This window comes from Gossypium raimondii, chromosome 4, assembly GCF_025698545.1.
Source record: "Gossypium raimondii isolate GPD5lz chromosome 4, ASM2569854v1, whole genome shotgun sequence".
Taxonomy (NCBI): Eukaryota; Viridiplantae; Streptophyta; class Magnoliopsida; order Malvales; family Malvaceae; genus Gossypium; species Gossypium raimondii.
In genome coordinates this window covers 36,325,130-36,397,218 of record NC_068568.1, presented here as the reverse complement: position 1 = coordinate 36,397,218, position 72,089 = coordinate 36,325,130, and the positions used below count along the sequence as shown (strand labels likewise).

At 33.3% G+C, this 72,089-nt stretch overlaps 5 protein-coding genes and 1 non-coding gene across 7 annotated transcripts; 2 read left to right on the top strand and 4 right to left on the bottom strand.

Annotated features, from left to right (window-relative positions):
- Positions 1-2,158: 2,158 nt before the first annotated feature.
- LOC105779208 (glutaredoxin-C1) lies at positions 2,159-2,991 on the top strand. Its single transcript, XM_012602976.2, has one exon. It carries the CDS (start codon positions 2,298-2,300, stop codon positions 2,673-2,675), a length of 378 nt encoding a protein of 125 aa, XP_012458430.1. The 5' UTR covers positions 2,159-2,297; the 3' UTR covers positions 2,676-2,991.
- A 23,680-nt stretch (positions 2,992-26,671) lies between these two features.
- LOC105780144 (uncharacterized) lies at positions 26,672-28,092 on the top strand. Its single transcript, XM_012604283.2, has 2 exons — positions 26,672-27,196; positions 27,317-28,092. Exons 1-2 carry the CDS (start codon positions 26,995-26,997, stop codon positions 27,649-27,651), a joined length of 537 nt encoding a protein of 178 aa, XP_012459737.1. The 5' UTR covers positions 26,672-26,994; the 3' UTR covers positions 27,652-28,092.
- Positions 28,093-35,562: 7,470 nt separating this feature from the next.
- Positions 35,563-38,353, bottom strand: LOC105780143 (omega-hydroxypalmitate O-feruloyl transferase). Its single transcript, XM_012604282.2, has 3 exons — positions 38,162-38,353; positions 37,566-38,042; positions 35,563-36,665 (listed from the first exon to the last, which is right to left on the bottom strand). The coding sequence occupies exons 1-3, from the start codon at positions 38,162-38,164 to the stop codon at positions 35,808-35,810; spliced, it is 1,338 nt and encodes a 445-aa protein (XP_012459736.1). The 5' UTR covers positions 38,165-38,353; the 3' UTR covers positions 35,563-35,807.
- A 6,749-nt stretch (positions 38,354-45,102) lies between these two features.
- On the bottom strand, positions 45,103-45,209 carry LOC128040689 (small nucleolar RNA R71). The gene has a single exon (XR_008195495.1). It is a non-coding gene; the product is annotated as a small nucleolar RNA R71 (small nucleolar RNA).
- Positions 45,210-55,650: 10,441 nt separating this feature from the next.
- Positions 55,651-58,252, bottom strand: LOC105780229 (pentatricopeptide repeat-containing protein At5g14080). The gene is made up of 2 exons (XM_012604430.2): positions 56,425-58,252; positions 55,651-56,341 (listed from the first exon to the last, which is right to left on the bottom strand). The coding sequence occupies exons 1-2, from the start codon at positions 58,076-58,078 to the stop codon at positions 56,064-56,066; spliced, it is 1,932 nt and encodes a 643-aa protein (XP_012459884.1). The 5' UTR covers positions 58,079-58,252; the 3' UTR covers positions 55,651-56,063.
- Positions 58,253-58,336: 84 nt separating this feature from the next.
- LOC105780231 (ACT domain-containing protein ACR6) lies at positions 58,337-61,244 on the bottom strand. Of its 2 annotated transcripts, XM_012604431.2 has the most exons (7): positions 60,968-61,244; positions 60,518-60,563; positions 60,285-60,399; positions 60,142-60,209; positions 59,464-60,069; positions 59,087-59,191; positions 58,337-58,945 (listed from the first exon to the last, which is right to left on the bottom strand). In XM_012604431.2, exons 1-7 carry the CDS (start codon positions 61,012-61,014, stop codon positions 58,601-58,603), a joined length of 1,332 nt encoding a protein of 443 aa, XP_012459885.1. In that variant the 5' UTR covers positions 61,015-61,244; the 3' UTR covers positions 58,337-58,600. The 2 variants fall into 2 exon arrangements, with proteins under 2 accessions (XP_012459885.1, XP_012459887.1); XM_012604433.2 differs by lacking the exons at positions 60,142-60,209; positions 60,968-61,244 and having other exon boundaries at positions 59,464-60,081.
- Positions 61,245-72,089: the final 10,845 nt, after the last annotated feature.

The window sequence follows — 72,089 nt, the reverse complement described above, 5'->3', positions numbered from 1 at the left end:
TGTTCCTAAATACTGTTTATTTCAATGGACAGTTGAAATGTGTACTTGGGCATTGTTTCACTAGAAAAGGGGGAAAAAAAAAAGGAAAAGCAAAGGGATAAAACGTAGAATTGGACACAAAATTAGAAAAAGCTGACAAAACGATCACGCCCCATTTCTATTTTCATTCTAAAGCAATAGCTTCTGCTATATATTAATGCTATCAGCAGCTAGGCTAAACCCAAGTGTAATATATATATATATGTGTATGAAAGCCCCCACCGTTTGATCAACTTTTGTTCAGCTATCAAACGGCTATGATTCATCATCAATCCTGACCAAGCTGAAAATAGGGTTTAGGGTTGAAGAAAGAAGGGAAAAGCATAACTTCTATTTTAGTGGCATAGGCATAGGCATAGGCATAGGGAGAGCAGAGAGCGACAGCTACATGAATGTTATGGCATTTCAATCTTTCAATCTTTTTTAAGACTTTAGACTATATCAACATATTCAGTCGAGGTACATCCATCCACTTCAAAAATCTAAAGCATGGATGCCTTTTTTTTAATCTCCAAAAGCTTCAAAGTTGACTCATCAAATCATCTCTATCAGATCATAGCAGTACACAGTAGTTTTTGAGCCACCACCATGCATCCCCCTCTTTTTTGAAAATAAAAAAGAAAGATACAAATTAACATAACACAATAATCTCAATAAAGATATATCAATATTGTTCATGAGTAGGAATAGTATTGGTTAAATACGATTTTAATAATTTATTCATTGGCAAAATCCACAAAGAAAGGTGTAGGAGTTGAAAAAGAAGTCGACAAGCACAATCCAAGAATACCAACAGCATTAACACACTCCTTAGCTTGCAAATACCAAAACCCATGCCATGCCCCATTGGCTTCCCACCCAAACCTTTTTTTAACCCTCAGCATCTCTGTCTCTTTCATTTTAACCTACAAAGTTTGTGCTTTCTTTTGTTTTCACCACTTTAATTTTAGTTAACTTCATAATCATGAAAAAATAAAAATGCAGGTATTGTTGCATAAATGTTAGACAAGGCTGCATGTATAGTCCAAGGCATGCGTGCGTGCTGCATGTGAGCCATGGAAGCAACATTGCATGTGCTTCCGTACTTGTGGAAAAAAGATTTTAAATTGATCAAATAATTTAGGAGGGATAAAATTTAGACAAAGCCAATCGTGGTTGACAAAGAGTGATTGGTAAGTTATTTATGACTATCATGTTTCGCTCTTTTTATATTTACCTTTTCAAATAATCTTTATAATTCCAGTCTGCCCTATTAAATAAATAAAATTATTATCCATGATATTAATTTTATTGAAAGTCTAAAAGGAATAAAGATCAAATTCTTCCTTATTGGAAGCTAAATATATAATCTAAGATGCTAAACAGATAATATTAATTATGTGTCCCATATGTAACAAATATTTGCAATATTCCAATTCTCTTCTGTTTATTTTTTGCCTCTAGAGTGCCCCTGAGAATGTTCATATTCGACCTCACCACTAGATCATCATATTAATTAATAAAAAATAAACTAACATAATTATTATAATATATAATTAAAGGATAAGTAGGTATATATACAAAAATAAAAGATCGAAAGAGAATAAAATTCATTAAAAAACATTAACATATTAACTAAGAATAACTTTTGATGAAAGCATTACCTCATGATTATATATAAAAGTTGGAAACTAAAATATCCATCGCAATCATCAGTGCTTTAACTAATAATATGAGTTAACATATATCATATAGCCAATTAGATGAAAATGAGTGAAAAGATCACTTTTTTTAGTCTCACACCCTAGTAATTATTTAGTTGAATTTCTAAATGAGAGCAAAAATTCTCAATTAGTTCACAGAACTCAGATTATATATATAACTGATTATTATTGCTTAAACCCATGAAAAGACCTTTTTTTTTTAAGGAAAAGGACAACATAAACAGCTCTTTTTACAGCCATCTCTCTCTCCAAATATTGAACTGGACTGGAGTGAGGACTGCAAAAGACTCAAGAGACCAACTTTGTTTACTTTCCTTTATATTCACATTAAAATAACAATAAAACATTGATGATTCCCCCAAAAAACTTGCCCATATTTTGCATTCCCTTCTCTATAAATACCAACTCAAACCTTCATCATTTCTCACCAGCAGCAAGCTTCACTATTTGATCTCACTCCCTGACCTCAGCCAAAATCCCAAATCTTCTTTCTTTCCCCCCTCTATTAGTTTCTTGCTGCAGAAGCAGTCACCTTATTAGCATTTACTAAAAAAAATGCATTGCCAGACAGGTTCATGGGGTTCTTACGTGCCGACCACCAGGACTACAGTTGGGGATCCATTGGAGAGGATAGAGAGGTTGGCTTCGGAGAATGCGGTGGTTATATTTAGTATTAGCAGTTGTTGCATGTGCCATGCCATTAAGAGGCTGTTTTGTGGGATGGGAGTAAACCCAACTGTGTATGAGCTTGATCAAGACCCTCGAGGGAAAGACATGGAGAAGGCTTTGATGAGGTTGCTTGGAAGTTCTCCTGCTGTTCCTGTTGTGTTTATTGGTGGGAAACTTGTGGGTACAATGGATAGAGTCATGGCTTCCCATATCAACGGCACTCTTGTTCCTCTTCTCAAACAAGCTGGTGCTCTCTGGCTTTGATGATCTTTGGCATTCCTCATTTAAAAAAAAAAAACTGATATAGGAAAGCATGGCAGAGGAAGAGGAGTGATAGTTTTGGAGTCTACTCCATTTTGGAATACAGCAGTAGCTGATATGTCTTTAGTCTCTCAAGCTTTTCCTTCTTTTTTTTCCTTCTTATTGGTGTTTTACTCACAAGTGGGTCTTTTTGGTGTGCCCTTTGTTTCAAGTTTTAACTAGTCTTTGATCTCAAGTGTGAAATGTAATGGCTGATGGTTCCCTCCTCTGTACAAAGGAAACAAATTAAAATAGTTATTTTCAATGAGTTTCCGCTTAATTTTTTATTTTGTTTGTTTCTTTAGTTTGCGTTTTTTTTTTTTTTTTGACCAAACAATGAAATTGGAGAGGCTTAGACAAGAACTCAGTTCCTGAACAGCCATAAAAACAGTAAAAACAAAGGATTTGACGATTAGTGACTAGCTAGGAAGGAAGAGGGGGTCAATGTCCGAACAACCATTGATTTCTTATTGGGATCAACACGTGTGGTGAGAGTGGATTATGATGACGTGTATGATTTTGTGGGGTTGGAAAGATTAACATGTATTCGAGAGAGAGAGGCCGGTGAGTTGCTAGTGATGGAATCTTATGAATATGGTGCTGGGGAAATGGATAGGAATGAGGAGCTATTGGAAGTTTTGACTTTTGGGAGTGGCCGAGGAACCTTTCCATCGCCATGACCATGGGCTCTCTTAGCATAAATATAAAAGGCATATAATTATTCTTCTTGTTATGGGTGTGAGATTCATGATTTGATTCTTTTTCCCATAAATATTTACTTAATTCATTGTAATCTACTTGGAATTTCCAAGACTAACTTGCAGTTCCAGTGAGCTTCTTGATAGTGCAAAAGTTATGGTATTTTGGACCCGAGTGGATGAATGCTTCTCATATATATAGGACATCGGATGATAAGGTAGAAAGGGACAGTCATATATTGATGATGATTCACGCAACTTTAGATCATGTTGACCTCCATTCCATGTATTACATATATGTAGCAGTAGTCCAGGTCTAAATGAATCACCCCAAACATTTCTGCCTTCAATATTTACACAGAACAAAACAATCCAATAATTAGTTAAGGCCTGCATGCAAATGCAAAACCACCCAACAAACAGCCCAACGCTTGGAAACCCATTCTGTTCTGCCCCAACTCAACCAAATCGCCTTTAAACCCATTTTTACCTGCTAAGATTAAACTTTCCAAAAACAATGCTTAACCTATAAATTGGTATCATCTTGTTACTTAATTTGTTTTAGTAAGTCTATTTTTTTTGAAAAAAATTAACTCACAAATTAGTATCTAAACTATTCTTCTATTACCTATTTTAAATCAAAATATTATATTCGTTACAAAATTTCAACCAATAATAAACTTCCACGTCATATAAATTTAAAAAGATTATTTTTTTCTTTTATTTTCTTTTACATTACTCCTCTCTCTTTTTCTATTCTTTTTCTTCTTTTATAATATTCGATAATGCTAACAATGCTCAAAATTTTCCCTCTCGAGGTCGAGACGTTGAGAATTAATTATATTTTTGAAATTTACCACTTACTTGCTCGACCTAATAGGATCAGAAAATAATTTTTCATCAATCTAAACCAGTGTTTTCAAAATCGGATCAATCAGTCGGATTGATTGGACCAAGAACTAGCCGGGTATCGATCCGAAGATAAGGGTTAAACTAATTGACCCGTAAATCAATATAGACTAGTTGAACTATAACATCTCTTACCTGGTCTGACATTTTGACATAGATAAGTGGTGTCACAATGACACTTTTCTCACCATTACAACATTTCTTTTAGCAAAATCATGATTTCACCACTTGTTAAAATCTAGTAAATTAATTTTTAACATTTACGAAACCTTAAGCACATTTTAAAAATACTTTAAATCATTTCCTAGGTGTTTGGACATGCCAAAAACATTAAACGAGGTTTCGAGGACAAAAAACGATTAAAAATACAAATTATACAGGTACAGTGTGGGTAAGTTTCAAGATTTAATGACTAAAAATACGACATCTCGACTAATAATTGTAACACCCCTAACCCATATCTGTCGTGGGAATAGCGTTATGGAGCATTATGTAAAAACGTAACATAAAAACATACATTTCCAAACATTATTATAGACATGGCATAATTCATTCATATACCTGCAAATCATCCCTTAATCGAGCTCTCGAGACGTTAGAAACACTTTAGAAACAATTCGGGACTAAATCATAAACATTTGAAATATTGAGGAAAAAGTTAGAAAATTTAAAATTACAGGGGTCACACCCGTGTCTTAGGCCGTGTAACAATTAAAATAAGGACACACGGTTGTGTCCCAGCCCGTGTTCATGCTCGTGTAACTCTCTGACTTGGGTCACACGGTTATGCCACACGTCCGTGTGCCCATACGTTCGTGTGCCCACATGCTCGTGTGCTAGGCCGTGTAACTGTTTGACTTGTAACCTTTAAAACCTACAGGGGACACACGACCATGTCGCATGGCCGTGTGTCACACATGGTTGAGACACACACCCGTGTCTTAGGCCGTGTGAACAAGAAATTGGCCAAAATCAAGCCATTACCTTCCCCAAATCAAGCATGCACCTAAACCCAATTTGCAAATATGACCAATACATTCAAAACATGCCCAAAACATGCATAAAATGACAAATTCACTACACCTCAATCACAAAACCATCAAACATATCTAAACATATGCATACTTGGCCATACATCAACCATACACATCTAGCTTATTTTCATACCAAAGCATATCTTAATTGACCTTATACCATGTTCATAAAAACTTACCATTTAATACATTACCCACATGCATCATAATCACACAAGTGACACAAATCAAACATTTTCAATGATATCAAGCAACCAACTCATATATATACATACCAAATTCAACATTTAACACTCAACTTAAACTTTAAACATAAGTTTCCTATACATGTCATTATAACCTTGGCTAGAACATAAAAAACTACTGATATATTCGCTGGATAATATGATAGGTCTGCGACGAGCTTCCAAACCGAACGAGCTTTTGATAATCTAAAAATCATAGGAAAGAAAACTACGTAAGCACATAATGCTTAGTAAGTTCGTAAAACATAAAACATAACTTACCAATTCATTAATAAACATTAAGAATAAGCATTATAAAATCCAACCACAAGCTTGGCACAAGCCTAAGTACCATTAACAACACATGTTAGCATATTCAAACATAATCCACATGAATTTAACATTGGTAAGCCATTACACATGAACATAATTCATTTGAATTCATCATTTTCCTTAACATATCATACTTTCAATGGAACTTACCATTTCTACCCTTTTCATAAATACATACATAATTCCTTTTGAACATTTACCGTTCATTCCTTTTCATGCCCATTGAACCGTTTAGAATAGCACCGGATACGTGGGATAGCTCACACATAGTGTGCTAAACATAACCGTAAGCTACACGATGCTGCTCACACGAGATGTGGAGTATCCGGAACAAATACAAGACCTCTACCATCGATAGGACATTCAAGACCAACACCCGAAACATCAAAACTCTAATGACATGTCATTTGTATCCTGCGAATTCCTAAGGTTCAAACGGTGCTCGATAACTGTCATGAAATCGTTGAATATACATCACTTAGACACATGGAAAATAACACAATAATATATGAATCAAAATAACATTAAAACAACATTTAAACCATACTAACTTACCTTGATAAACAAGGCGTAAAAACGTAATCGATCAATCTGAAGCTTTTTCTTTTCCCCAATCTAACTCCGTACGAGGTTTATCTTGATCTAAATAGATAAATTCAATTCATTTAATTCCTCTATTATTTAATTCAGCCCCAAAATCATACTTTGTAAAATTACACTTTTGCCCTTAGTATTTTAACTTCTTTACAATTTAGTTTTTAAGCTCGTAAATTTACATTTATGCAAATTCATCCATATTTCATGCTAGCCGATTTACTTAGGGACTCATATCAACCCAAGAAAACTATCATTCCATAAATTTGTCATGTTATTTTACTAATTTTACAAATAAGTGCTTAATTGATAAATTCATCAAAAATCACTTTACAAAAGTTGTTTATTTAACAACAAGGACTCATAATCTTTCGTTAAACTTCAAATATAATGCAAACATGTTCATGGAAAAACCTTAATCCTTTAACAGTTTTGCAAATTAGTCCCTAGGCTAGCTAGATTAAGCTACAATGATCCCGAAAACATAAAAATCATTAAAAACGAGACAAAAACCACTTACATGCAAGCTAAGAGAGTTGGTTAAACCTAGTAAGCTTCCATGGAGATCTTTCCTTTTGTTTTCCGATGGAAGAAGATAAACTAAAGATGATATGTTTTGTTTTTTTCTTAATTTACATTAACTTATTTACTAAATTTCTTATTTAACATTTATTATTAACATTAAAATCACCTATTTAGTGCCCATAAAAGTCCACTAACAATGAAAATGGTCTAATTACCATTTGAATCCATTCACATTTAAGTTTCATAGCAATTAGACTCTTTTGACTACTAGAACTCCACTTTTACACCTTTTACGATTTAGTCTTTTACACTTAATTAAGCATGCAAACATTAAAATTTCTTAACAAAATTTTTATACAACACTACTAACATACCATAGACATTAAAATAATGATAAAATAAATATTTACGAGTCAGATTTGTGGTCGCAAAACCTCTGTTTTGATTTCACTGAAAACAGGTTGTTACAATAATCACCTTATTTGTCTTCAAGTTGTAAAGTTTATAGCCCTTTGACATAAAACTATAACCGATGAAAACACACCTCTCACTTGTTTCTTCAAGTTTTGTCCTCTTTTCTTTGGTGATTTGAGCATAGCTAACACACCCCAAAAACTTTAAGGTGATTCACGGACGGTTTTCTTCCACTACATGCTTCAAATAGAGTCATATTCCATACAACTTTGGTTGGACATTTATTTAGAGAATACATAGTTGTATTAATAGCTTCAAGCCAAAATTATTTGAGTATTCCTTTCTTCATCAACATGGATTTAGTCATTTCCATCACTATTTGATTTTTCCTTTCAAACACACCATTTTTGTTATGGCGAATAACCAACAATCAACTGACGTTCCACGCCTTCATCTTTATAAAACTTATGGAACTCATCAACTTCTCAAAAAATTTATGAACCTATTTTGAGCATGAGACGTGATTTTCTTAAGATCGCACACATCGGTGTGAACCAACTTTAGTATTGTAACAGCTCATTTTTAGTAGATCGGAACAATAGTTTTGGGATCACAAATTCGATGAGTAAATTATTATTTTATTATTTTATTTAGTGTTTACGGGATTTTATTAGGGTCGTATTAAAATTTCATTTTAAAATTTTGTTAAGAAATTTTAATGTTTAAATGCTTAATTTAGTGAAAATGACTAAATCATAAAAAGTGAAAAAGTTGAATTCTAATTGTTAAGAGAGTCAAATAGCTTTATAAGTGAATGTTAATGGACTTGATTGGTAATTATACCATATACGTTAATAGTGGATGTACATGGATTTGGTATTATTGAAATTTTGATAATTTTTAAAGGGTAAAAAGGTAAATTAGTAATTAAAACTAAAAATAACATAAGAAAACATGTCCTATAAGACCCCTAAACCGTATCTGTTGTCGGAATAGGGTTACGGAGCATTACCAGAATTTACGTTTCAAAACTATCAAAAATTTTAAAACATTTAATTCATATCATCAATCACATCGAAACCAATTAATAACATACGCATTGTCCCTTATACTAGCCCTCGAGGCTCTAAAAAAATTAGAAACAAGTTAGGACTAAGTCGGAAACATATAACATTCTTCAGAAAATGATGAAAATTTACAAACTACAGAGTTCACACGGCCGTGTGCTAGGCCGTGTGATAGCTTGACTTGCAACCTTTTGAAAGCTACAGGGGACACATGGCCGTGTTGCATAGTTGTATGTCACACACGATTGAGACACACGCCTGTGTCTCTTCCCGTGTGGACGAAAAATAGGTCATTTTCAAGTCATTTTTTTCACCCAACCTAGCATGTGCCTACTAGCACTTTTGCACATATTACAAGCCTTCAAAACACACCAAAACCATGCATAATCAAACCATTCAAATAAGGTATAACAACATACAACCAATATGCCCCATGGCACCTCAAACTCATCATTTAAACATTTACTATTACATATTCAAATTAGCCAAAATGTTCCACTAACTTTTGATTAAGTTTGCATCAATAACAAACCGTTTACTTCACCTAACAAAACATACCAAATATACCATTCAACAATTTGCACCAAAGATCACATATGTCATTATAGAAAAAGTACCAAATTACCACATTCATATCAACCACAAGGCATTTATAATATACATAATAAATCAATCATTTTAACTTAAACATTTTTAGCATAATAAGCTATGATATCAAGCAATTTAAGGCCATTTATATACATACCAAAAACCAAACCTTTGTCAATATTCAAAATACCATAATCATAACCAAGATGTCATAACATAAGCCAAACCATATGGCTGTTTCAACAACCAAAACACATAGGCCAAACATTAGCCAAAAATGCCTATACATGCAATTATAACCAAAATCAAAACATCTGAAAGTACCAATAGAGTCGATGGATGTGTTATGGATCTTTGACTAGCTTCCAACTTTATACAGCTTCCGATAATCTGAAAAGTAAGGAAAATCAACCACGTAAGCAATGAATGCTTAGTAAGCTAGTATAAACTTTAGTCATATCAATCCATTTCAAATATAAAATTTATACATATCAAGAATAATCCTATACCGATACCACAAGATTCATGAAGCCATATTCAACAATTCACAAAGTGAATAAATCCACAGCATCACTTATACATATCATCCCTAGCATAGTAGGATTTTAAATAACTTTAAACCCTTTCAAATTTTTTTATTTTCATTTGCATTTCATTACTTTCCATTGCATTTACTATCTTTAGCTTAAATATCAACATCAATTCAACTCATCATTCTCTTGTTCATCATTTTACACTTCAAGTATGAATTTACTATTTCATTACCTTTCCACACCCGTTTCATATGCATAGCACACGAGACATAAGCATATCATTCAACCATAGCCGCAAGCTAGTGCATTTAAACATAATTCTTTTTGGAACTAACCACATGATAAACCATTTCAATAGAAATTACATAATTTAAATCTTAGCAACCTTTCATGATCACAAGCATCTTTCCATTTAGTCATTTACCATTTCAATGCATAACTTATAAGTTTAATGTGGCATAATCTAACCACAACTTAGCCAAAGCCTAAACATGTACACCAAATATGTTAGCCAAAAAAACATATAACATAAGCACTATAAACATGGATAAGCACAACATTTATTCATGTATCATATACATATATCATCCATTTCCACTTTCAATATACCATGTAATACCATTTCAATGAAATTCACATGTATCTATATCTTAGTTCATATCGAACTCTTACCACTTAATATCTGAATAATGCTCGTTGAACCATTTAGAATACCGTTGGATACCCGAGATAGCTCACACATAGTGTGCTAACTCATATAACTGTAATCCATCAAATCCTGTACATGTATGCTCAACGAGCTGTGAATTGGTATGCGCACTCGAGTTGTAGATTGGTATGCTCTCACGAGCTGTAAATTAGTATGCTCACATGAATTATAGATCGGTATGCTCTGACGAGCTGTAAATCAGTATGCTTACACGATCTGTGGGTCGGAACGTGCTACACGATGCTTCTCACACGAGCTGTGAAGTATCCGCAACACATGCAAGACCTTAGCCATCAGTAAGACATTCAGGACTAGTACACGAATCATGTAAACCCTAATGACATGTCATTTGTATCCTATGAATTTCTAAGATTCAAACAGGGCTTGATAGTCGTCATACGTCGTTGAATTTTCATCGTCTCATGACATGATAGATTGCATAATAACATATATATATTAACTCAATCATAATAAAATCACACAATATCATTCAATTTAATCAAAATTATACAAAATTTAGTTCATACGAACTTACCTGGCTAAATTGTAGAAATACCAAAGTTCAGGGACATTTTGGTAATTTTTATTTTCCTTGATTTTCCACATAATCTTGAGCTAAATTAATAATTTCATTCAATTTATCAATTTAGGTAGTAAAACAATGTATTTCACGCAATTTGGTTATTTTTAAATTTTTACAAAATTGCCCCTAAAGTTTTATTTTTATTCAATTTAGTCCCTGAGCCCAAACATACAAATTAACCATTTTACCCAAAATTGAGCTTTTTGGAATGTCCAGGGTATCCAAAGCAACCCATTTGTGCAACAATTTCACATTAAATTCTTGTACTTTTATTAATTTAATAATTTAGTCCCTAATCGGTAAATTCTTCAAAAATCACTTAACAAAATACTTTTAATTATCAATAAACATTATAAATTCATAATTTAACATAAAAAATCACAAGATTCATCAATAGAAACATTCAAAATATTTAACAGTTTCAAAATCGAAGGTACGAGCTAGCTAGACCTAATTGCAATGATCTGAAAAACATAAAATTTAAAAGAAATGTATGAAAAATGGCTTACCATGCATCATCCAAAGAAGAACCAAAGCTTGAAGCTTTTTCCATGGTGAATTCGGTGGTGAACAACCAAAATGAAGAAGAAAACTTTATCTTTTCTTATTTTAACATTATTATATTATTTTAATATTAAAAATAATGTATAAAACATATATAAAATTAAAGGAGATTAAAAATTAAACCGTATACCATCTTAAGAATGGGTAATTTACCCATTAAGGCCATCCAATTATGATTCTTTAATCAATTAACACCTTTAAACTAATAGTGATTGACTTTTTCAACTTTTACGATTAGTTCTTTTCACTTAATTAACTATTGAAACGTTAAAATTTTTCAACGAAACTTTAATACCACCTTAATGACACTCCATAAATATTTATAAAAATATTTACGGCTCAATTTATAGAGACAAGATCCCAATACCTCATTTTCTAAAATCACTTGACTTTAGGGTCTTACCACTTTAACTTAATAAATTGCTTATAAAACAAAAATCACTATATCAAAAACCTTTTCAAAGTCACAATTAACTCGTAAATATTAAATATAATATTTACGTACTTAGTCGTTGGATTTGGTGGCCTTGAAACTACTATTTTGGACACCACTGAAAAACGAACTGTTACAACTTTTCCCCCTTACGAAAATTTTGTCCTCGAAATTTCTCGCCTGATACAAGTCATCAAGTCGAATATTTTTGTCATATTATTAATGGTAATCCACATATAAACCATTTATAACTAACCTCGATTCAGAACTCGCATCAGAACTCATAATAAAACTTGATACTATATCTGAACTTAACTAAAGAGCTATGGTGTTCTCCCGTCATCACTTATCATTAGTAGTATAACTACCAAGAAATTCCCAGTAATTGTCTGTCGAATCATAATCGAGAAACCCGGATTATCGAACTCTGACTGATGCTTTTGACATGTTTACATCTGTAACTTTCAACTGATATTTGTTCCCATTTTCCTGGAAAGTGTCAAGCAATATCATTTTACACAAGTGTGATAGCTTCAACATTCGGGATGACTTTAACCCATAATAACATTTCCTAATTAGAAATGATCTGATAGATATATTTCTGTACCATGTCCTCTAGAATATGAATTCTTCATTCAGTCAGTCTATTTATTTACTTGTGAATGCACAAAATTTATTCCCGGACTTGAGGATAAACTTAAAAATGTATAACTCAATTTACTTTTCAAATGAATAACCCGCTCTAATTAAAAGAACTGAGTCTATTTTATCAATTGAATAATTACATTTCAGAATAACTCTTTCTTCTTATTGTTGAGATCATAATTCCCTTAGAATACCAATCAAAGATCTTTACAAACTGTATTAACTCAAACAAAACATAACATCTCGTCTTAACTCGTTGACATAAATCATGATTACCTAAGGAATGAGAACCAATATACAAGTTTAAGATTGATCTTCCACCATTTACACTTTTACCGATGTCTGCCCCTTCACAAAAGCTAGAAAAGGGATATATATAATAGAGCTATCTTAATTATTAACATCGAAGCTTTGAACCATACCGGAGCCACAAACATCAGATGAATTAAAAACCATAGTACTTTAATAAGATCGACGTTTCAATCGTATAGATAAAACAATACCTCAACATCAATGGTGCATTCCAAAGAAAAAGAGAAAAAATCGAATGTAATTCTAGTAACAACTAGTACAAGAACACAACCTCTAAAAACCTGAGATTTGTATAACCGTGATTCCATGATCGAACCAAGAATCATAACTATAATAGATATATTTATCTCAAGTAAATATATATATCCTTTTTAGATGAACCACATTTGATAGAGTAGACCATAAGAATGATAAGAAAATCGATATAATGAAATCCAAGATATAAATGTCTACTGAATTTTCAGGAATACAACCCATATTGAATGATAAAGAGATTGATGATACCCTAAAGAAAATCCAGAAGAAAAGTATCACTCATACACATTAGAATCAATTGTGATAGAGACAACATAAATTGCATATATATAATTCGAACATCAACCAAGAGAAGAAATAAAATAACATCAGATGAATCTTATCGTTGAATCTTCTATCGAATATAATGAAATAGAATGCCAAAGAAAAATAAAGTAATGCCGATCATAATCAACCAGACTAACAATACCTTTGTTTAACATTATGTTTAGCCAACATTTTTATATGATAAGAATCACCTCTAAAGATGGAAAATTACATATACCTCGAAGAGTAAATGAACATATAGAATACCAAGAAGAGATTGTCATAAGCCACTCGACTATAATCGCTAGATTCAGATATATTTATAATTCAAACATTATTCCACTGACTATTACAGTCATCATAACCTCTTATCATCCCATTCACTAAAGAAATCAATTCAGAATAAATTTTGGTTAACTCGTTCTTTAGATACCATACCTGAATAAGTTGATTAGTCGAGATTAACTTCTTCTTTAACAATGCCATTGCATAATCTGAATAATCTTTAAAAAAATTGATATCTCTTCTAAAACTGTCTTTACTTGCTAACCCATTCTTAGCTCTGACCACATTATTAATCATTCAGCCACTGAACTCATCGGTTTCACACTTATGAGATTAATCAATCTAAATCTTGTGAATTTTGTTGTATAAGACTATACAGGTGAGGGGGTGAAGGTCGTAAAGCCTTTAAATTTGACGCTCATATATACACACGTATAACATAAGATTTATCATCAACATACATTATAAATCATTTATTCATACCTTTATGAGTCTCTACTCATCATAAGCAACTTTTTAATCAAATACTTGAGTATCTTTGTCTATAAGTAAAACAAATCTCATCAGAGTCGGGAGATATCACACTATCACAGGTTATATAATGACATGTATTTCTAGACTTCACACATGTTACGTTCAGTCTGATAACTGACTAAATCGTAGCTCTAATACCAATAAATGAAACACCCCTAACTAGTATCTGTCGTCGAAATAGGGTTACGGAGCATTACCGAAGTTTACGTTTCAAAACTATCAAAAATTTTAAAGCATTTAATTCATATCATCAATCACAGCAAAACCAATCAATAACAGATGCAGTCCCTTATACTAGCCCTCGAGGATGTAAAAACACATTAGAAACAAGTGAGGACTAAGTCGAAAACATATAGCGTTTTTTAGAAAAAGATGAAAATTTACAAACTACAGAGGTCACACGTCCCCTGTTTATACTTCGGTACCCCTGATTGCACATACGTGCCCCTGTTTGTACTTCGGTACCCCTGAATGCATTTATGTGTATTATTTATACTCTAGTAACCTTGAAGGTTAGTAGTACATTGATTGTATCTAATTGTGTTAAATTGAATATAATACTATGATCTTACAAAGTTATGTAAATTTACCGGTTCTTATGGATTATTTTGTAGAGATATGTTGCTGACATTTTGGAATGATCAATCAACCAGCTCGCACTATCCATCGAAGTTGGTAGTTTTTGTGTCCCTTAGGGTAGTGGCATGTATATGTGGCTAAATATGTTAGTTAGATACAATTTGATACTTTACTATGTCATTAGGTATTCTATCATGCTTGTAAATAGGTTTCTTTTTGGTGTAATTAGAATGGTATGGAAGTGAATACTTGTGGTATGTTTTGATATATGATTGAACTAAGTTATTATGAAAGAAATGGATATATGTTGATATGTTTTAGTGGTTGATGTCTTGATTTAATTGTGGTGTCTATGAAGGGCACATTGGTTGATTGATATTAGGACATTGAAATGGTATGTTTTGAGATGATATGGTAATGGTGAATTGTGGCATGACTGGTAAGTTTTGATCTAGTTATTGATGATTTAAGTGTGGTAAAATATGCATGTTTAGATAAGTGTTGTTGTGTGTATTTGAGGTACCTTTGAATGACATATCGGTTAGTTTAATTTAGGGTATTGAAATAGCATATATATATGTATGTTTAGGTATGGTTTGATGTCTTGTAGGTGTTCACAAATGGTTTAAATGATTATGCATGAATTGGTGTTTGGAATGGCTATTTTTTGGTGAATTTTAGGTTCACACGGCCTGAGACACGGGCATGTGACTTAACCGTGTGTGACACACAAACTGGCGACATGGTCGGTGTCTCCTGAAGATTCCTTTGTGTGAAAATTAGTGAGTTACATGACCTAGTACACGGTATGGCACACGGGCGTGTAGGGCTATTTTGAGAGTTACACGGGCATGTGACACGGTCGTGTGACCCTATTCAGAGAGTTATATTGGTGAGGACATGGGTTGAGACATGGCCGTGTGTCCCTAGTTTGAAGGTTACATAACCTGAGACACGGACGTGTGTCTCAGATGTGTGAGGCATACGGCTTGGCCGCACGGCTGTGTGACCCCTGTTTCCTAGAATTTTGTGAATTTTTCTTAGATTTTCCAAATATTTTCAATTCAGTCTCGAATAGTTTCAAAGGTATTTCTTGGGCCTCGAGGGCTTGATTTAGGGACAGTATGTGTATGTATGATTGATTTATGATATGTTTATAGTATAGAATGATATTATGTTTAGATGTTTTGGTTGTACGGTAATGCTTTGTAACCCTAATTCGGTGGTGGGTACGGGTTAAAGGTGTTACATTTAGTGGTATCAGAGCTACAATTTAGTTGATTCTAGGACTAATGTAGCGTTGTAGAGTTAGTATATATACATGCCACATATACCCTGTGATAGTGTAATACTGTTGATCCGTTCTAATATTGTATTTTTTTTATAGATTCAAGATGTCAATTGAATCAAATCGAGCTGTAGTTAACGAAGTTGAAAGTAATGTTCAAGCTTCTAATCCTGAAGCAAGTAATAGTGCGTCAATTCCACAATCTTTTAGTGACGAAATGAAAAATGTATTCCTCGAAATGATGAACCTGTGGTTCAATGAATTCAAACGAGCGAATCTAGCAACTCTGCCACCTCCACCCTCTAATGTGCCTTCACCAGCACCTCTGGGTTTTCAAAATCTTGTACCAGTGATGATTAATCTCATGTTAATAGATAAAGTTAGAAATGTGGAGCGGAGGAATTCAAAGGCAAGGTGGATGATAATCCTACAAAAGTCAAGTGTTGGCTAATGAATACAAAGAGAGTCTTGTTGGAGTTTATGTGCACCCCCGAAGATTGTTTGAGATGTGTTGTATCACTACTAAAAGATGAAGCATATTTATGGAGGGACACTTTGAGCACGATGACATTGAGTGATTGTATTAATTGAGATTTCTTTCAGGCTAAATTTAAGAAGAAGTATGTTAGCCGATTATTTATTGACAAGAAAAAGAAAGAATTTCTTGAGTTAAAACAAGGAAATCGGATTGTAGCTGAGTATGAACATGAATTTGTGCAGTTAAGCAAGTATGCCCATAATATTGTATCAAATAAGGAGGAAATGTGTATTAGATTTGAGAATGGGTTGAATGATGATATTCATATTTCTGTATCAATATTAAAGTTACGAGAATTTGTAGAATTTTCAGAGCAGGCTCAGAAAGTTGAAGAAATTTACAAAAGTGACAGTTAGATTCGAAGTTTCGAGACTTTAACAAAAGAGGGTTGTTCAAGCCTACTCAAACGTCTCCATCAAAGAAATTTAGAAATGATACAAGCCGATTAGCTGCCCCTTCATAGTTCACTGGTAAATAGAAACTGGGGCAAAATAATCTCCTGTTTGTTAATTCTCTAGCGGCTAGTGTTGGAAGTGTAGGAAATATTGAGAGAACTATTCCTGTTTGTGATGAATGTAATAAAAGACATTTTGGTAAATGTCGACCAAAGTTGGCAGCTTGTTTCCGTTGTGGGTTTACCAACCATTTCCTTCGTGATTGTCCGAAAAAGAAAATGATTTTGGTAATCAATTAAACAAGCTTGAAGCAACTTCTCAGAGAGGTAGACGATCTGGAAACGCCAGGAACACTACTCCTGGTCGAGGAAAGAATATCGAGATGAATGAACGGTTTAAAGCGAGAACACCAGCTAGAGCTTATGCAAACAAAGCTCGTGAGGAAGCTACTCCCCAGAAATTATTGTAAGTATTTTTTCTCTCTCTTTGATATTGATGTATTGCATTGATTGATCCTAGATTAACTCATTCGTATATATGCACTGCATTAGTAGACAAAAAGAAATTACTTGTTGAGTTCGTTGAATATACTGTCATAGTTACGAATCCCTTGAGTCAGTGTGTTTTAGTTAATCAGATGTGTAGATCGTGTCCACTAAAAATTAAGGGTTATGATTTTCCCACTAGTTTGATGTTGTTACCTTTTGATGATTTTGATATCATTCTGGGAATGGACTGGTTGTCTGAGCATGATGCAATAGTGTGTTGCCAAAGGAAGCAAGTTAGTTTGAAGCGTTCAGATGGTAAATTTATTTTGTTAAGACAGATGGAGTAGATTCTATTATAAATGTAATTTCGGCATTGAAAGTTCAGAAATTGATTAAAAAGGGTTGTAAAGTTTATTTAGCCTATGTTCTTGATTCAAAAATGAATGAATCAAAAGTCGAACAAGTGCAAGTAGTTAAGGAGTATGCTGATGTTTTTCCTAAAGAACTTTCTGGGTTGCCACCAACACAAGAAGTAGAATTTGTGATTGAACTTGTGCCTGGAACAGCTCCAATTTCGATAACACCGTACAGGATGGCCCCTATAGAATTAAAAGAGTTGAAAATACAGTTACAAGAGTTGTTAGATTGCGAATTTATTCAATTGAGCGTATCACCTTGGGGCACTCCAGTTTTGTTTGTGAAGAAGAAAGATGGGTCAATAAGACTATGTATAGATTATCGACAGCTGAATAGAGCTACCATCAAGAATAAATACTCGTTATCTCATATTGAGGATTTGTTCGATCAATTAAAATGAGCTACAGTGTTTTCGAATATCGACTTGAGATCCAAATATTATCAGCTACGAGTTAAAAATCAAGATGTACCAAAAAATGTATTCAGAATTAGATATGGTCACTATAAATTTCTGGTGATGCCATTTGGTTTCACCAATAATCCTGCAACATTTATGGATTTGATGAATCGGGTGTTTTAACGATATTTAGATCGGTTTGTTGTGATATTCATTAACGATATTCTGATCTATTCACTGAACAAGTCGGATCATGCCGAACATTTAAGAGTTATAATGAAAACTTTGTGTGAAAAACAACTGTATGTGAAATTTAGTAAATGTGAATCCTAGCTGCGAGAAGTAAATTTTCTAGGATATGTTATTTTTGCGGATGGAATCAAGGTTGACCTAAATAAAATATTTGTGATTGTTGAATGGAAAATTCTGAAAAATGTTTTTAAAGTTTGAAGTTTCTTGAGATTAGCTGGATACGATTGATGATTCGTTAAAAATTTCTCGATCATTACTTCACCTATGACCAGGTTATCGTTAAAAATACGTGGAATTTGCTTGGTCTGATAAACGTCAACAAAGTTTTGATCAACTAAAAAGCATGTTAATAGAAGCTCTAGTATTAACTCAGCCTAAATCTGGTATGACATATGTTGTTTACAGTGATGCATCTCTCAACGGTTTAGGTGTTGTGTTAATGCAGACAAGGAAAGTAGTAGCTTATGCTTCTCGATAGTTAAAGCTACATGAAAAAATTATCCTACTCATGATCTTGAGCTTGTCGCGATCATCTTCGCTTTGAAGATATGGAAGCATTATTTATATGGTGAGAAATGTCACGTGTATATTGATCACAAAAGCTTAAAATATTTAATAACCAAGAATGAGTTGAATCTGAGGCAGCGACTTTAGTTATAACTACTGAAAGATTATGATTTGGTTATTGATTACCATTCGGGGAAGACTAATGTGGTTACGGATGCACTCAGTAGGAAATCATCATTGTTTGCACTTCGAGCGTTGAATAGTCATATGGCTTTGAATACCAATGGTTCTGTACTGGTGGAATTGAAGACTAAAACCTTATTTCTGCAACGAATTCAAGAATTGCAAAATGACGATATGAAGTTGATAATGAAACTAAGCCTAGTTCGGGATAATTTGACTACTGAACACAATATTGGTGATGATGGTATATTGTGTTATCGTAATAGAATTTGTGTTCCAAATAATTCAAATTTGAAACATGATATTCTATCTGAGGCTATATATTCCATTCATCTGGGTAGCACGAAGATGTATAGTGATTTGAAACAGATGTATTGGTGGTCAGGTATGAAATGAGAGATTTCAGAGTTCATATCAAAATGCTTGGTATGTCAGCAAGTTAAAGTCGAACATCAGATACCTTTTGGTTTATTACAACCTGTGATGATTCCAGAATGGAAATGGGAACGTGTTATGATGGATTTTGTATTGGGATTACCTCTATCTCCGAGAAGGAAAGATACTGTATGGGTCATTGTAGATTGTTTGACGAAATCCGCGCATTTCATTCTAGTGCGTATGGATTTTTCACTTGAAAGATTGACAGAGTTGTATGTTTTCGAGATAGTTAGACTGCACGGTGTGCCAATTTTTATTATTTCTAACAGAGATCCATGATTTATGTCTCGATTCCAGAGCAAGTTACATGAGGCTCTACGTACTCAACATCATTTTAGTACAACGTTTCATCCACAGACCGATTGTCAGTTTGAGCAAGTTATTCAAACACTCGAAGATATGCTTCGATATTGTGTTTTAGAGTTCAAAGGTAACTAGGAGAGATTTCTGTCGTTGGTAGAATTTGCACATAATAATAGTTATCAGGCGAGCATTAAAATGGCATCGTGCGAAGCTCTATATAGTCGAAAATGCCGAACTCCATTATATTGGACTGAGATAAGCAAGAAAAAGTTATTCGGTGTTGATTTGATTCAAGAAATCGAAGAACATGTGAAAATGGTACGTGACAGTTTGAAAGCGGCTTCTGATCGTCGAAAATCTTATGTAGATTTGAAAAGAAAATATATAGAGTTTCAAGTCGGTGACAAGGTATTTCTGAAAGTATCGCATTGGAAGAAAGTCATTCGGTTTGGTCAGAAAGGAAAGCTTAGTCCGGGTTTATCGAACTGTACGAGATTATTGACAGGATTGGGCCAGTAGCTTACTGATTGGCTTTTCCTTCAAAGTTTGAAAAGATTCATAATGTATTTCATGTGTCGATGTTACGACGGTATCGATCAGATCCTTCACATGTGATATCGACAGTTAATGTTTTGATTTAGTCTGATATGACATACAGTGAAGAATCGATCAGAATTCTAGCTCGAGAAATTAAAGAATTAAGAAATAAAAATATAGCTGTAGTTAAATTTCTCTAGCAATGACACGGAATAGAAGATGCTACCTGGGAATTGAAAGAAGCTATGAAGTGTAATACCTGAACTTATTTTCTAGTAAGATTTTCAGGGACAAAAATTCCTTTGGGGGGGAAAGTTGTAACAACCTACTTTTAGTGGAATCTGAATAGTGGTTTTGGGACCACAAATCTGATGAGTAAATTATTATTTTATTATTTATTTAGTGTTTACGGGGTTTTATTAGGGTCGTATTAAAATTTCGTTAAGAAATTTTAATGTTTAAATGCTCAATTTAGTGAAAAGGACTAAATCATAAAAAGTGAAAAAATTAAATTCTAATTGTTAAGAGAGTCAAATAGCTTTATAAGTTAATGTTAATGGACTTGATTGGTAATTATACCATATATGTTAATAGTGGATGTACATGGATTTGGTATTATTGAAATTTTGATAATTTTAAAAAGAAAAAGGTAAATTAGTAATTAAAACTAAAAATAACATAAGAAAACATGTCTATCTTCTTCAATTCATCTCATCTCCACCGAAATTCACCATAGAAAGGAGCTAGGACATTTGGTCAAGGTGATTTCATTGCATATCAAAATTTGGATCAAAAATACAATAATCGAGGAAAAGGGAAAATACCGGACTAGTCCTTGTGAGTCGTTCAGAATTGAATATTAGGTAAGTTCATAGTGTTTTAATATGTAAATGAATTTCTATTTGTACTTTCATATTATGGTTCTTTAGTTAAAGTTTAATATTTAATTATTGAATGTTTGCACATATGTGCCCTTATTTATACTTCGATACCCCTGTTTACAATTCTAATTAGACCAAAAAGAAACCTATTTACAAGCATGATAGAATACCTAATGAGATAGTTAATAAAGTATCAAATTGTATATAACCAACATATTTAGCCACATATACATGTCACTACCCTAAGGGACACAAAAACTACCAACTTCGATGGATAGTGTGAGCCGATTGATTGATCCTTCCAAAATGTTAGCAATAGATCTCTACAAAACAATCCACAAGAACCGGTAAGTTTACATAACTTAGTAAGATCATAGTATTACATTAAATTTAACACAATTAGATACAATCCATGTAGTAAGATCATAGTATTACATTCAATTTAACACAATTAGATACAATCCATGTACTACTAGCCTTCAAGGTTACTAGAGTATAAACAACACACGTAAATGCGTTCAGGGGTAACAACACACGTAAATGTGTTCAGGGATACCGAAGTACAAACAGTGGAACATATATGCAAATAGGGGTATCGAAGTACAAACAGGGGCACATATGTGGAAGTGAATACTTTTGGTATGTTTTGATTTATGATTGAACTAAGTTATTATGCAAGAAATGGATATATGTTGATATGTTTTAGTGGTTGATGTCTTGATTTAATTGTGCTGTCTATGAATGGCACATTGGTTGATTGGTATTAGGACATTAAAATGGTATGTTTTGAGATGATATGGTAATGGTGAATTGTGGCATGACTGGTAAGTTTTGATCTAGTTATTAATGATTGAAGTGTGGTAAAAGATGCATGTTTAGGTAAGTGTTGTTGTGTGTATTTGAGGTGCTTTTGAATGGCATATTGGTTAGTTGAATTTAGGGTCTTAAAATAGCATATATATATATGTTTAGGTATGGTTTGATGTCTTGTAGGTGTGCACAAATGGTTCAAATGATTATGCATGAATTGGTGTTGGGATAGCTAGTTTTTGGTGAATTTTAGGTCCACAGGGCATGAGACACAGGTGTGTGACTTAGCTGTAAGTGACACACGGCCTGGTGACACGGTCGTGTGTCTCCTGAAGGTTCCTTCGTATGAAAATCAGTGAGTTACACGACCTAGTACATGGCATGGCACACGGGCGTGTGGGCATATTTCAAGAGTTACACAGTCGTGTCACAGGGCCGTGTGACCCTACTCAGAGAGTTATACAAGTGAGAACATCGATTGGGAAACAACCATGTGTCCCTAGTTTGAAGGTTACACGGCCTAAGACACGGACGTGTGTCTCAGTCGTGTGAGGCATATGGCCCAGCCACATGGCCGTGTGAACCTTGTTTCCCAGAATTTTGTGAATTTTTCTTAGACTTTCCAAATGTTTTCAATAGTTTCAAAGGTATTTCTTGGGCCTCGAGGGCTCGATTTAGGGACAATATGTGTATGTATGATTGGTTTATGATATGTTTATAATACTGAATAATATTGTGTTTAGATGTTCTGATTGTACGGTAATGCTCTGTAACCTTAATTCGGCAACGAGTACAAGTTAGGGGCGTTACAAGTACTCCTTTAGACATCCATGCTCCTTCCTTTAGAAATGGTTGATGGTGTTATTTGTCAAGCCTACAACCATCACAAACACTAGTTTTTTCTTCAATTGTTGACAACTCGTACACTGTTTTCTTTTGAGCAAGCAACTTAAGACTTTTGTAACTCAAGTTCCCAAGTCTCTTGTGCCACAAACAAGATTCATTTTCTTCTTTGACCGTCAAGATGAAGCTCTTCTAGTTCTGAAAAGATAGTGGAAAGCTTCTATTATTGGTCCTTTTAATTTTAGCTACAATTTTCCCTTCCAAATAAAAGATTTTGTACTTTTGGTTCTCAAAGGATAGAGAATAATCATGCTCCAAAAGTTGTCAAATGCTCAATTTTCATCTAATGCTGGCAGATAAAGAGTATCATGGATAACCTTGTTTCCTTGCCTCGTTTTGACTCTAATGTTGTCATTGCCTTGAACTTCAACACATTCACCATTATCCAATTTCTCCTTTGGGCAAATTGTGGAGTCCATATTGAGAAAAGCCTTTTTATCTCCCATCGTGGGGTTGCTGCAACCGTTGTCCAAATACCATACATTTTTTTTGCTCCTTAGAAGCCTTATGAAAAGAAAAGAACATGTTTTCCTTGAACATTGTTGTAGATTGTGCTTGAGGAAGCCATAACCAATTTTATTTTCACACAACACTCTTACTTTGTAAGGATCTCTAGCTTTGTTTATCACTTTGTTAGAAAGAATCTAGAGATGGTGAAGGGAAGATGGAATGAAATTTATTTTTTTTCTCATATCATATTGTCTTAAACTCTTCTACCACATCTTCTACTACAATGTTTTCATTATATACAACTATTTATATATCTGTTGCAAGTGACTATAAGTTTCTATTCATGCATCTTAATGTGACCCTTGATTTACTAGATTCATGCATCTCAGTCACTTTGGTTAAATACAACATTGATGACATTACATTGGACTGACCCATTATGAGTATGTTTCTTGGATTATTATGTAATTGTCACGACATTACTCATAGTGATTAATATGTATATGATCCTCAGACTTGAGATCATCATAATCCTAACATCGTGAGTAGTATATCTTGATACAGTCAAACGTACACCGTAATTGGTTGTTCTATAAAGGCTGATGTTGGATATACCACAATCGATGTAGAGGGATATGGTTGGTCGATATAGAATAAGTCCCTCCTACATAATGGGAGTAATATCTTAGGCCACTTGATTAAGTGAGACTATAAATGCATGGCCATGCTCAAATAAGTTGATATGAGATGTCATACTTATTTGTATGTCGTAGTTTGCTTAAGATATCAAGGAACATTGAATGAACTATGCAAGTGTGACTATTACATGACTTGAGTCCAATCCAGAGATAAAGGACTTAAGGATTATTGCATAAAAGGTTAATCATAAAAATGTTATGTCGAATGATGATCTCTTGTGACTTAGGTAGCAATGATGCATTGCTAGATGCCACTCATTGTTTGTAACATTGGAATCGTTCTAGTATTACTGCTAACGTTATAGGAACCTACAGGGTCACACCCTATAGTTGAAATGAACGGAATAAGCCATAGTTGGTATTGTTTTTGGGGGTCGCTTGAATTAAATTAATTATAGAATTAATTTAATTTGGTAATCAAATTTCTAACACATTCTGTACAAGGTTGTTGTACGCATAATGAGGACATGAATTTGGTTAGCATATGAATTCAAATAAATATATGGTTTACCGAAATTATATTATAATTAATGTAATTATAATTTTCAGTTTAAAATATTATTATATTTATTTAATTCGTAAAAACCCTAAAAATAATAGATATATAAGGATCCCGTTTTTTCTTTGCTTGGGTCTAGCACTCGTCAAAGAAAAATCACTTTCAAAACTATTTTGGGGATTTCTTCCGTTCGTAGTCAACTGGGTCGATTACGTAGAGGCTGGGATCACGATAAATTACGGCTTGGTTCGACAGCAAATTAGACTACTCGTTGTTGAGGCGTTGCTGTCTACTCTGAATAAACATTAGGTAATTTCGCAACCTTTTCACCCCGATTCGTTCCTCACACATGGATTTCTGGTTGGGATCGCCGAATTATTATTTTTCCGCTGCGCCATAGGGGTGTCGGCGATCCAACAAGACATGTAAAATAACCTATATATTTCACGAATATAAAAATATGTCAAAATTTATATAAAATAAATAATTGAAGTATAAAAAATTAAATATAAGTTTATAATATTTTCTTTTTCCAAAAAATTTATATTATTCTAAGATACGAAAATAATATAAGCACTAAGACAGTTTTATCGTAATTCACTTGTAAAATAAATATCTACCAACAAGTGGTTGCGTGCAATAGTTCGCACTCTTAATGAGAGAACATAGGTTCGAACCTTGGAGGCAACTTGTTGGGATGAGCAATCATGGACCCCAAACATGGATAGTAAAAGCGCATATATATATATATATATATATATATATATATATATATATATATATATATATATATATCTAATTCAAGTCTGCCATGCATTTGTGCCATGTAGTTTGACTTTGCATGTGGAACTGCCTTCAATGTTACTTCACATGTCACTACAGGACATTCATATATCTTCACAAGTATTACTGTTATAGTATTTCACCAACTAAATTACATTGAAACGCAGGCTTGGTTTCTTCATATGAATTTAGTATTTCACCTACTGAATTTACTTTGATCCCTCCCATTTCTGTCTTGGTCTCCAAAACAAACAAATAAATTTAAAAAACATTTCATCCCCCACATCTAGTTTATCAAAAATACCTCTACAGATAAGCTAAATCCGTCCATTCTAGCAATTATAAATAAGCAACCCAATGCCATGTGATTTCTTTGCACTGCAACCCCTTCATAGCTTTATCATGACCCCAAATTTCACCATTTAGTTTTGTTCACGGGTGTTCAGTGCCTGAGTTAGCCTCAATTATTGCTCCTAAATTACCCTTCCCTACATGCTTTTGACTCCATAGTTCCGGACAGCCGAGTTACATGCCCCTTTTACTCACTCCATTAAAACAGATAAGCAAGCAACGAGTCAGCTGCTTCAACCACGGAAGGAGAAAATCAAGAACACGAGATAGTGGAAGGTTTAGCTGATTCCAACCCAGAAAATCTTCCCTTTTGTAGGTACTCCACTCAGTTTTCAAGTTTCAATTAATTCATGATTTTGCTAGTACTGATATCACAGTTGATGCAACTTTTATCCCGTTATCCCCTCACTATTTTTTCTTCAGAACAACACGTGAACAACTTTAATGTTTTCCCTTTACCCTACATGTGATGTGAAGCCCTCTTTTTTTTCTTAAATGCCTCCTCCCACTCATTTAAACCATCAGCAATGCATGCGTGACTTTTAAGCTTTAAATTCAGAGCTAATTGTTGGACTCTTTGAACTAAATCTTTCTGTTAAGCATCAAAGGAGTCTTGCTTATGCCTTGCAAGAGTTGCACATTGTATTATCGCATAGATTCTTTGCTAACTAGTCTTTTTGCATGCTAATTTGAGCTAGGGAGAATCTTGAGCAAGTGATTTTGAGCTTATTATAAACTTTTGGTCTAAAAAATAAAACCCCACAATGAATGTGACAAATGAAGGCACTAACCCACATAAAACAAGCTACTCTCTTCTCTCTCCTACCCCATCAAGTCCACATATTGCCAAAATACATTCACATGTCTATGTTTTCTTGTGAAAAAGGATAAAGTTCCTCCACTTTTGCTTACAGTTGTATCTCCACCAACTACTACTACTACTACTACTATCCTCTATCCACACTCCAAAACCCATCTTCAACTTCATGGTAAATGCTCTATAAGCTATTCATTGAAGCCAACCATTCATAGGGAAAAGCTATGTGGAAGTTTGTCTCTCATCTCCCAAAATTTGCTGCCATGAACCTAATGATTCTCTTCCTTTTTTCTTCTCTGTTCATTAAGGCATTCTCTTTGAAACCTGAGCCAGCAAAAAATAATGCCCAGATCACTGTCATGGGCCTTGTTTATTGTGACATTTGCTCCAACAACAGCTTCTCCAGACACAGCTACTTCTTACCAGGTGAAATTTCTCAACAACGACCTACGGTTTTTTCCAAGTTTTGCTGTTTTGTTCTTTGGGTATTATTTACTAAGTTAAAAGAAAGCATGGTTCTAATTATCGAGATATTGTGTAAACCAGGTGCAGAAGTTCAAATAGCCTGCAACTTCAGGGCATTTGTTCCAAAAACAAGAGAACAAGTATCATTCTCAGTCAACAGAACTACAGATAAACATGGAGTTTACAGGTTGGAAATACCATCAGTTGATGGGATCGCATGTGCAGAGGCAGCCATTGCATCATCTTGCCAGGCAAGCTTAGTTGGGACCTCATCTACTTCATGCAACATTCCTGGTCACAGAAGCACCACTGATCAGATAGCTATCAAATCCAGACACCCCAATCTCTGCATTTACAGCCTAACTGCGTTGAGTTTCAGACCATCAAAAAGAAATGTTGCCTTGTGTGGGAAGTAAAGCAACACTCCTTTACAGCATCCATAAGAATATTTCTTTTGGCAACTTTTCCAATTTATCTCTTTTTAAACACACAAAAAAGCCTTTTGTTTTTGAAGATAAATCCAATCTCCTCATCGTTAGCTATCCTGTGTGAAGGTTCTTTCCATTTCTCAGTCTGCACATAATACAAGAGATGGAGAAACCTTAAATTTTAAATACCCTTTTGCCTGGCAGCATTACTTGGTGCTCTTTATAGAAGAAGAAAGGGCAATCTAGTACTAAGCATTTTCATCCTTGCATTGTTTTTATGCTTTGTGTGAGCACAGTAAATTGTGCCCAGGTCAAGCATGTGGACACACATGAATATTTACCATATTTTATTTGGATTGGTTTTTAGTTACAGTGTATGAAATGTATGATGTCACCAAAGATATGAGTAACAACAGTCTTTTAATGAAATCTGAAAAAAGATATGGGTTTTATTCCAAAAAGAAAAAAAGAAAAAAAAACCTCTGAAAAAAAGCTTAAATGGTGAAGATACTCTTACATTTTGCTTATAAAACCATTGCAAGTTCTTTTCAACTTTCAAGAAGAGAAAAACAGTGACCAGTCATAGTCCAGCTTCCAGATCCAGTACTGAATCACTTTCTAGTTCGATCATACTCTGAAGCTTAGATGTTGTTGATCATTTCTCACAATAATCTGGAAAAAGGGGAGCAGTTATCTCCAAGGTTTTGCAGCTGATAAAGTTGATATACCTCCTAGGAGATCCAGTGTTCCAGCATTATAATTTCATCAAAAGAATCCCGAATTATTCTTTTTCTTGTCAATCATTGGAGAATACTGACACCAAATGCTGCTTACACACTACTATAAGCCAAGTCTTGCCCCTCTAATACATGCCTAACTTCAATCCTCAATACTGATTGGGGCTGATGATATGCTCTGCTAGCTAGGGACTAAAATGTCATACCTCTTCAGTACTGTATCAGATTTATAACTTTGGATATTTCAGCCACAATATCTTTTTGCAAATCTCCTTTGGAATTGGAAGCATGAATCCATTTACATTTGGTATTTTATATATAAAGCATAATAATAAATTTAATCTTTAATCTTTACACTTTTATTTAATTTGATCATTACTATTTTATTTGGAACAAATATGATACTATTTCTTGTTATGTAACACATTAGAAAATGATTTCAAGAATATAAAAATTTCAAAAGTCCAAAAATCATAAATAAAAAAACTATGAAAATAAGCTCTTCAAAATTTTAAAATTCTATATATTTAAATTCTCACCAAAAATTCTATAAATTTCAAAATTCAAAAATAAAAATAAAAATTATGAAGAAAACTTCAAAATCCAAAATAAAATGAAAACCTAGCTTCTCAACCTAATTTTGAATCACAAATCAGAGAGGAAGGCATCTTCAAGAGTTTGTGACTTGTTAGAATAAAATAATTTATGAATCTCAAATACTAAATTTTAAATGCTTATATTCACGTCCCAAAAAACAGCTACTGTATCTGTTGTTAGAATTTTGTGTTATTCATTATTACATTTCTTTCAAATAAACTAATTAACTACTGAGGTATTATGTACCCAATGTTAAAGCAAGAAACAAAAGCTAAACCAGAAACAGATGAAGATTCAAGAATAGTATTTTTCTCATATCAATGAATGCATGTCCAGTGCATGCATTTATACACATGCATTTGCACACGTGAGGTCTAACTGACGTAAACCAAAATAACTGTTGTTTACCTAATACCAGCTTTAACAAACTAACCACTTTTGTATACAGTTACAACTGCATTACTCTTAACATTCCCCTAGTTATTCGATTTCTGAGTTTTAAGTTCATCAGGTGACAGGACCCTAAGAGCATATCGAAACATAGAAAACATTTTAGGTGTAATTGGTTTAGTTAGAACACCTACAATTTGTTGATCAGTAGGCACAAAGTTGACTTGTAAATGACCCGCAAGAATTTTTTCCCTGACAAAATGATGATCTATTTCAACGTGCTTCTTTTTTGCATGATGTGTGGGATTCTCAGCCACAGAGACTGCAGAGGAATTATCGCACCAAACAACTGGCACTTTTGAGGGAGAAACGCCTACTTCCGCCAACAGTTGTTGAAGCCATAAGAGCTCAGAAACGCAATTTGCGAGACTACGATATTCTGCTTCAGCAGAAGACCTTGACACCACTGGCTGCTTCTTTGAACACCAAGTGATAGGATTTGAGCCTAGGAACACAACATACCCAGAGGTTGATCGACGATCTTCAATGGACGATGCCCAGTCTGCGTCAGAGTAGCATACTAGTTCGAGTTGACCAGGTGTAAGAAACAAACCATGATCCATGGTACCGGCAAGATATCTTAAAACTCGTTTGATTGCCCTCCAATAAGCTTCATTTGGAGCATTCATGAACTGGCTGAGTTTATTTACACTAAATGACAGATCCGGCCGTGTAATACACACATATTGCAGCATCCCTATAACACTTCTGTACAAATGAGCATCTGCCAATGGAGGACTACCATCCGAAGCAGCTAACTTTGGGATACTTACCATAGGTGTTGGCATGGGAGTGGCCTCGGCTAGTCTAGTTTTTTTAAGTAAGTCGACAATATACTTCTTCTGACTAAGTAGAATTCCCTGTTTAGTGTGCTGGACATCAATTCCCAGAAAAAAATTGAGCTCTCCCATATTTTTGAGAGCAAATTTTTTATGAAGATCCAGTACAACAGCTGCTATTTCTTGATCTGAACTGCCTGTGAGGACAACATCATCAACATAGACCATGAGCAGTAGACTCTTTCCGGCAGATCCCCAAATAAACAAAGAAGAGTCAGCCTTGGATGCTTGAAAACCAAGCTGATCAATAAGGTATTTCTTAAGGGTTTGGAACCATGCACGGGGCGCTTGTCGCAGACCATAGAGACCTTTGTGCAACTTACAAACGAGCTTCTGACCCTAGGAATCACACACTTCAAAGCCAGGGGGTTGTTCCATGTACAACTCTTCAGTCAGTTCACCATTGAGGAAGGCATTATTAATATCAACTTGTCTCAATGACCACCCATTTATAACAGCAAGAGCAAGAACCGTACGAATAGTGGAGGATCGAACCACTGGACTAAATGTGTCACTGAAATCAAGTCCTACATGTTGAGAGAAGCCTTTCGCTACCAATCGAGCTTTGTATCTGTCCACTGACCCATCGGCTTTTTTTTATCTTAAACAACCACTTGCGTCCGACTGCCCTTCGATTGCTTGGCAGTGAGCAGAGTGTCCAAGTGTATTGCAAGTCAATGCCTGTAACTCATCACAAACGGCTATCTGCCATTCTGGAAATGTCATTGCATCGTGAATATCAGAAGGAACCTTGGCTGAAGGACATTGTACTGTGCTCATATAAACCTTGGGTTTGAATGTTCCAACCTTGCTCCTCGTAATCATGGGATGTATGTTGAGAGAAGCCGAATGTGAATCTTGTAATGGTTGAGGAGTAGATGGCCTGGATGAGGTGATTGATGTAGAGGAGACAGGTGTTAATGGTTGAGGTGTAAGTAAACTAGGTGGAACAGTGGGGTTAGGTTGTTGCACGGTTTGATGGTCAGATTGTGAAAAAGGTGTTGTGGGTGAAGGACTAGGTGGTGTAGAGTGATTATGAAAAGAAGTGATGGTAGGTGGGGTAGGATGGGGTTCTTGTCTGAGAGGTAAAACAAGGAGTTTTGCACTAGTCTGAGACACTGGAATAGATGGGGCAGGTGATGAGGAAAAAACTTTGTATGGAAAGGTGCTCTTATGAAATGTGACATGACGTGTAATATAGGTTTTACCAGTTGTATCTTGGCATTTGTAGCCTTTATGTAATGGAGAGTAGCCTAGGAACACACAGGGTGAAGACCGAAACTGGAGTTTAATTTTGTTAAACGGTCGGAGATTTGGAAAACACAGGCAACCAAAGATTCGAAGAAAAGTATAATCTGGCTTTGTTTTAAATAGCTTCTCATAAGGCAAAATATCTCCCAAAGGCTGAGAGGGTAACCTGTTGATTAGGTAGACAGCACTACAAAAAGCTTCATTCCAAAATTTTAAAGGCATGGTAGCATGAGCAAGCATGGACAGACCTGTTTCAACCACCTGTCTGTGTTTGCGCTCGACAAGGCCATTCTGTGCAGAGGTATATGGACAAGAGAGGCGCTAAATAATCCCTTGATGAGCTAGATAGGGCTTTAATGCTTGAAACTCTCCACCCCCATCTGTTTGTAGTACTTGAAGTTTTGCACCAAGCACTCGTTCAGCTTGACGATGGAACTGAGGGAAAACAGTAACAACCTCTGACTTGCTCTTCAAGAAGTAAAGCCATGTATAACGAGAGTAGGCATCAGTGAAGGCAACGTAGTAACGAAACCCGTTGGATACAATTGGGGCCGGCCCCCAAACATCAGCAACTATCAACTGTAAAGGAGAGTTGTATGCAGTAGTTGACTTGGAGAAAGGAAGTTTATGCTCTTTACCCAAATGGCAAGCAACACACTCAACAAGCTTATTATTATCAGTAAACTGAATATTACAATGTGAAAGAGCTTTTGTAAGAATAGCACAACAGGGGTGCCCTAGCCGAGAATGCCAAACATGTAAAGGAAGCATTTTGCTAACTGTAAAACATTGAGCATACTTAGAAGACAGTCCACCTTCAGGTAGTTTTTGTTTGAGATGGAGTCTGTATAAGCCATGATGCACAGAGCCCTTCAGGAGAACCTCTCTAGTCTGCAAGTCACGAACCTGACACTGAGTGGGAAAAAACTCAAACATCACCCTGTTATCTTTAGCAAACTTTGACACAGACAACAGATTTTTAGTAATGCCAGACACAAGCAACAATGATCTCATGTACAATGGTCGAGATCGAGTAATTAGTGACGATTGCCCTGTAGACAGAATAGGGAGAGCTGAACCATTTCCAACAAACACTTTACCTGGTCCTTTGTGTGAGTCACTGTCACCAAGAGAAGTAACTGAATTTGTAAGGTGATGTGTGCACCGAGTCTGGTACCGGGAGTTATCACCATGCTTTGAGGAGTGGCCACATAAGCCTGAGATTGTGCTACGCCAGAGGGTGGTACGCTGACCTGTTGAGACGGGCTACCAACAAACGTGTTAGGCCAGATAGATGGAGAGGGAGTTGAAAAACACCAACCTGGTGGAAACCACTGAACATTTTGTTGAGAAGGTGATGACCACGGTACTGTAGTGGAACCGGAGTTAACCATACAAACATTTGCTTGAGGGGGAGGTCGATAATTACTACTTTTGTAGGAGGAGTCAAACCGATAGTAGCAGCGGTCGACTAGATGCCTAGGTTTTCCACATAGCTGGCATTGAACCCTTGAGCTAGAGAAACGCCCTCGACCATGTCCCTGAGAATGAGTTGATGATTTATAAGCAGGTACAGAACTATTGTCAACACTAGTTGTTTCTGAATTCCGATGAGACACCATGTTGGCCGAGCTAGAGACTTCAGAAATCACAACCTGTTGCCGAGTTTCAGTATCAAGAAGCATGGACGTGACTCCTTGAACTGTGTAAGGCACCTAACTTGCTGTAACAATAGAAATTACAGATTCGTACTCAGCAGAAGGACCATTAAGAATTGCTGTAACATGCTCGCACTTGCTGATAACTTCACCGTAACTGGCCAATGCATCACAACAACCTTTAACCTTCATCAAGAACTCCTTCATACTCAAGTCACCTTTGCGTTGAGAGTGCAGAGATCTTCGATAGAACATCAATTTAGAGGTTGTTTGCGTACCGTATAAAGCAACAACAGCATCCCAGATCTTAGCACTGGTGTCCATACCGATGAGATGAGGAAGAACAGTTGGACTAATAGAAGACAACAACCATGATGCAAGCGCACTGTCTTGCTGCTCAAACCGCTCAAATTCTAGATTTGCCTGAAGACGCCGTTATTATCTGAAATAAACTGTGCAGGAGCTTGCTGTGAATCCAAAAACCCTTGAAGCTTATGCGCTTTTAGTGCCAAGAAAACCTGTTGCCTCCACAGTAAATAGGTATTATCATCAAGAAGGATACTAATCTTCTTTGTAGAGAATAACCTATTGTCAACAACACCATCAGCAGCAGCACAATCCATTGCAAAAAAAAAAAAAACAGACGAGAAAGACAACCCAGGAGAGAAACCTTAATTGAATACCATGTTAAAGCAAGAAACAAAAGCTAAACCAGAAACAGATGAAGATTCAAGAATAGTATTTTTCTCATATCAATGAATGCATGTCCAGTGCATGCATTTATACACATGCATTTGCACACGTGAGGTCTAACTGACGTAAACCAAAATAACTGCTGTTTACCTAATACCAGCTTTAACAAACTAACCACTTTTGTATACAGTTACAACTGCATTACTCTTAACACCCAAAAACAAACTAATGGGGTATTTGACTTGCATTCTTCAATTCCTCCTACTTCAATTGCTCATACTATATAATTTTGTTAATAATTAGTTTAGGGACTTCCCTCCTATTCTTCACACACACAAAATTCAGGTACCAATTTGAGTATTAAATCTAAAATCAAGTATTTAATTGGGATTCAAAAAAACTCAAGTATCAAATTTAAAAAAACTTAGGTACCAAATTGGGTAAAAAAAAAACTTAGATGCCAAATAGAACATTAAAGAGAAACTCAGTGCCAAAATATATTAACCCAATTTAAAATTATTTTGCATTTCTAAAAATATGTTGCAATTTTATATATATATATTTTTGAATTTTTTACATTTTTATTTGAAAGATTTTTTCATAGTTTTTGAAATTATAATTTTATTTAGGAGTTTTGAATTTATTATTATTATTTTATAGTTTGTAAACATCAACAATGAAAATTTTATGGTGATTTGGGTCCAAATAAAATAGTGAAACCAAATTAAATAAATATATAAAATTGGAGAGTTAAATTATGATTATAACTAATATACCAAAATATCAAGAAAAACATTTATTGGTACATTTTTCACAAAGAGACTATTTTACCCTATCAATTTACTTATTTATTGTTTTTAAACTCAAAGAAAAGGCACCAGAAAGCAGTATTTTAAAACCCACATTTGGTGAGTCTAAAGCGACATCTCCATATTGTGGACCATTAGTTGTTTGACACAGCAGAATAAGAAAATTCCAGGTGGAGGACCAATTTATTCCGCTTTACCATAATTTACAATACTACTAAAGGCAATATCCCAAGAAGTAAATGCCACAAGTTCCAGCATGAGTAGTCCGCCACTTTCACACTCTTTTCTTCCTTGGGACAGATGGAAACGTCCATTTCTGAATTAAACCCAATCCACCCACAAAATTAATCGCAACATTGCGGATTTAGATTATATTAATATAATTTATGAATCTCATTTGACTCGATATACAACGTCTAAGTCTGCCTATATTATTTTTTTTAAAATTAAATATATATTTATGTTATTTTAATTTTAATATTTAAAATTTTTATATATTTTTTATTTATTAAAAAATTATACATATCATCTTAACATTCTTTTTTAATGTTTACATTCTAATAGTATTATATATTACCATAGATTTATTATATAAGTGTTATAAATTATATAATATATATATAAAAATATAACCAATCGAGTCGAGTCTTAGCTCGATTGACATTGATATTGTTGTCAGTACATGAGGTTTAAGTGTACTGAAATGTATTATCCTCTTATTTAAGGTCATAGATTTTGAGCTGCTTCTTGTTTACTTTTTTGAATAACAACAAGCAATAAGGCGTTTAGGTGAACTAACTTCTACTTCTGTTTTATGTACGTATTTGTTTAAAAAAATAGAATAATTGATTATAAAGAATGAAAATATATAAGACATACGTAACATTAACCTTTTAAAACATACATACATAACTTCAGTTCCCAATAAATAAATAAAAATCCATATTCAAAGAAAAACGAGAAACCACCCCTACACAGCAGAATTTCACCTTTCACATCCCCTTTTACCCTTTACTTGTTCATTCATGATTCTGCTTCGGTTGGTGCTGCATGTCTAGCGACTAACGTGGTATAGAAAAGGCTGAATATTCTGCAGATATTTGTAGTTATCTAAACCACCATCTGTTCTTGGAAGACCTTCATGGCAGAAGCTGGCAACCCCAAAAGAACGTTGATGTTTTTCCTCTCTTTGCCATGAGATAGGAGCAATGTGACTTCCTTCTCAGGCAACGCAACTGGCCCTGATAGAACAGGCTCTCCCCATCCGAAATCTGTAGTATGGAAAGATAGCCTAGACCATGTAGTGATCAGCAGGGTTGACGACAAAGATGGCCTGGCTCTGGTTACCTCAAAGTAATCTATGGCTGATCTCATATAACCATCCGTAACCATCTTAATTGCATCCTGAATTAGAGCTACAGCATGTGAAATTGGCTTGTCCAATAGCTCACCAGCTTGGCATATGGAATTTGTCAACACAATGCCATTGCCGAAGTAGCCTTTTGGAAGAGGTGGGTCGAATTTAGGCCTGCCATCAACCGCGAAGAGAAGCTTGGTTTGTTGGTGGGATAGCAAGTTAAGTGCCTTGGTCCGAGCCCTCCATACGAATGCTGAAAGAGCTTCAAAAGTAGTGCATTTTTCAAGAACCCCATCCTCCATAGAATATTTCTTCAGTTTTTGTAGCTTCTCAGGATCAAAACAGAAAGATCTATAGAGCATTTGGTCTTTGTAGAGATCACCAGTGCTGGACTTGTCCTCTATCTCAGCAAATTCCTGATGCAGATGCTCTATCTTAGGAGGACTGCGGGCTTTCAGAATAGTTCTGTCGGAGAATGGAGGAACAGAAAGTGGAAGACCTCGGGCTGTTTCACCCCACGAGTTGACAAATTCCATAGCACCAATGCCATCAAACATGCAATGGTTCATGCACAGGCCAAGGACAAATCCTCCGCATTGGAACTTGGTCACCTGCAAAATTAAATTTATCATTCAGTTCAGATACACATATCAATTTGAGCTGTCCTCTTTTTCCAGAGGTGAAGGTAAAAAGCGCGCGCGCGCACACATATATATATATATATAATCAAAGCCACTACTAATAGATATCAAAATTTATAAAACAGAGGGACCAACAATTTTAGAAATAACAAGCACAATAGATATACTTGGAAGAGAGTCACGTAAGAGAGAACATTTAATTAATCATGAATCACAACTGAAAAAAAAAAAATACATTGTCGAACAAATTTGATAGTATGTTTTTCTGTGGCCGGTAAATAACTTATCAAACATTTAGGTGACCAAATTTTATTTAAATTGATAATAAATTTTAGTGGCAAATATATATATATATATTTGGTGAATTACAATAATAAGGTAAAACCCAAGCAACAAACATAACTAGCACGACTTGAACTCTGGCCAAGTTTGGAGCGGTGAACACGCTTGATTATAAAGTCATCACATGAGGTTCAAATCACAAGATATTTTATTAGCATAAAACAAAAATTTCTCAATAAAACAAACTATTTGAGAATTTGTACATAATAAAATTTTGAATTAATGACACAAATAAAAGGTGAGATAAAAATCATAGCGTCACTTCAAATTACCATATAAAACATAACATTCATCGTGACGAAATTAACATTTCACTTGTAAATTTCTTAATAGATTTGTCGTAGTGATGAAAACTACCTGTACAAGATGAATATTGCTGATGGTATTCAGGTTTATAAATGCTTGATGGTTATCATGAGAAGAAGTAAGTTTTCACATGTTGAACTTAAACTTGTTAAGTGGTGAGCATAGAGTCAACAGATTAGAGTTGTAATATGCACATTGTGTTAGTGGAGAAGTTTGTAATACCTGAGCCACTAGAGGTGGCATCTCCAGTATGTTTGTTGCACCAGGAATGTCATAAACCAACTTCCCAAGAGTCTCAGGATCAGGCTTTGTTATGTCTCCAATCTCCTCCATCGTACAGTTAGCTTCAGCTTTGACGAACAGTGCCCCTTCTCCAGTGCAGTCCACAATAAGTTTACCCTCAGAGCTGATGGTTAGCCGCCCAGCAAGGGGATAGTAATGAACAAGAACCTTTCTCAATGCATCCATGATCACTTCACCAGCATCGTCGTTCCCTTTTTCATCCGACTTGAAGCAGTATATGGTGCGAACAATTACGGCAATGTTTTGGTCAAGATTAGAGAGAAAGTATAGATCCTTTGGTGTCTCTTCAGCGGGAGAAACCAGGGTTGGCTCTCCTTGCTTCACACTAATTAGCTGGGACACTTTGCCATTGGACTTCTTCTCCATTATAGCTGAACCTTCGATAACATCTACACCCTGGATCATAAAATAAGAACATGAGAGGATATAAAGCCAGAAAAAAAAACAAGGAAAGTTGGTCTATATTTAATGCGTCTAAATGCCAGAATTGATGGAGGAGATTAGTAAAAACAAACCATGTGGAAAGCTAAAAGAGATATTGAAAGATTTCAGAGTAAACTGAAGAAAACAATGATTGGTCGTTTGAGAGAATTGCAGCAAACAAAAAGTTAAAACTACAAAACCAAGGATTGCATTGGCTCGATGGTCGAGGCCACTCATAAATTTGTAGTGGAATGGATGAAGGGGGTAAATCTACAAGGGAGCCGAGTCAGAATTTTGATGGTATGTGTTTGAGGAAATGAAAATGACATGAAAGGTCATGTGTCTATGTTTCATTGGACAGAAGATTTTGGGTATTGGTTAATGTGGTTTGGGTAGGCTACTGGTCACAACAGACCAAGGAGTGTGGCGTGCGCAAATGTGGATAGGTTGTTGGGGGTTGGCATCCCAATTCTTTCTTTTATCATTTTCCCATTTCACACACATTTACTTTTTTATCATTAAACTTGTTATCTATTTTTCATTAAGACTGTTTAGTTGCAAGCTAATTTGGTCCTCAAGGATTACAAGATATTTCTTAGCTTGCTTATCACTCAAATTAATGCTTTGAATACGAAATCGTAAATTATATCTTGTGATTTACTCTATGAATTAGTAATCAGCTTATCTTTAATATTAAGTGTTCAAAATGTTTTAAAAATCAAAAGTTGCTTAAACCATTCATATATAATCTTGATGGATTAGTTATAGCTTAACTACTAAAGAAAACTTAGGAATAAGATATTCTTCAACTGCCACTGTTTTTTTTTTTTTTTTGGAATCGAAATGGCTCAAGTAAGCGAAAAGTAAGCATTATTTTTGGACAACAAATTCGTTTGAGTGTTGCAATCAGTACTTTGTGAAGAGAAAAACAAAACAAAAACAAAAATCAGTACATCAACAAGAAATCATAAACTTTTAGCAGTGGTTCATGGCTCTTCCTATATTTACTCAAGTTTGACTTCTATCATTGAGAAAACTGTGAAGAACTGCTTCAAAACTGGAAATATGTCAACATAATAGCATATCATTTGCATATTCTCAGACTATATTTGTAACATCCCAAAATTTCCAACTAGATACATGGCACTATTTTGATACGGATATAGTGAATGTTCAAGAAAATTAAAAAATTTCTAGATAAAAGATTTGTTTTGAAATAAAGTGATTTTGGATATATGAAAATAATTTTAGAAGAGAAAAGGTGATAAAAGAATTAAATCACAAATTTTCAAAAGTTCGAGGATTATAATGCAAATTCAACCAAAAAGAAAATAAGAGTTTTCTTTGCCTATTTGACATGAATTGGAATATGAATTGGTATGGGGAATATCACTTTTGAGACTAAATTGAAAAGATTATGAAATATAGAGATTAAATTGTAAATTTCTTAATTTTATCGAGAGAAAAGGGAAAATGCAATTTTATCATATATGGATGTTTATAAGTGAATTATAATATTTGGAATTGATAGTTGCCTATTATGGAGAAGAAAGTGTACAAAGAGTTAAAAAAGAGGGTAAAATAATAATTTTTCCATAAAAAGTAATTTTATCATTTCTTAAATATTTTTTTATGAAAATATTATTTTGACAATATATTTGATAGATGATTTCATTGGAACCATTGAATCATGGTATATGAAAATTGTGCTGAGCTTGTGCTTAAATTTGTTGTATGTGGACTACCACCGGCTTTCTTCCCTATGGAGGTTCTCTCTTCTTTCTTTCTTTCTTTTTCTTTTTCAATTTTCATGCTGGGTGTGCTTGTGATTAAAGTTGAAAAAGCACTTTTCTGTTATAAATATCTTATTAAATGGGTGTTCATTAAGATCAAGATAAGTTTAGATGTACTTTAAATTCTTATAGTCATTAGAAGTAGATCTCTACTTTTTTTATACTTCTTATGCCTATAAATAGATAGTTTGGAGAAGTTTTGTATATCTGATCGATCAATAAAATACGCTCTCTCTCTTTTGCTCTCCCATTTTCCTTGTTCTTTACTTTATGTCCTTTTATTTTATTACATGTTATCAGTACGATTATCTTTTAACTATTTTTCTCCATAAGTCACAAATTTTTTTCCCTTTCACCAAGTCTCACCCCTTTCAAGCAACAACCAATGCAATAGCCGATCACTCAAATTTGCCACTCAAGTTGTTGTCGATTGCCTTCTAGAGCTACTGTTATTTTAGTCTTCAATTGAGTTCTGTGCATTATGGGTAATCATATGCAAAGAAATTTATATAATCCTTACGTGGTATGTTTTTCTCCTTTGTTGATTGATTTTTGATAAAATTATTTTATTAAAAATATTATTACTTTAAGCTTTCTTTTAAACTAAGATTTTTTTATAAAATTATAGTATGTATGATATTTGGATGATTAAATTTTTTATGATTAAATTATTATTAAATATGCTTGAAATTATTGTATTATATATTTTAAATTGAATTTATAAATATTTGATTAGACCATCATAAGATTTTATAACATATGTGGTATTAAAATTTGGTACAATGTGTATCGGATAACTTTCAAGCATCATACACGAAAATTTTGATTTTTTATTAAATGATTTTTTACTATTAGATTATAAATGTTATTACGAAAACAAAGTTGTTTTACTACTTGTAATAGTGCTTGTGATAATAGTCGTGGTGATAACAATGATGTTAAAGAATCTCAAGTATATTTTACTAAAATTTATTTATTATATCATGTTTATTATAATTGGAGACTAATCATGACAACATGGATAGATAGATTTTGACTTGAAATCTACGCATGTTCGTCCTAGTAAATCTATTGCATTCCTCGAAGTGAACGCAAAAGAAAATATAAATCAATATTATTCTAATATTTGGTAATACAAAATTAGTCGAAAGCGCTAGAAGAGCTAATATATTAATATCTTGTGATGGTTAATCCATTGGTTTTAAAAGATATTCTTAATGGATCTCATATTGAGATTGTGAATGAGAAAAAGATTATTTTTCATATGAACCAAAAGAGGATTGGGTTATTTATATTTTGAATCGAACTCGAGACCTCTTGCACCCTAAGCGAGAAACATACCAATAGACCAAATGCCCTGCATTTGAAGATTTTGGCGTATTCCCTGAAACGAATATTACATATAATTGTTTGGAATTTATATTTATTTTGTTAACTTAGTGGCATTGTAAACTTCACATTGATTTAGAAATTTCCAGTAGTAAATGCCACAATAGTGCTTATATGTGGATACAAAGTAAAAGGAATGATAGTAAAATTATCAATTTGTCACAATTTATATTGACATTATTAGTACAATTGAAATGAATTTTAAAGTAAACCAAAAGTTTACTGATACAAATGCATTTACTACTTGACATGATCAGTTAGACCATCTTGAATCATATATGATGCGAAATTAATTGAGAATTCATATGGACATTTATTAAAGAACCAGAAGATTCTTTAATTTAAATAATTCTCATTTGTTATTTGTTCTCAATGAAAATTGATTCTTAGAAACTCACTAACTAAAGTTGAGATTTAATGTCTTGCATTTCTGAAATGAATATGGGACCATTCATCCACAATGTGGATGATTTTGATATTATATGATTTTGGTAGATGCATCTACCAAACAATCACGTATGTGTTATCAACTTGCAATCTGTTATTTGCAAGATTGCTTGTTTAAATAATTAATTTCAGATCATGCAATTAAGACAATTCATTTTGCTAATACTGATGAGTTTATATCTCAGTCTTGTATTGATTGAGTTTGAAAAACTTTTGTAAAAGTTTGTTATATATGTGCGTAATAGTTTAGAGAAATTATTGATTGAACGCCTCTGGTTAATGTCTAAATCATTACTTATGAGAACTAAACTTCCTATTTTAACATGAGATTATGTTGATTTACGTGTTGTACGCATCAAACCAACAAGTTATAAATACTCCCCATTACAATTGGTCTTGACTAAGAGCTAAATATTTTTCATCTTTGAATTTTTGTATGTGCATATATGTTCCAATTGCTCCACCACAATGCACAAAGATGAGTAATCCTCAAAGGAAGTTGGGAATATATATTAATTACAAGTCTCTTTGTATTATTGAATGTTTTGAATGTATTGGAGATTCAATTATGACATGATTTGTTATTACAATTTTGATTCAATAGTTTTCCCGACATTAGGGGGAGAGAAATAATAACTTGTAATGAGTTAAGGGGAAAGTAATTTGAACTAGAAGTTCAACAAGGATAACACATTACAAGTTAATTGTCAGATGTATTTACAAACTTAATTAGAATAACCAGGTGTTATATATCATCTAATATTTTAACTTTAACCAAAGTCCGAGTAGGACAATTAGTGAGAATAAATAATAGATTGATTTGTTCCAAAGATGAATTTTTTTCTAGATGGTCATATAGTGGAGGCAGGTGCTCCAGAAGAGACCCAAGACATAACTAATAAGGAAAACTCTAGAAGAGATTCAGATACCTAAAACTGAAGATTAAAATAATGAAAATAAGATATCTCGATAAGTTAGGTCAATTCGAGAAAATGTGGAATCAAATAATGAAAGTGGTCGACAATGATTTTGCATGCAATATTATTAAGAAATATAGATATGGGATAAATTGATCAAAATAGAAAGATGTAACTCACGTACAATTAAATTCGTGGAGTTTTTGGACTAGTAGTCCAAATATTTAAAGGTATAAAGCTAGTGAGGGTGAAAATGAAATAGTTTTGCAAAAGTGAAATAAAAATATGAATTTTTTCACTAAGACCTGGCATTGATTATGAAAAGATATAATAGTTTTTTGTGGTGGATGTAATAACCTTTAGATATATTATTTTGACAATTCATAAAAGATTTAACTTGCGTCTAATGGTTGTTGTTACAACTTTTATGAATCACTATATAGTAAAGTTTATATTAAAATCCTTAAAGGATTTAGGATGCTAGAAGCATATTGAAATTCTTGGGAAATTATTCATTTATATGAATTAAAATAGTTTGAACATATATGGTAAATACTAGTTGAAGGAGAATTATAAAATGATCCAAAATACCTATATGTGTTGATAAATTATAAAACTAACATATTTTAATCTCATTCTTAATGCGTTTTTGGATGATTATTTATGCAAATTGGTGAATTTGATGCTCCTAATCCCTTTAATTCATGTTCTTATACTTAGGTGAGCATTTGGGAGCAAAAGGAGCGAAAATTAAAGAAAAATAGCATATTTCAAGAGCCACACGGGCTGGAAACACGCCTATGTGCCAGCCTGTGTCGATTTCACAACTTGCTTCCCGAACACGTGGAAAAACTCAATTTTTAGGCTTCCTAAGTATTCTACAGTCTATAAATACCAAATAGAAGAAGAGATATGGGGGCCATCAGAGAATATCAAGAAAACAACTCAAAGAACGCCATTGGAGCCATTTTTGAAGTAGATTTCCATCAAGATCGAAGACCTCCTTTAATTTCTTCTAAAGTTTTTATGAGTTTCTTTGTTTCTTATGGTTTTTCTGACTTTAAGATGTTTTTTATTCAGAATTATGAACTAATTCCCAAGATACCTAGGGAGGATGAAACTTATGACGAATTTTATTATTTAACTTCTATTTTACATGATAAATACTTTATTCTTGTTCTCAATTATGTGTGTATTTCTTGTTTTAATTTTTTCGGGATATTAATTCATGTTTAATGTGCTTAATTCAGTGGAGTAAAAGTCCTTGTTTAAGAGTAGATCTACATAATTAAGTGGAGTTGCATGCAATCCTAGAAATAGGATGACATAAATCTATCGGATTAGAGTCAAATCTAATAGGGGAATCCATAGATCGAGTTAATACGACAATAGGGGTTTTAATTAGAAAGAGATTTCAATTAATCAACCTAGAGTCAGTTGTTCTTACTCTCAAAAGAGATATTAGCATAATTTAGGGATTTCTACGGATCAAGACACCAAGTGATTAAATCGTTTAAATCAAAATAATAATAATAAAAGGAGTCTAGGTGGATTCTTTCCTGAGTATTGTCTCTCTCATTGGTTATCTTTCGATTATTTTCCTGATTCATTCTCTGTTGTGTTCTTCGTTAAATTAGTTTAGTAATTTTAGATTAAAACACATCACTCCAAATTATCGGGTAAATAATAAGAAAACATAATTTCTAATAATTTTAGTCATCGTGGATACGATATCTCTACTTACTGTAGCTATACTATTGTTTGATAGGTGCGTTTGTCTTAGTTGTATTTTTAGTTAATACGGAAAACACACATTAAGTTTTTGTCGCCGTTGCCGGGGACTGAAATATTAGGAAAACTTTATTTTTATTAATTTAGACATTCTAGTTTTTTTTTTTTTGCTTCTAGCAGGTTCTTTTGGTTTATGACTAGAAGAAACTCGTCGGGACCATTACTTTTCGATACTGAAATTGAAAGTACAACTCGTAGAAATTGTAGAGAAGCAAGGCAAAGTCAAAAAATTATAGTAGACGAACAAGAGGACATTATTATTACTGAGGAGATGGGTGATAACTAGAATATTCAACTACCTCTTGCAGCTGCTGCATCTCCTGTTCCTCGTACTATCTACGATTATGCCAAGCCCACTCTAACTAGGGCTAAACTGAATATTGTACGACCCACCATTGCTACAAATAACCTCGAAATGAAGCCGAACACAATTTAGATGGTACAACAGTATGTTCAGTTTGATGATTTGCGAGACGAAGATCCAAATACTCATTTGGCAAATTTCCTAGAAATCTTTGATACTTTTTCAAGATTAATGGTGCCATTGATGACGCCATTTGCTTATGGTTGTTCCCATTCTCATTGAAGAACAAAGCTAAACAATGGTTAAACAATTTACCACGAGGTTCCATCACTACATGGGCTCAAATGACCGAGAAGTTCCTTCTGAAGTACTTCCCTCCGGTTAAGACAGCCAAGTTGAGGAATGATATATCTTCCTTTGTTCAGATCAATTTAGAGACTTTATATGATGCATGAGAGAGATACAAAAATCTATTGAGACGGTGCCCTCACCATGGGTTACCCTTATGGTTACAAGTTCAAACCTTCTATAATGGTTTGAATCCCTCAACAAGGTAGTTAATCGACGCAGTAGCTGGTGGAACACTTAACAATAAAACACCCGAAGCGGCTTATGAATTTATTGAGATGACACTAAATCATTATCAGTGGCAAGTCATGAGGACTAAGCTGATGAAAGTAGCTGATGTCTTTAATTTAGATGCAGTCACCATGTTAACAAACCAGGTAAAAGTACTTAATAAAAATAAATTTGGACCGTCTTAGGCTGAAAAATTAATTCGTCTCGATGCTTCAAAAATACTTCTTGGTTTTGCGCTTCTAGTAGTGTCTGCCGAGTCAATTTTCGCCCTTTGTGCGAATCTGTTGAAAATAAATCATAATTAATCATAATTTATTATAAAATTAATTAAAATTCAATATGTTAATAATTTAAGTACAATTTAATTATTTTATAATTATATTATATTTTTCGATAAGAATTACACCAAAACTGCATGAATTTGAGTTAAAAAGGGCATGAAAAAGTATATATATTTTTTGTGTTTCCACACCCCCAAACTTAATTCATTTCTCATCTCGAGTAATGCACAAATTGAAAAAAATTTCTTGGAAGTGAGATTTGAGTGGTTAAACACTTGTTTAGACAAAACTAGTTAAGTTTTCAGTATAAAGGTTTAGAGGCTTTGATCTATGATTTTGGAATGATTTAATGGTGTTTGTTGCTATTTGTAATGCCTCTGTAATGTGTTTGATGTGTATGAAAAGTTTCAATTCATTTGGGAGCATCCACAAACATGGACAGAGGCAAATTAAAGCTTACTTGAGTATGGTAGTTGAAGTAATGATTGCTACGATGAGTGATTTGATATACTGCATTTAAACTCCAGTACGCAGGCTAAGGTAACATATGCAAATACCCTGCTTAATTAATATGCGAACATTGATTTCTCCTGGTACAAACTATTGAAATTTTGTTTGAGTGTAGGGTATGCATGCTGAGCGATTTTAATGAGCCAAATGCATGAATTTAAAACGTGCATGTAGTTATAGGAATAAAATAGGTAGGTCATAGCTATAAACCATGTACTTGACATGATAAGTGTGTGTGAATTGTGCATTTAATTATTGTGTGTGTGTGTGTGTGTGTGTGTGTGTGTGTGTGAGCATAATATTAAAGGCGAGCTAATGTTCTAAAAAGGTATGTGTACATAATATATATGTGTGGATCTTGATTATATATATAATATATATATATATGCATGGATGGGTCTTGTTTTATATAATATATATGTATATGGGTTTTATAATGGTTGCAAAGTAATAATAAAAAATCAATAATATGAACTATTATAACATGCGAATTTTACTGATAATGTACATCTATGCATGCACGAACCAATATGTGAATTATGAGCTCTATGGTAATGAAAGCTTTGATTAGTGCAAAATTATATTCTTGTGAAATGCTAGGTGCAAGCTCAACCGTAGTGCGAGCCAATTATATTTGCGTACTGTGTTATATTGTGAACCATGTTAACTTGGTGAATTATATTATTATGGCGAACTGTGTTAATCTGGTATCTGTATTAATATGGCGAACTGTATTAATTTGCCAAACCGTGTATTATGAGATTTTGAGTTGTATGTAAGCTAAGCTATTGCGTACCTTATGCTAAATAAAATATACGAACAATGATTTATGTGAGCTATGTCATGAATGATATGTGAACTACGTTATGTGTGCAATATATGTTGCATGAAAGTTATATTATTTGTGAACTATGCTCTATCGTGAATTGTGAATTACGAACTGTGTTATAACGTGCTAGTTCTGCTTAATTGTGAGTCATTATACCGAATATTGTGAATGTTTTGAAGAGATATTTTGGCATCATGACCTTATGGAACCATTGGATATAGTTGGCATGTCATAGGATTGTGAGTACTCATCCTCATTATTGCGATGGGCATTATGCCCAAAAATAGTGTTGGAGATATAAGGGAATGTCGAGCATAGCACCATTCAATGGAGATAGTGCAGGGCTCTATGAGTCAAGAGTGTTGGAGAGTGTAAGCATTCGTGCTACACTTATATCAGAGACAGCATAGGGCTCTTTGAGTCCAAAAGTGAGGTGTTATAAAGAGATCCGTTTATCCAATATGTGGTGACAGAGTCCACTTATAGGTGGTGATGGAGTCCCCTATATGTTTCATAATCACAAAAATGTCAATTTCTCATTGTTTGAGATATATGAGTTATGATGTGGTATGAATGAATTATTGTATTGAATGAATTGTTATAGTGTATGAACTGTTATTTTATGCGGACTGCCTATTCTATATGAACCGTTTAATTCGTGTAAACTGTTATCTTATTCGAGCTATGATAAAAAGTGAATAATTTAAGTATGCCTATTTCACCTAACCTGACTGATGTGTTTATTTATGGTATATTTGAGCACTCATTGAGCTTTCATAAGCTCACCCACTCTTTTATATCATTGCAGTGATTTAGCTTGTGAAGAGTTGGGGAAGTGCACCATCCAAGTGATCCATAACGAGGCTATTCCTTGGTATGTTGATGTGTTCCCAAATCCAATTGAGGAAGGCAATGTGGGACCAAATAGTAGGATTTAGAATTAGACTTTGTTATAATTGTTGGGTTGTAATTGGACAGATTTGGAACTTTTATTACTGCTTCATATAAATGATTGAATGGTAGATTGTGAATGTTTGATAAATGGTGTGAGTAATTGTTTGACTAACTTGTAAGTGCAGGTTGAAGAGTCGCTAGTTATCGAAGTAAGTCTTATATGTTTTATGTGTGATTTGGAAATTAATCATGAGCTTAATTTGCATGGAATATAAAATTGGACAAATTACATAAATAGTAGGTGAACTAATTAAAATTGTACAAATTATATGTGATTCTATGAAGAGACGCATGATGTTCTAATGAATTTTCCTAAACAACATTTAAACGTATTACTCTACTATTCTATTTTCAACCATGTGAAATGGAGTTTTCAACTATTTATCATATTACGATTTAAATCTAAACAAATGTTTTTAAATAAAATGTTTTCCAAAGTCCTTACTAATACAACCTTTTTAAACTTATTGCATGCATTTATTTTGACTGAAGTTTTCAAGGTAAATGTCTATTAAATATTAAATTGTGAATTAGTCTTGTTGTTGATTGTTGATCAGAGTAGCGAAGCGAAAACATGACTTTAGGACTTTACATATTTAAATTAGTAATTGTGTGAGGTGTGATTGGTTGAATGTTGTGTTTCGACGGAAAATCACTTCGGTGGCTAATTTGATGTTCAAAATTTGGGGTCGGACTATCATGTTTGGGTTTGAGACACCACACTCTAACTATCTCTATTGGGATGGTGAGTTGCTAGGATCCTTGAGCTTGGGAGGAACTCTTTTAGACACTACCGCGATGCATTCCTCATTAAGAGTGATTTTGCTCTCCTCTCATTATTTTCTTCCTATGGGCATAACATCTCTAAGGAATTTGGCATATTTGGAAATTTTCTCAAGGAGCTCTAACAAGGGGAGGATCACATTCAAGGCCTTAAACATATTGAGGAATTGCAATAACTCATCACTCTGTTTCTTCATTTTCTCTTCTAGACGTGAAGAAAATGGTATGGGCATTAGGCTTTGTGGTGGTGGTGGTGGAGGAAAGGTTCTATCCTCTGGTTCAACTTTTTTGGGCTCTCTATTAGGTCATTCCTTCTCTCCCACCCCATCTTCAACACTAAGAGTTCGGGTGCTCTCATTATCCTCACTAACTTCTTTCTCCCCGCAATTTGATCAGATAGGTTCCTTAACCATAGACCCTGATCTAAGGGTGATCTCTTTGGTGTGTTCCTTCCCTTCCCTTTTTGGATTAGGTTTGGTATTACTAGGTATGCTAGAGGCTACGTTGTTTTGCAATAATTGCAAGACTTGGTCTGATTGACCACTATTTTGGCGCACATTGGCTTGCACTACATGAAAGTCTTCCTCTACCTCACTTACCCTAATCAACAACAGAGGGTTGCTACTATAGGTTGGTTTTCTCTCTTGATATATAAGCCAAAAATTTTTTGACCGACTTTAAAATTTAAAATATAATTAAAAATAAACCCACTATTTCCCTCACATTTACCGGTTTATGTGGAGTTATGCCTCAAATTTTTTGACTTTTTTTCTCCCAGTTAAACTCTGTTTTTACTTTACCACTTAAACTCTGATTAGTGTAGGTTATTTTAATATTATTTTTTACTTAAACTCTGATTCGTGTAGGTTATTTTAATATTATTTGATCTACAAATTTAGCCTATAAATAGGTCATTTTTCCACCCTCAAAAAATAACTCATTACACATTTAGGTATTAACTTTTACAAGCTTTCAGAGAATTTTGTGTTTACGTTTTAATGGTTCTTATTCCAGGTTTTGAGGTTTAGTTTTATCTCCATCTTTTGTACTCTTCATTTTTGCCGTTTTGGTGAAATTATCTTTGTCCGTGGTTTTTTTATCCTTTTTGGAAGGGTTTTTCCATGTAAAATATTTGTGTTCGGTATTTTCAATTTCTTCATTATTTTACTTGTTCGTTGCTTAAACCGAGTTCATCCCTAACAAATTGGTATCAGATTTAGTTCAATTTTCGCAATCAACTCGTTCAGAGATGGCAGCAAGAAGGTTGATATTGATAAATTCGATGGCATCATAAATTTCAATCCGTGGTAAGTTCGAATGATGGCAATTTTGATTCAGGGCGATCTTGAGAAGGTCTCGTACAAAGAAGAAGCCTGCAGACATGGATAAATCAGAATGGGATATGTTAGATAAAAATGATGTATCCACGATTCAGTTATGTCTAACAAATAATGTGTTGCAGAAGGTTTTGATAAAGAAAATGGCATTCACCTTATGGAAAAAGTTAAAAACCCTTTATGCAACAAAGTCTCTAGCTAATCGATTCGCGCTGAAACAACAGTTGTATACGTTCCACATAAACGAAGGTGAGCACTTTAGAGATCACATCAATCGATTTATTACTCTTTTAAATTATTTAAAGAATGTTGGTGTTCAGATTAACGATAAAGATCAAGCTATGTTATTATTGTGCTCTTTACCCCTTTTATATAAGTCTTTCAGGGAAACTTTGATTTATGGCAAAGATAATCTCTCATTCGAGGATGTGAAGGGTCATCTATTGAGCAAAGACAAAATCGACAATGAGTTTGGTTCGAATATCAAGTCAGGTAGACAAGTCTCGATTTTGGTAACACCAAGGAAGCGAGACAAGAGATGTCACTATTGTAAGAAGTTAGGTTACATCAAGGTAGATTGTTACAAACTGCGAAATAAAAGGGTTGCTGAGAGCAACAAGGAAGATTTAGTTGGTGCTAATTTGGTCAATGACAAGGCTGATGATTTCTTATTGGTGTCAATAAGTGAAAAAACCGAGCTTACATCCGAGTGGATCTTGGATTCGGGGTGTTCTTTCCACATGTGTCCCAATAGGGACTGGTTCTCCACATAGAGATCAGTTGAAGGTGGAGTTGTGCGCATAGGGAATGGTTCATCCAGTAAGGTAACCTATATTAGTACTGTTCAGACGGGATAATTAAGACACTGTCAAATGTCAGGCATATGCCTGACGTAAAGAAAAATCCCATCTCCTTGGGAAAAGGTTGTAAAATTAACATCGAGTCAGACAGAATTAAGGTATCTCGTGGGGCTCTCGTTTTGATGAAAGGTAAAAATATTGGCAGTCTTTATGTTCTGGAAGGATCAATGGTGACTGATGAAATAGGACATCTCTCGTCTGTTAAGGAGTCGAAGTCGAATCGTTTGAAGCGGATAACTTGGTCATAGGAGGGAAAAATGTATGGTCGTTTCATATAAGCGAGGTTCTCTTTTGGGTACAGGTTTTTAAAAGATATGGAATTGTATTCATGGAAATCAAACCCAGGTCAATTTTGGTTTGGAAATGCACAAGTCAAAGACTAAAAGTCTACCAACTTCTAAGCACAGCTTTAACTCAGTTAATATCGAGCATAGTTCGAGATAAGCCCATGGTGGGCTTTGGCAAAGAAGGCATTATGGAAATACGAGTCAGTGTGGAGATTTGTGGAGTTAGGCCTCGTATTTTCGGCTTTTCTTCTCCTAGTTAAACTCTGTTTTTAGTTTACCACTTAAATTCTGATTAGTGTAGGTTATTTTAATATTAGTTTCCCACTTAAACTCTGATTAGTGTAGGTTATTTTAATATTATTTGACCTACAAATCTAACCTATAAATAGGCCCTTTTTCCACCCTAGAAAAATAACCCATTACACATTAGGTATTAACTTTTACAAGCTTTCAGAAAATTTTGTGTTTACGATTTGAGGGTTATTATTTTAGGTTTCGGGGTTTAATTTTATCTCCCTCTTTTTTTCTTTTCATTTTTTCCGTTTTAGTGAAATTATATTTGCCCGTAGTTTTTTATCCTCTTCGGAAGGGTTTTCCACGTAAAATATGTGTTCGATCTTTTCAATTTCTTCGTTATTTTACTTGTTCGTTGCTTAACTCAGGTTTATCCCCAACAATTTACCTTCTTTTTTCGAAAAGGGATAGAAGTGTCTTTAAATCCAAAAAATTTCACAGGCCAAACAACTCTTTCAAAGTTTAAACTAATTTTTTTGGTCTCTCTACTTTCAGCTCATGTTGTTTAAGTTGCTTGTCTGTAGTTCTGTATTCTCAGGTGTATATATATATTTTCTCTTTCTCTTTCTCTTTCTTTTTTTTTTCTCAAGTGTTTATTTTCAACTCATGTTGTTTGAAACTTGCATTGGTTATGTGTGTAGAATTTGCAAGGTCATCCAGAGAGGAATTGTGGCTATAATTGGCATCCAATAAGTCAAGCTTATGCTATTGAGTAGTATGATTGTCCTACATTAGGTTACAAATTAGGTTGTAAATGCCTGTAATTTGATTCTAGCCTTAGATGTTTTTAGTAATTGAAGTGGATTTTAATGTAGCTTGTGCCACTATTAAACATTGATGACCTAAAGTTATCTTTGAAGCTTTTTCAAAAGTGAATGGCTTCGTTCTAGAGTTTTTTGGCTGAGATAATTTATTTTTATTGAATGATGAGATTTTTATATGTGGAGTTTATTAGTGAATGATATGTTTTATATTTAAAATTTTATTTAATATCATTCATTTAAATTTTAAATTTTAAAATATAATATATTAAATATATTTTTTTTAAAATATTGATAATTCTGAAATGGTATATTAGAATAGACTGATATGTACTAGTTCCAGTAATAAAAAAATATGTCCATCGATACAATACTGACTACTTTAATTGCAAACCCAAAACAAATTTTTTGAACTCAACTTCAAGTGCATGTCAAAAAAGCATGAAGGGATTGGAAGAAGTACAAGGAAGAAAGAGATTCTTCTCACGACCAAGGACAACAATATTATGATGTTACATTGATTTTTTTTTTTTGAATAATCTCATTATAGGTTCTGATCATATCTTCTCTTTTTAAAATAATGCCTAGAACTACCCATAGCCCCTCCCCAACCCATAAATAGGAGAATAATGCACTTCAGCACATTTAAACCCAACTCCTCCAGCATTGGCAACAATGCTCATGCCAATCGAGCTAAGACTCAATCGATATTTTTTAAAATTCTTGTGTCCTTTGTTATATAATATATATATATATATATATATATATATATATTAAATTTTGGGTTAAGTCAAGTCGGATTGAGCCAAGCTAAGTATGGGTTTGAAATGTTTTCTCCAAGTCTTGGGCCTAAATTTTTTTTATCCAAATCTTTCCAAATTTTGAATAGGCCTTCAAGTTTGAATAGATAACCTCAAGTCCATAACAAATATGTTTTGAAAACAAATTTTTACTTTTATATACTATTTTTTTTCAATTTTTAAAATTAAAAAAAAACTTTTAAAAGTAAAAAAAAAAAAGGTAAACTACTAAAATAGTCACTCTTGTTTGCCTCATGTTACTTTTTAGTCACTTATATTTGAAATGTTACACTATTATTTTGTTACATAATGGTCACTCTGTTGATCAAATCTTGTCACATCCTAAAAACCAGGTTTGTAGAAATTGGTTAGTGAACCGAGAGAGTGGTCACACCATATTTTTAGTTAATGTTGTGAATTTGCGTCAAGTGAATTGATCTGGTCTAGTGGTTAAAGTGTTGTGTTTGTGTGTGAGAGGTCCTATGTTTAAATTCCTTCTCTTGAATTTTTGTTATTTTCATCTCAACCCCTAATTTTGGATATTAAGCTTATATATTAATTTTGTTCAATTGTAGATAAGAATGAGTCTACTGGTTCAATGGTAAGGCTTCAACTTACTTAGAGGTCCCACCTTTAATTGAATCTGATTGGGCGCAAAAGTGGAACTCTTTTTGCTATAATCCTTACATGTGCCATCCAAGTGTTTGAAAGGGAGGTTGAATTTGGATACCAGATAAATCTAGTAGGGTGTGTCATATCATCGTTTTTCGGAAACAGTAAGGTGTGTAGCGAAAATCTCAAAAAAAAAAAAACAACGAACGACATAAAGTCAAAAAACCCACTGTTGACGCCACACGGGCGTGTGGGCCACATGGGTTGGGTTAATTAGACCGTGTGCCAGGACGTGTGGGCCACTTGGGCATGTGGGCCCATTTTTAGTAAAATTTAATTAGGGTTGTGTTTTGAAATGCTATTCGAGGTCAGTAATTTTGTAGAATTTGTTAAGTGATATGTAAAATGCCTATTAAATGAAAATTATTGTTCTAATATGGTTGCATAAATTCTGGAGGTATGTTGCCTCATAAAATTTGGTTATGATATGTAAAATTGTGAGCATCGTTAGCATGTTTTTTATTAGCTAAGTATATGCGTTTACTGATGAGTTATGTTTTGTTCCAATTCTCATGGCATGTATCATTGTGATTATTCTGATTTAAGTGTTGTTAATTATAGAAATCTGACATATTTGTTTTACAAAGCATGAAAACTCATGCCTACTGAATTCTGTTAAATATACGATTGCATGTTCAACATGCTTACTCTTCTGATTCTGTATTTGCATGCTATGTCACATTGCATGGGGTTTGTGATAATATGGTGATGAGGAAGTTTTAGCAGTTTAATGATCTGCATTATCTGGTGGTTTAACCACATATTTGTTCTAGCAACTTGACTGCAAATATAGTGGCTTGACCACACATATCTGTTCTGGCAGCTTGACTGCAATATAGTGGCTTGACTACATATATCTGATCTGGCATTTTAACTGCAACTGTGGTGACATTGTCCACAATTATCTATTGGTGTATTTTTGGATAGACTAGTTTTGAGGAACTCTTTTTGGTGTGTAGCGGAGTTGGGTAGGAAGTTTTTTGAAAAATTTGCATATGTTTTCTAAAAATATCGTATTGACATAAGCATGCATTCACAATTTTGCCATTTGAATTTGGTGAAATTCTCTGTGATGTTTTGATTTGTTTATTATGTTATCTGTGTTTTTATTTGAGTTAAGTTAGACACTAAGCTTTTTAGCTCACCCCTTCATTTCACCATTTCAGGTAATCGACAGAATTAGGAAAGGATGACATTTCGGAACTCGGACTGATTTTCTCGCATATGATGGTTTAAATTACTAAAAATTAAATTTTCAGGACTTTTGATTTTTGAACTAATTTTTGGATTTAATTTTGGTTTTGGGTTTTTGTGGTGGTTTTTGTTATTTAATTAAAGATTTTTGCATGTTTTCTGTAAACTAAAATAAATGCTTGGGTTTCAAAATTAAACAAGCTAAGGTTTCTCGCTGCAAATTTGAAATGGGTTTTACGAAAGTTAATAACAAAAGTTTCAGAATATGTACAATCGACAAAGTTATACGTTTTCATTTATCGAAATTACGTTTTTCAAATTATTAACTCCAAAATCTTCACTGAAACACAACGTATCAAATTAAATGCTTTTCCGTAAAATAAATAGGTTTTGCGTATGATTTTCTAATAAAGAAAAACATGTAAAAGTATTTTCAAAAAATAATATTTTTAGATCACACGATTTCCAAAATTAGATTTTAATTTGGGTTTTCAAACGGGAAGCGTAATATCTTAAGATCTAGCCATAACATTTAGGCTGGGTGCGCTGTTACAGATCTGTTACCTCTCAAATGACAGCTCGACGTGATAATTAAAATAGATTTTAAATGCCAACGTGAATGTCATGAGAAAAGTTAAATTTCTTTTTGAAAATAGAATACAAAATTTTATCCTAAAACCCAATTTTTTTCAGTTTAAAAACAAGCAACAATTGTGGTTTTTTTTTTTTTTTGTTACCATTAGAAAGGAGAAGAGAAGAGAAGAAGAAAACACATAGAAAAGAAAAGAAGAAGAAGAGATGAAAACATCAACCTCTAAGCCTGCTTGTCATTGTTGGTTGCTTATAATATACAAATAAACAAATATGAAACATATCCTTTTTATTTGTCACGTATACAAAAAAAAACATGTAACTAAGTCAAACAAAATTAACTATTTCAATAATTTACCCTAAAATAAGTTCCGACTGCAAATGAACATTTGGATATCTACAACAATACAGAAAAGGAAGAGAAAATAACAAAGGAAAATGATGGGGAGGAAAAATGATTGAATACCTGAAGGCAAAATTCTTAAGAAAACTGCTGACAATAAGAATAAATAAGAGTAAAAAGCTATCAAGCAGTATCTCTCTTATGGATTTGCTCCCTACCCCTTTTTGAGTTCTATTTTACGATTAAGTGGGGGGTTCCATAGCATATACTTGCTCTTGCTAGTAAATTTTGCAACCAACCGGACCTTCCTCCTGTATTGCTTGAAGCAACTGCTCAGTAGAGTTTGGTCCCGAAGTAGAAGAAACAGAGGCAGCAAGCTTGCTGAATATAACTTGCAAAATTGAAGGTGAGGTACCTCGAACCCGTTGTATGTGTTTAATCGCTAATTGAATCTCTTTAGCATCAGCTAACCATTTCAGCATAACGACATGGGTATCTGAATGAGCTATATCAGAATTTAGAACACACAGCAACTTAGAAGCAACAGGAAACTGACCTGCAAGAACCATACCATGTTTGTTAAACCATGTTAATTTCTAAATGAATATGTAACCTGTATGATAAGGTTTGGAACATTACCTTTTCTGCAGAGATGTATGACAAAAGTGCCCAATATTGTTTGTGCAAGCCTCACATCCTGTTCAACAGATTTATTGAAGATTTCAAAAGCGGATTTAAAATCTGATTCTTGACAAAGTCCTTCGAGAAGAGCTGTATATGTTGTAGCATCCGGTGTTACCCCTTTCTCTGCCATATGACGAAAAAGGCGCGTAGCCTCTTCAACTTCCCCTATCTGTGAGAGCTTTCCAATGAGGATATTGTATGTACTCAAGTTTCCTGGGCACCCACTTGCAAACATCTCATCCCACAGCCTTTTGGCAGGACGCACCAAATCTTCTTTACAACATGCTTCCATAAGATGATTGTAAAACAAGACATTTGGGCTTAACCCTTTTGTCTTCATCTCCTGAAGAACCTTATAAGCCTCCCTTAATCTCCCAGCCCTGCAGAAGAATGAAACCATCACATTGTAACTCTCCAAATCCGAGAAATAACCATGTGAAAACAAAACCTGGTAAACTTCCCATAATTCATCACCCTTGCTACGCTTGCATAAATTCTTACTCAAATTACTCAAGGTTGACAAAGTGGGTAATCTCCCTTTCCCAACCATGAAATTCAAAAACATGATTGCTGAACCAGGATCAATCCTGGAAACTGATCCTATCAATGCATTCAAAACATCATCTTCAATAGGAAAATTCCCACTCACAATGGCTTCACCTAAATCCCTTGCTTCACTTATCCGCCTCTCCAGGATCAGCCCTAAGATAAACTCTCTATAGTCATTACTCCTTGGAGCCACACCTAGCTTTCTCTTCTTCTTCAAAACCAACTCCCTCTCAACCACATTGTTGGTCATTCTGAACGCTTCTGCTACAATGCTATAAGCTATAAAATCAGGCTTGCAACCCCTGCTCCTCAACTCATCCAATGCCCAAAAAGCCTCTGATTCTCTTGATGAGAAACAAAGTCCATGAACTACCAAAACTGCGATGATTGATCCATTAACATCCCAAGAACTTCCTTTTTTCACTTCATCTAACAAACTCAAAACTTTACTCAATTCACCATTTTTACAGGTACTCCAAATAAACAAACCAAGCCCAATTGTATTAAAAACAATACCTTTCTGAAACATTTCATCAAACACTTTCTGGGACTCAACAAAGTAACCATCTGAAACTGAAGTAGCCAAAAGTGAGTTACATAATTCAGATCCCAGCTCTGCACTCAAAGAGTTCACTTCATTAAAAACCCAGATTGCGTTCTGGGTTTTCTTTCCTTTGATCAAAGAACTAATTATAAAGCGATAAACCGAGGGGTCAAGAGAGAGTTTCTGAGCTTTGACTTGCTTTAAGAGGGCTTCAATGGCATTAAATTGGCGGGAAGACGAGAGAGATTTGAGAATTGACTGATAAGATATTGAATCATGGGAAAATCCAGGTTTCCGAGAGGCCCAGTTGAAGAAGCCGAGAGCAAGAGAATAGTGAGTGAAGGGGAAGGAGTCGATGACACGAGCGACAAGTGACGGAGTCAGCGACTCACGACAACCAAGTCGGAGAAGGGTCTGTTCGAGAGACGGAGTCCAAGTCGGATTTGGGGTTGCATGGTTGGATGCGGAGATCAATGCTCGGCCTATTCTAGTTGTTAAGTCAGTCACTGTTCTCATGACTGGATCAGAAAAGAGTTACGAGACAGCTAAAGACATGGGGGCAAATGCTATATGGGAGAAAGATGATTGATCGATCGATCGATCGATCGATCCTGATAATAGACTAATAATCGTTTTATCATTGGAAAACAATCATCCCTTTATACAAAAACTCAGGAATACTGTCTTGGTGCGAGGCGCCTTTTGAGAATAAAATCCCTTTATAAACCATCCGGTTTGCATTAGAGTTGATTTTAAAATATTTTCACACCATGCTTCTATACAAACTTCTAGCCATGTTTTTATTAAACTATACAAATGTTACTTACAATAGACAGTGAAGATATACAAATACCAGCAGTAACTTTTACAGTGTAGTGACTGGCTGATGTTTTTTCTTTTCCTTTGCAGTATCAGGGCATTGGTAACCAAGCAAGGGAGAAGCTAAATATTTACAGTGTTTTCCCCCTATGTATATCTTTTGGTTTAATATCTGATATTCCTGTACAAATATATCTACTTAAAAGAGGAGGAGATGTCTCAAGAGTAAGATCTGATTAACTTGAAATTCTGAAAAGTTCGAGCTTTGAATAGATTTCCAAAGAAATGACCCATTGTTGTCTCCTGATGAGGTAGTTTTGGTGCAAGACTTGAGTTACATTTCACCTGTAATGCGGTATGTCCAATCTGTGCACGGATAGAATCGATGATCTTGGGATCAACTGGATTTCCTGTCACATCTGTGACATAGAAGGTATCCTTGGCCTTGCCACCTTTTGTTGAAATTAATGCTCTCCTGATACACAAGCTGTTTTCCCGGAATATGCGGGTGATGTCAGACAGGAGTCCAAGTCTGTCGTCTGTGCACAATTCTAGTTCCAGCCCCTGTACCATGAAAATGATGAGGGTATTGTAATATCATGAAACCATGCTTACCATAATCATTTTTCTTGGTTTCTTTTGGTTTTATTTATTCCATGTGTGTGTGTGTACATGTCGTGTTGTGCCAAGCTGGTTTTTTTATACCTCAGATGCCCTCCTCTCAATGGCTGCTTCTAGACATTGAATAACACGAACACGCTCAGCTTCCGAGCTAATGGGGAGCCCATCTACATGTCTGATGTAGAATTCCTACAACGAAACATAAGTTCTGTTTAGTGGGAAATAGGGGAAAAAACAGTTTATCACTGTTAAGATGCAATCGCAAGCAATAACAACTTGTGCTTAACTGAGTAGAATTCCAATACAAATTGGATTACAACGTCAGCATCAATCTTACGCTAGTGGTTTCAATAGCATCAACTTGTCAACTGTTAAAGTTGACCATTGGCTAATAGTGACTATAATAAAAAGGGTTTGCTATTGTCATTTTTTTACCAGCTACTTCACTGTAACCAACTCACCTGATAAGCTTCGATCCTTCCTGTGTTCACCATTCCATGAAAAACAACATATTGCATATCTGTGAGAGTGCAGACTATATCAAACAATAGTTTCGGCCTATCTTTTGACCTCATGGTAACAACAGTGTAATCTTTCTCGATATTCAACAGAGTGACTTGAGGTCTTGAACTCCCTTCCTCTACCGCCCTAACTCCTGCCTTCTCGACCCTTTCATAGTCCCTGTCTGCGAACATGATTTGATGCAACCTTCTCTCCCTGTGCATAACACCTGGAGCTGAAAGCGTTGTTTTCGCAGTTTTCAAGTCATCACTTCCTTTGAGAACATTACAAAGCAATTCCTTTATCATTGAGAGACGTTTTGGATCACTGATTGCGCAGCTCATTGAATCATCTGTCACATGAACTACAGCAGCTGCCCTAGCATTATGGGTCCATATCTCAGCATTTACAACATTGCAATGGAGGTCCGCAAGAACTGCACATACTTCAGATAATAGACCAGGCCTATCAGTGCCAGCAAGTTCAATCGATGTATGCTCTTCTGCAGGCATCACGCCTACGGAGCCTCTCCGTGACGGCACAAAGCCAGCACTAGTTTCAATTCTCTGCAAAACAGACTATATAAGATAAGCCAGTAGTTAAATTCATTGAACAATAAGGATGAGGTAAGTTCTTACACTCTGAATATAGTCCATAACTTCCTTATCTCTAATTTTGTTGCCATCATTGTCAACAACATTAAAGACTGAAACATACAAGTAACTGGTTAACCCGGGATTTAACATACAATTCAAGCAGGTTTTAAGAAAAAAACCCTTACCATCCATAAACCATCCTCCATCAGATGATATGTATGCCTTTGTTATTGTAAGATTCATATCTGTAAGCACTTGGACAACTTCCAGGAGAATCCCATGTTTGTTGACACTGTCAACCTAACCAGCAAAATTCATATTTAAACCATTATAGATAGGTTGATAAACAGAGATCTAAGGAACTAATTAGCCACATAAGATAACCTAATTACAGCAAAGGCAGAGGCAAGAAGCTTACCTGGATAACAGTGGCATCCTCACAAGCATTGTTGTCAATCACAACTCTGCAACAAAAATAAGCATACATCTCATATTAACCCTACTTTTTTTTTTTTTCAACTAATCAAATAAAAGAGCCTTCAAGGAAACATGTCATTTTGGCATAGAAAGTCCAATTGCCGCTCTTGATTTTGGAACTCTAATTGGCTACCATGAAAATAACAATAAGAAAAAAAAGAGAGAAGAAAAATAGCTTTGATCAACACAAAGCAGAAAGAAAAGAAGAAGAGAAAATTAAATAAAAAGATTGAAACAATAACGATAAGAAAAAGGATAACTTGTAAAACCTGGATTTTATTTTCTAAAAACTTGGAGGAAAAAAGAAGAGAAAAATTTGACAGACCCTTGAACAAATTCAAATAAAAATTAATACTGTCCCATCAAAAATCCAAAAAACGAAAAGCAATACCTGGGTTGGTTCACCCTCCGGACAAGCTTAGCAAATTCATCATCCATCTCTCAAAAAAGAATCCAACTTTCTCCAAACTAAAGACCACCCAACTTTCCCCAGAAATAATTTATTAGACCACAAATACCAAAGCCCAGAATTCCAAAAGCACCTTTTATATCTTCTATTTTGATACTATTCAAATTTGAAAAAGGAAAAAAATTGGCTTTTTCCAATATTCAAGGAAAACACAACACAAGAGCGAGAGAACGAAAAGTAGTACTATAAAAAGTAAAGTAAAACCTTAGCCATTTAAAATCAATCCCAAGTTGAAAAATAAATATGAAAAAGACCTCGTTTCATTCGTTCTTTCTTTTTTAATTCATCTCTCCCTAATTTTGAATTAAATTAGGTTTTATTATTTAAATATTTTATTAAAAGTTATTAGATTCTTTTATATTTTTAAATAATTTTTTTCATTTTAGAAAAAACAATACAAAAATTATAATAAAAAAAGGTTATGAATGTCGAGATTTAAACCCCGTCCTATATTAATCTATAAAATCCTGTTTTAACCACTTCAATTATAGTTTTATTCTAGCATTTATACATTTCAATTTTATTATTCATATTAATAATTTCATTAATTGAGAATATCAACTCATAAAAAGTAAATAATTTTGAATTTAATCTTTTAATTTGATGTATTTATTTAAATTTATTTTATTTTATTTTATTTTAATGTATGTATATGTTATTATTAATTCTAAAAATTAGATATTATAATAATATGTGGTAAAATTTCTAATTTTAATTAAAAATATAGAATCTATAATATTGTTAACGTGGAAGTAAGAGATTGGTTGGAGGGGCGGTTATGTCTGCTGAAAAGCGCTGTTGTAGCACACGGAGATTTTGGCAGCACGTGAGGCAGAAAATAGGGGAGGATGACGTGTTAAATGTGCACGTGGTGAAAACAGTTTGGTCGGATATTTTTATTTTTCCCCTGTTTTTGGCGGCAATCCTAGCCCACGTTATTTCAATGCCTAACCGCTTTCAATTTTGTTTTGAAAACTTAGGTTCAATTTTATTTGGTTGGATAAATTTTAAATTTTTGAATCACTTAATCAACACAATAAAATTTTTAATATTATTTAATAAAGTCTTAATTGTTATGAATATATTATTAAGTGGATGTCCATCATGATCAAGATAAAGTTTTGATGTATTTTAAATTTTAATAGTTATTAGAATTAGATTTCTACTTCTTTTATATTTCTTTTGCCTATTAATAGAGACTCTGATCAAGCATTGTAATCATCCCTTTGATTAATAAAGTACATTCTCTTTTGCTTTCATATTTTTTTTGTTCTTTATTCTCTACATCTCTCTTTATTTTATAATACGTTATCAGCACAATGATTCTCTATATTTTTTCAAAATCTTTCGAAGTCGTCCCACAGATCAAAATCTTTTTCACCTTACAACTTCATCTTCGGGATGTTGAAAGATTCAATCTTAGAATGGATTATGGCTTTTATTCCCGATCTTTGATTTATTGTACAAGCATAGGTAAAGTATAGATTTGGTAAGAAATTTTTATATTTCGACCATATGTTTTTTTTTTAATTAAGGTATGAATACTATTAATTTTTATTTGACATAAATTTCGCATTCTAATGGTATTTGATTTTTACCTTTCTAGGTTAATTTTTTTATGTAAAAGACAAAATTGTTAATTAGATATGTTTGCTACTAATATGATATATTTTTCCTATTATTATTTTTTGATAAATCATTTTTTGAAGTTTTTTTAATTAAGTTATATTATGCATAATATTTAGATGTTTTGATTATTAAATTTTTGTTATTAAATATTCTTGAAATTTTATTTATGGTGGAAAGTGTTATTAACTTACCATTGTTAATTAAAGGGAAATTTGATAGGATTTATTTAGTCTTATTAACTTGCTAATTTTGAATGATTGTATGATATCTTTTAAATTAAATTTATAAATATTTTATTAGAGCAACATTATATTTTATAATATATATGTGATATTGAAATTTGGTACAATGTGTATTGGATAATTGTCAAGCATCGTATACGAAAATTTTAATTATTTATTAAATGATTTTTACAGTTATATTATAAATGTTATTACGAAAACAAAGTTGTTTTACTACTTGTAATAGTTCTCGTGATAATAGTCAAAGTGATGACGATGATGTTAAAGATCTTCGGTATATTTTACTATGTTTTATTTATTATATTATGTTTATTATAGTTGGAAAATAATCATGACAACATGAGTAGATAGATTATGATTTGAAATCTCACGCATGTTTACGATGGTGATTATGAAATAAAGAATCTATTGGGATGTTTATAAGTTCGTCCTACTAGATTTGTTGCATTCCCCAAAATAAATGTAAACATAAAGAAAAGAAAAAGATATAATTATGGACCACTAAAAATGGGAACATAGTAATCAATAAGAGAACAATGAGAGTTCTCAAGATAACTCTTGAAAGGGTAAAGATAACTTATGTTATCAATGTGATATGAAATATTGTTGGCCACATATGTGACGTGTGCCCAAATATTTTATTTCTGTTAATTTTCTTTGAGGAATGATATGAAAATGTAGTAATGAATTTTATCATTATAGTTAAAAAATATTTATCTTATTTGATCTTGAAACAAACAAATATTATTCCAACAAAATTAGTTGAAAGTTTCGAAGAGCTAATATATCAATATTTAAAAAGCACAAAATTTGTGATTTTACTTTTAAAAGATATTTGTAATGGATCTTATATTGAGATTCGAATGAGAAAAATATTATATTTCATATGAATAAAAACTGGATTGGGTTATTAATTTATATTTATTTTATAATTTTGTGATATTCTTTTGTCATAATCCAAATTAAAGGGTTGAAAGCAAAATATTTGACTATGAAAGATTACTTATGAGCAATAGAATATGATAATTCTATCTTAAGCTTATTATGGTTGGATGCACTTAAAGTTGCAAGTTTTTTAAAAGCTGTGAGTATAACTCTATAGTATATGAATAAGTTCTTAATTAAAATTACATGGTAAAATATTACTGATGAGAACTTACAAGAGAGAAAACTTATGTATGAAAAGTCATTGGTTATGTACTGTTGTACACCGGAAAATAAGATTCACTTTCAAAATTTGCTATTAATAGATTTTTGAGCATTTGAAAATTTTGGCATATTCCTTGAAGCGAATACTACATATAATTATTTGAAAAATATATTTATTGGCTTAATGGCATTATAGACTTCACATTGATTTAGATATTTTAGTAGTAAATGTCACAATTGTACTTATATGTGGATACAAATTAAAAGGAATGATAACAAAATTATCAATTTGTTATAATTTAGTACAATTGAAACACATGTTAAAATAAACAAGAAGTTTACTTACAAATGCATGTATTACTTGGCATGACCAGTTAGACCATCCTAGATTATATATGATGCGAAAATTAATTGAGAATTCATATGGATATTCATTAAAGAACTAGAAGATTCTTTAATTTAAAGAATTCTCATTAGTTGTTTGTTCTCAATAAAAATTGATTCTTAGACACTCACTAGTTAAAGTTGAGATTTAATATCTAGCATTTTTGGAATGAATATGGGCTCATTCATCCACCATGTGGATAGTTTTGATATTATATGATTTTGGTAGATGCATCTACAAAATAATCACACGCGTTATCAACTCGCAACCTGTCGTTTGCGAGATTGATTGTTTAAATGATTAATTTTAAATTATGCAATTAAAACAATTTATGTTGCTAATGTTGGTGAGTTTACACCCCAAGTTTTCAATGATTATTGCATGTCAATTGGGATAAAAGTTGAACATCCTGTAGCTCATGTTCATACACAAAATGATTTAACTGAATTGTTTATCAAATGCCTCCAACTAATAGCTAAATCATTACTTATGAGAACAAAACTTTCTATTTCATGTTGTACGCATCAAGCCAATAAATTATAAATACTCCCCATTACAATTGATTTTTGGTCATGAGCCAAATATTTCCCATCTTACAATTTTTGGATGTGCGGTATATGTTCCAACTGCTCCACCACAACACACAAAGATGGATCATAATAAGATATTGAGAATGTATATTTATGAGTCTCCTTATAATATTTGAGCTATTAATTTGAGATTTAATTATGACATGAGTTGTCAGTTTTCCCAACATTAGGGGGGAGATGATAAAAAGATGGATTAATAAAATACTTGAAATGAATTATCCATGTCTAAGATCCTCATACAAAGCAATGTGAACCAGAAGTTCAACAGATTATTCATTTTACAAATCAACTACCAGATTTATTAAATCTCACATACCAGCTGAAAATGCTCTAATACGAATTGATGTCCTAATAGGGCAAACTGTTAGTGCAAAAGAAAGAAATCCATGCCTGAAGCATAGAAGATCGGTCGGTTTCAAATATAAAAATCCTCATAAAAGGAAATGAGCAAACATTTAAGATGGTCATATAGTGGAGGCAAGGGTTTCTGAAGAGACCCATGACATAACTAATTATAAAACTCAAGAAGAGATTCAGCTACCTAAAAGTGAAAATGAAAATGATGAAAATAAAAAAGATCTCAATAAGTCATGTCAATACGAGAAAAAGATGGAACCGAAAAAAAATGTAGTTGTCGACAACAATTTTGCTTATAATATTGCTATTGAAATAATAAAATAAAATGAGGATCCTGAGTCTAAATCTATTGAGGAATGTAAAAATAGAAAAGATTGGCAAAAATGGAAAGATGCAATTCAAGCATAATTGAATTCACTTTCTAAACGTGAAGTTTTTGGACCTGTAGTCCAAACACCTAAAGGTGTAAAGCCAATAGGATATAAATGAGTATTTGTATGAAAATGAAATGAAATTGATGAAGTCGTAAGATATAAAGCTTGATTTGTAGCACAAGGATTTTCACAAAGGCCTGGCATTGATTATGAATAGACATATTTTCCTGTGGTGGATGCAATCACGTTTAGATATCTTATTAGTATGGCAGTACGTAAAAAGCTTGGCATGCATCTAATGGATGTTGTTACATCCTATTTATTGCTATAGAAATAATAAAAGAAAATGAGGATCCTGGGTCTAAATCTATTGAGGAATGTAAAAATAGAAAAGATTGGCAAAAATGGAAAGATGCAATTCAAGCAGAATTGAATTCACTTTCTAAACGTGAAGTTTTTGGACTTGTAGTCCAAACACCTAAAGGTGTAAAGCCAGTAGGATATAAATGAGTATTTGTATGAAAATGAAATGAAATTGATGAAGTCGTAAGATATAAAGCTCGATTTGTAGCACAAGGATTTTCACAAAGGCCTGGCATTGATTATGAATAGACATATTTTCCTGTGGTGGATGCAATCACGTTTAGATATCTTATTAGTATGGCAGTATGTAAAAAGCTTGGCATGCATCTAATGGATGTTGTTACATCCTATTTATTGCTATAGAAATAATAAAAGAAAATGAGGATCCTGAGTCTAAATCTATTGAGGAATGTAAAAATAGAAAAGATTGGCAAAAATGGAAAGATGGAGTTCAAGCAGAATTGAATTCACTTTCTAAACTCAAGTTTTGGACTCAGAGTCCAAACACCTAAAGGTGTAAAGCCAGTGGGATATAAATGAGTATTTGTATGAAAATGAAATGAAATTGATGAAGTCGTAAGATATAAAGCTCGATTTGTAGCACAAGGATTTTCACAAAGGCCTGGCATTGATTATGAATAGACATATTTTCATGTGGTGGATGCAATCACGTTTAGATATCTTATTAGTATGGCAATAAGTAAAAAGCTTGACATGCATCTAATGGATGTTGTTACATCCTATTTATATGGTACACTTGATAGTGAAATTTATATGAAAATCCCTGAAGGATTTAAAATCCTACAAAAATATAGAGTTTATTGAGAAAATTGCTCGATCAGATTAAAGAAAAGTTTATATGGATTAAAATAATCTGGACATATGTGGTACAATCGTCTTAGTGAATACTTGTTAAAAAGAAAGGGTTACAAAAACAATCCAATTTAGCCATGTGTCTTTATAAAAAGGTTTGGATCAGATTTTGTGTTAATAAATGTTTATGTTAATGATCTAAATATTATTGGAACTTTTAAAGAGCTTCAAAATATAGTAAATTTTTAAAGAAAGAATTGAGATGAAAGATCTTGGAAAAACAAATTTTTATCTTGGCTTACAAATCTAGTATTTAAAAGATGAAATTCATGTTCATTAATCAACTTATATGGAAAAAAATATTAAAGAAATTTTACATGGATAAAGCACAATCATTAAGTACTCCGATAGTTGTACGATCATTAGATGTGAATAAACATCAATTTCGTCCTTGTGAGGACGGTGAAGAGTTTCTTGGTCCTGAAGTACCATATTTAAGTGTCATAGGAGTATTGATGTATCTTGCAAACAACACAAGACCTGATATAACTTTCATTGTAAACTTGTTAGTAAGATTTAGTTCTTCTCCAATACGTAGACATTGGAATGTAATTAAACATGTATTTAGATATCTCAGAGGGACTATTGATATGGGGTTATTTTATTGAAATGATTCAAAATCCCTATTAGTTGACTATTGATATGGGGTTATTTTATTGAAATGATTCAAAATCCCTATTAGTTGACTATGTTGATGTTGGATACTTATTAGATCCACATAAAGGTTGATCTCAAATAGGATATTTATTTACATGTGGGGGTACTGTCATATCATGGCGTTCAACAAAGCAAACATTAGTTGTTGCTTCTTCAAATCATGCAAAAATAATTGCAATGCATGAGGCAAGTTGAGAGTATGTTTGGCTAAGGTTATTGACCCAACATATCCAGAAGATATGTAATTTGTCTTTACAGGAAAAGATGTAAACTATCTTATACGAAGATAATGCAAAATGTATCAATTGAAAGGTGATTATATCAAAGGTGACAGAACGAAACATATTTCACCAAAATTATTCTTCACCCATGATCTTGAGAAAAGAGGTAATATAAATGTTCAAAAAATTTGTTCTAGTGAGAATTTATCATATCTTTTTACTAAGACATTGCCAACTTCAATATTTGAAAGACTACTGCATAAGATTGGAATGCGTCGACTCAAAGATGTAATGTAATGTTGTTATCAGGGGGAGTTTAAAAACAAGTTATACTCTTTTCCTTTAACCAATGTTTTGTCCCATTGAGTTTTCCTAGTAAAGGTTTTTAACGAGGCAGCTTGTAATAGAAGATTGTGTACTCTTTTTCCTTCATTAGGTTTTTTATCTCACAGGGTTTTTCTTAATAAAGTTTTAACGAGGCACATTATCTATCAATGGACATCCAAGGGGGAGTGTTATGAATATCTAATTAAGTGGATGTCTATCATGATCAAGATAAAGTTTTGATGTACTTTAAATTCTAATAGTTATTAGAATTAGATCTCTACTTCTTTTATACTTCATATGCCTATAAATAGAGACTCTGATGAAGCATTGTAATCATCCCTTTGATTAATAAAGTGCATTCTCTGTTGCTTTCATATTTTATTTGTTCTTTATTCTCTCCATTTCTCTTTATTTTATAATATCAATTTTATTTTCATATTTTTAAATACATAAAAATAACTAATAACTTTTATATATCATTTTAAAATTAATTTTATATAGTAATTTTCAAATAATTTCACTATTTTAATAAAAAATACTTATTTTACATCAATAAAAATAATTACAAATTAAATAAAATAGATATTCAATTTAATTTGGATATTTTTCATTTTCTAACTTATGAACTAAAATTATCCAAAAACCTTTGACTTGAATCAATTTTCAATTTCTCAATTTTTCTCAATCCTATCGAAATAAAAAAATGGACATGAATTAAGTTTAAGCTATAACACTCAAGACTTCAAATTCAGTTTAGTTTTACGAGTTTTCTAATTATGTTGTACTATATTATGGTAAACCCATGATGTAAGTGAAAATTTTATGTAACAAATTTATAAAAAAATTTAAAATTAATATAATTTTGATTAAAATAATAAAGTTAAAATAGTAATAGTATAGACCACGATATCATAAGTTTTAATCTCATTATATATATATATATATATATGTATTTTTTAGATTTTATAAAAATTAATAAATTTAATAAAATTTAAAACTTATACTTTAATCCAAGTAAAGCGCATAAAATGTTTAATACTAAGCATAAAGTCAAGTCAAACTATGATTATATTTGCATTGAAGTATATATACAAATTTAATCCGAAAAGTAGTAGAAATCTTATCTAATATTAAAATTGAAAGAGTAGTGATAAACAAGTAGTAAACGTGGAGTATTTTGGATAACCATGAAACTTGATCTCATTTTCATTTATTTTGTCTTTTATATATTTACTAGAATAGGAAAACCTCAAACATCAATTGACTCTAGTGGCCAAAACAGGAAAACTTCATTTCACATTCAGATCAAACTACCCCTTATTATGCCACTTTCCAAAAAAAATATCTTCCTTCACAATTTGATTTCGCAAGTAAAAAAAAAATTCTTCTTTAATCAATTTCCTTGAGCTTTTATATATATAAACAAATTAATAAAACTGAATCGATGGAAAGTGAAAAAGAAGAACGAGAAAATAAGGCAACATTTCTTTCTCTATTATGAATATTAATAAAAGTAAAATGAAAGAAAATGAAGGATTATAAGCCCTTTTCTTTTCTTAGAAGTTTTTAATGCTATGTTAAGTTGGAGTATTATTATTTTTATATATTTTAGTGATGGATTAATTATAAATAAATCTGATTATGGGTCGAGCCATTTGTCTAGACCCGAAGACTTACCTAGAAAGTGAGAGAATTTGAGAAAAATATAGGCCTGAAAAGTGGACTTGGACAAAAAATAAGACTTGTCGAGCCTCGAGTAAGATTTCTTGGCCTAGCTTGAATTTGCCTAAATTTTTTCTGCTACTGTTTGCAACCATTTTGTTGTTGTCTTGCTGTCATTTTGCTATTTTATTACTACTATTGTGTTGTTATTGTTTACATATTGTATAACTATTGTTTTCTTGTTAATTTTGCAACTATTTTAAAGGCATTTACTCGCTAAGTTGCAAATATCTTAATATTATTTAAGTATAAAGACTTTTTTAATGTATTTTCAATTTGTTGAGAAACATTTTTTTATGTAAAACAACTAGAACCCATTTATTCAAACTAGCACAAAACAAAGCATAACGTTTGGAGATAAAGACAATAGATAAATAAAAACTCGAGAAAAATGAAACGTTTCCAAAACCACAAAGTGAATCCAGCTAATTGATAGAACTCACCCAACCCCTCGAGGCATCAGAAAGTTTAGAACACCAGGAGCCCTTTAGAAGATCCATCATCCCTTCCCATATAGACTAAATCAGGGACGATCACTGCTTTACGCCGATCGAAGTTAGTTCGACGGATTGGTCTATCATTTTTCCTTCTCCACTTCATTAGCAAAAAAAAGTCGGCACCTCTCCTACCAGATAAGTTGTTTCCCTTTTTTTAATTCCTTCTATTGCTAGTAAATGTGCCAGTCCATTCTTTTCATTTGCAATGTGTATGAAATGGCATCTTCTATGACCTTCGCTTAGAGCTTTCAAATCTTTAATAAAAGCACTGATAATCGACCCATCTTCAACATTTGCATTTATCTTTTTCACTATTGCAAGGGCATCACCTTCAATTTCCACCTCACTGTGTCTCAGATCCAGACCCATTTGAACCACATGAAGACATGCAATCGTCTCCGCAGAGGTATGTGGTTGATGATTATTCTTGACCCCAAAACAAACCCATTTGAGTTTCTTCCCATTATCCCCGAACAAGATTTCTTTGTATGGCTTTGGAAAGTGACATTGAAATTGATCTTGGTTAAGGATGATTCCGGTGGTCTTCATCATTCCGACTCAACTCTTCTGAAAGGTAATTTTTCATTTATGGCTTTTTAGTTCCCGGATGGATGAGTTAATAAGATTCACTATTTCTTGAGTTGACTGTTTTATCCCTTCATGCAAGGCCTTATTTCTTGCCGACCAGATTGCCCAAATAGCATAGGCCACTTGCCTCATTTGTTCTCTAGAAATAGTTGAGAATAGATAAGTCATCCACTCCCTATATTCTAACTCTGAAACCTCCTGTGACCATTTTATTCCTAATTTTTCCTTTACTCTATTAACAATGATACATCCTCGGAAAGCATGCTTAAGGGTTTCAAAATTATTTGTGCATTTAGGACAAACCACAGAATTGCCAAGTCGCTTGTAAAATAGGTTATTGAGAGTGAAAATGTAATTATTAAAGACATTCCAGTTTGTAATCTTTATTTTATCTAGTAAATCAGGCTACCAGAGTTTCTTGTAAAATAGCGTATAGATGCTTTGATTGTTGATAGGCACAGAGTTAACACCATCTTGTATCAAAATTTTGTAACCACTCATCACTGAATATTTACCAGTTGCTTCACCTCTCCAAACCAACCTATCCTCATATGGGTGCCGAGAAGGGGAATGCATAAAATACGTTTTGCATCTTCATTCAAAAATATATTGGTAATATGTTCCTCCCTCTACTGTCTCAATGTAGGCTCTATCAATTCAGACACAATTGTTAACGAAAGATTGTTAACAAATTTACGAATTTTGTAATCTACAAAACTGAGAACCCAATGTAACATCTCGTTTTCCAATGGTATTAAAAATAGTGGTTTTGAGACCACAACTCTAATGTGTGAGTCTATAAATATTAATTATTTAATATTTATGAGGTCATTAGTGTCATGTTAAAATTTGGTCTAGAAATTTTGATGTTTGATTAGTTAATTAAAGAAAATGACTAAATTGTAAAAGTTGAAAATGTTATTTGCTATTATTTTTTATAGGCCAAATGGATGGGAAAACATTATTGCTTGGATTTAAATGACAATTTAGCCATTCTTATTGTTAGTGACCAATTTTGGACTTGATTAATTTAGTTTTGTGATTAAAATTTTATATTAAACTAATGTTAA

Bases quoted from the DNA above. Each gene is read 5' to 3' on its own strand.
- LOC105780143 (XM_012604282.2), bottom strand. The intron at 36,666-37,565 runs GTATTACAAACT...TTAATTTTGCAG, and splicing joins TGCCACCTCTAGTGGCTCAG to GTGACCAAGTTCCAATGCGG.
- LOC105780231 (XM_012604431.2), bottom strand. From the start codon at position 61,014: ATGGATGATGAATTTGCTAAGCTTGTCCGGAGGGTGAACCAACCCAG. The intron at 60,564-60,967 runs GTATTGCTTTTC...TTTTTGTTGCAG, and splicing joins CGGAGGGTGAACCAACCCAG to AGTTGTGATTGACAACAATG. The intron at 60,400-60,517 runs GTAAGCTTCTTG...TTTGCTGGTTAG, and splicing joins AGGATGCCACTGTTATCCAG to GTTGACAGTGTCAACAAACA.
- LOC105780229 (XM_012604430.2), bottom strand. From the start codon at position 58,078: ATGAGAACAGTGACTGACTTAACAACTAGAATAGGCCGAGCATTGATC. The intron at 56,342-56,424 runs GTAATGTTCCAA...TGGTTCTTGCAG, and splicing joins CATACATCTCTGCAGAAAAG to GTCAGTTTCCTGTTGCTTCT.
- LOC105780144 (XM_012604283.2), top strand. From the start codon at position 26,995: ATGTGGAAGTTTGTCTCTCATCTCCCAAAATTTGCTGCCATGAACCTA. The intron at 27,197-27,316 runs GTGAAATTTCTC...TGTGTAAACCAG, and splicing joins ACACAGCTACTTCTTACCAG to GTGCAGAAGTTCAAATAGCC.
- LOC105779208 (XM_012602976.2), top strand. From the start codon at position 2,298: ATGCATTGCCAGACAGGTTCATGGGGTTCTTACGTGCCGACCACCAGG.